The sequence below is a fragment of the Pygocentrus nattereri genome, chromosome 8, assembly GCF_015220715.1.
Source record: "Pygocentrus nattereri isolate fPygNat1 chromosome 8, fPygNat1.pri, whole genome shotgun sequence".
Classification (NCBI taxonomy): Eukaryota; Metazoa; Chordata; class Actinopteri; order Characiformes; family Serrasalmidae; genus Pygocentrus; species Pygocentrus nattereri.
The window spans coordinates 15,964,594-16,023,882 of NC_051218.1; the positions used below are offsets into that span (position 1 = coordinate 15,964,594).

The window sequence follows — 59,289 nt, forward strand, 5'->3', positions numbered from 1 at the left end:
CAAGCAATCACTGCTTATCTTGAGATGAGTTTGTGTGGCTCAGCCCGTGATGTTGGCAGTCTAGTCGCTCTGTGGTTTGGCACATTGCTTTTGTTGTATACTGGAAACTGCACTGTAGTTTGGAATCCAATGTTTGCAATATAACCAAATTGGTTGCAGACTATGTATGAGTTGACTCTAATATGTAAATCCTTTCCCTCCACAGATTTTAAATTATTAGCAGGACACTATGAATCAGGGATCTCAAGTTTTTAAGTTTGGTGGGAGTGAGATTTTTTTGGTCACCCATCGACCCAACGGCCCATTGACCCTCCAAGTGTGTTCAACTTAAAAGAGAACAAGTTTGATTTGATCAAATTTCACGGATTATTCTATAACATATAATTAAAAGTACAAACACTTTCACTATATCCAAAGTCTTCTCTGCTATCTCCCCTGATGTAGTAGCCATTTCAGCCTCTTCCATCGTCACATGATCTGCCTTCCTTGCCTTTGGTTTCTGAGCCTTTTCCCAGAAGGAAATAAGGCTCTTCTGTTTCTTCCCTGACATTCTAAATAAACAACAAACGGTTAAAAACGTATCCATGTTCATGACAGCTCTAAGGTGACTAAACCAAAGTTATTCTACCCTATAATACCCAGAAAGACCCTATAAATACCCCAAAAAGTCTCTGACTAAACGAACATTTAAACATCGTCAGGCTCCAGTGGTGCCGTTCTCCTTCAGTTGTTCACCGACGTGTGTTAGTCAGAATCGAATCGGACAGGTCTTCGCGCCTGACACTCTGGCTGAAACTCCACCCTCTTTGACTAGATCTGCCAAACAACAGAGCGATCTATATTCTGATTGGCTCAACGAGAGTACTTTATAATATGCTACCGATGGATTAGCTGAATAGGGTGTGGTAACTGGGTAACTTCTCTGAGCACAGAAGCGCTGTGACCAGTGGCTGTGACTCGTTTGTAGACAGGGCGAATTCATTTTTGATTGGATTTTTTTTAGAAAAAAAAAATCAAGAGTGAGAAATAGCATGTGTGGCGTGTGAGCTTGTGAACTCGCTGAGGCGCGTGTGTCACACGCTCAAAGCGTGAGACTTGAGAACAATGCTATGAATTACGCTGTTATCAAAAATAAACAGATGAAAATCTAGAAGTGTAGACGTGTAATGTAAGGAAATTGTGATGTTGTAAAAGTAAGCGACCTGGTTGCCTTAATGTTCGTTGAACTTCTAATAGTGCGTTAACTGAAAAATAACCTGTTTTTTACATTCTATTAACTTATAATTTTTAGTTCAATGAACTCAACTAGGTTACTTACTTTTGATTTTACAACATTAACTTACTTTTGATGCTGCTGCTCTTGTATAAACTAAAACTAATAAACCATTGCCCCACCTGTTTTCCCTGTTTTGTAGTATAATATCTTATACTAACACTGTTTGCTATCCGGTGTCAATCAGAATGCTCTTAGTGAATTTTTCCTTGCCACTGGCGCCATTGCCTTGCTCTTATGGGGGCTTGGACCCGGATTTTTCTGTAAAGCTACTTTGTGACAACACCTGCTGTAAAAAGCACTATATAAATAAACTGACTTGACTTTTTACAGTATGGAGATCAAATCTCATGGCAGAGAACTTAATACTAAAAACTAAAGCTAGAACTAAAATAATAAAAATAAAATAAAAATTCAAATGTAAGTAAATAATTATGGTTTATAATTTGTCAATTTATTTAGTCAGTTATTTTGAGGTTAATAGAATTGCTGACATTCACATTGTATAAGTTAATGTATACAGAATAACAAAAAAAAAGAACAGTTTTATCAAGTCAAGAGGGATCTAGTTAATAGTGTGTAATTATGTTCTAGATTCCATCAAAAACATATGTCAGACTATGTAAAAAAAAAGTCTAAGACAAAAAGTCAAAAAGTCAATAAAAAAATCTAAGACAAAATGAATCACCGTTTAAGCTGAAACTGAAGATAGGAATTTTATCTGACGCTGCAACACACCCATTTGCCTGTTTCTGGCTCTAGGCCTGAGGGAGTGATGAGGGAGAAGTAATATTGACAAGAAGAGAATGATCAGCAGTTGAGTTTGACATTGGCCGATGAGTGTGTCAGCCAGCTGAAGGGAAATGCACTGTCTTCTTCGAATAATCTCAGTTAAATTAGCAGTCTTGCTTACTTATCAGAAAAATGCTTACTATGCACTTATGTATATCTAGTTAAGTTTGCCTTATAACAAATGTTTCCCACAGTCAGAGCTAACTGCCTCAGCTGTTTGGCTGAAGTAGCAAACTGCAGTTTCAGTGACGGAAAGTTTAAGCCTGAAAGAGTTATGCCTGCTTGTTCAAAAAAAGTTTCCTTATCCCTTAGATGCACAAGTGACTGGACCCTACACTCTTCCATAAGTGGGTCAAAAATGACCCACATTAGAATCAATGTGTTTTTATGCCATTTTTGTCTTTTTGGTTAAGAATAATCTCTTGCATAATATTTAGTATTATATTTAGGACCACACAAGAATGATTTCATGTTTGAAATATCTTTATTTTTCACTTTTTAACATCTTTGAAAAAGAAAATTAACCAGAACAGTAATAGAAAAAAGTGAACATTGTGAACATCCAGTGTGTTTGTGTGTGTGTGTGTGTGCCTGTAACTGTCCAGTCATTGACAGTTCCTCTCTCTTTTCTCTCTTTTCCCTGTTTTGCCTTCTTCTCTCATGATTATATGCAGTTCAGACAAACTACCTGTTTCTGGCTGTGATCATTGCACACAGGTACATTGCATTTCCCACACATATTGCTGACTTTTCGATCTTTGTTACTTGGGCAGATCTGACACCTCTTTCTCTTTGGTTGGCCCTGTCTGCTTCTTTCCTGTGGCTGGGTTGTGGCTTTTGTCACCCCACACCTTTCCATTGCTTTAATAATCGGGGTTTGCAGTTGGGGGCAGCCTTCCAGTCGATTCCCCATGTGTGGTGTGACTAGGTCCTTTGACAGTTCTTTGAGGAAGAGCCGTCGTGCAACGGTGATGCCACTCTTGAATTCTGGGTGCTGAGCCGTGAAAAAAGTGTAGGCATTCAGGGTGGCAATGTCAATTAGGTTATACCACAGCACCATGGGTCACGTCTGTGTTTGGCACTTGCAGGTGTAGGTCTACACCTACAACAGTCTACACCTCCTTGTGTGTTGTTGTAAAATGTGATCACTTCTGTTTTTTTCTTTCTGCTATTTTCATCCACTAGTTTGTCGTGGTGCATCGTGCTCTGGAGCACAACAGCTTCTCCTTTCTTTCTGACATAGCTGACCACCGTAAGGCGATCATTGACACCAAACTCTGTGCTGTGAACCTTCCTGGACTTGGAAGGCTTCATCAGAGGAGGGATGTCTGGCTTATTCTGACGTAGAGTCCCAACAACAGTGAGATTCTTCTCCAGGAGATGCCGAGCAAGGGGCACACTGGTGAAAAGCCACCGTTGAAAAGAATCAAAGGTTCCCATTGGATTTCATAGAAAATGCATGCAGGTCATTTTTGAAACACTAAAGGAAGCTTGGGGTAGTAATACAAAAACTACAATTTCTTAAAATTTATAAAAGGTAAGTTAAAAATATAAATGGCATTATGTCAAAAACATGTTTTTTTAGAAATACCTGGAATATGAAAAGATAACAATTTTTCATTATGAAGATATTTCAAGAAAACAACCTCACCGGTCATTTTTGACCCAGTTATGCATCTAAGGGTTATAGCAGTAAAAGCACATTGACTATGCTCATTTGTAATAATAAACTAATAAATGAAGACTTAAATTCTCTGTTTGATTCATTGGAACCTCCGGTGAATTTTAATGAGATCTAAAATGTAATATCGTACAGCTAAAAGTAGGGCAACCATTAATAAGACGCAAGCAATGCTTTGATTTTGACCTGTGACATGAGGTCACTGGTTGATGTAGATTTTAGTGCTTTCTGGAAGTTTGCAGAAGCATATGTTGAACCCTGAGCATAGGATGTGACAAAAATGCAGTGCCTGGATCTCAGTTTGCTGTCCATTGCAACAGTCATCTCAATTATATATGGCGCATATTCAAAAGTATTCAGACACCCTTTCTAATTACTTTAAGGTGCAAGGTTGCTGACACAAGAATTCAGTTGTGTGAACAGCTCATATAATCCCCAAAGAAATGCATTGCCAATCGAATGGGATGGCTACAACTAACAAGAGGACAGCAGACCTCAATAGTAGTAGATGTTTTGATAATGCAGTAATATCCTATGCCACAATTCTTGCCTTTATTTTATTCTGCATAGTAGTCTAATGTGGTAGTCATTCAGAATAAAGACTACCTAATCAGTATTGACCGGTTCTCAGCTGACCACAGAAGAGCTGTGGTTTGCCCATAGATTTGTTCAAAACTTAAATGTTCACTTTGAGTAGTTTTGACACTGACTTCCAGAGATGTAGGTATGTTGAACAACAAACATCTACCTTGTATCTACACTCATTGCCCATTTTATTAGCTCCGCTTACCATACAGGTGCATTTGGTAGTTCAATTAGTACAATTACAGACTGTAGTCCATCTGTTTCTTTGCATAATATGTTCTCCCACCATTACCCTTCATCAATGGACCGGGACCCCCCACAGGACCACCTCACCATAATGCATTTTGGAGCGAAACCTTTATATGCTTTTTCAGTAATTAGAGAGAGCAGAGAAGCAAGTGAGAAAAGGAGACAAGCACAGAGAGAAAGAGAGGGAGATAAAAATTAACGATGTAAATCTGGAACAGTAATAGCAATTTATGTAAGAATGTAGGGATGGAAAATGAACAAGTGGAAGGAAAAAAATACATAAATATGGTTAAAAAGGGAGCAATGAATTGGTGACAAAGGGAGATTAGACAAAGGGAGATTAGAAATTGAGAAAGTAAAGTACATATAGAAAGAAAATGTGAAGTAGGTTACCTTTCTGCAAAATGGACCTCACTAAAATGTAGATCCTAGTTGGACCTGCTTTGGAGTAGCTGCACATGAGCCTAAGGTGATAATGCCCAAAGCCAAGCATCGACTAGATGTGTATAAAGCTCCCTAGCATTGGGCTGTGTAGCAGTGGAACTGCATTGTCTGGAGAGATTGAGCCCCATTAAATACCTTTCAGATGAACTGGAGCAATCCAGAACTAATCATTCAACACCAGTGCTTGACTTCACTGTTACTGAATGTAATCAAACCCTCACAGTAGTGTGGCAATGCCTTGTGCAAAGTCTTCTTGGAGAAATAGAAGGTGTTACTGTCGCAAAATGGAAAACAATTTCTGAAAAAAAATGTTTTTCCTTAAAAGTTAACAGTAAGTCTGCAACATTCCACATGTTTCCAAGCAATTTCAATAATCTATAAAAATCTAGACATTTGTTGCTAGGGGTAAGATTAGCTTAGCTTGGTCATGGCTACAGGCAAAATCAATGCTGGTCCATTTGTAATTTCACTGTTGAGTAGTGAGATGAAACAAAACAGCATTAGCAGTTTTAAGCAAGAACCAATAATTGTTAACATCTTATTTAGTGCATTGACGAGACTTTGTGTTGTCATGCTACAGATCAATATATAATTTAAGCTACAGAATAAAGCAATTATGTGACTTGTTTATGTGATCATCAAGCAGACAATGAAGAGTCAGTTTAAGACTTCAAGTTGGGTTAAAAAATAACAAAGCTATATCTTTTCCTGCTCTTTTAGCACTTTGTGACTTTTCTAGTGAGGGTTAAAATAGCTTGACCAAAGTGATGATTCAGTACCTGCTCTAAGTGCAGGGTCTCCTTTAGCTGAGTGATAGTCAAAGCTAATAGAGCGGTCTACACTCATAGCTAACAGAGGCTATTGCTTCTAAGCCCCTCTGATCTGAAACAACAATATGCTGTGGCACGGGCTGCAGAGGCAATGCACACTGAATCTAAAATTACTCTTCTGCAGCAAAGAGAAAGCTTCCTCATGTCCTGATGTGACCTTACTTGAGAAAATTATGTAACATTCATTTGAAGATTTGAAATTAGGAAATTTCTGAAGATATATATATATATATATATATATATATATATATATATATATATATATATGTGTGTGTGTGTGTGTGTGTGTGTGTGTGTGTGTGGGTGGGTGTAGAATAAAATGCCAAATGAGAAATGTTTATTAACTGAACTTACCAGCTTTGCAGTAATGAAACCCTCTTAGGCCAGCCAGTGTTTAGCAGTGTCTAGAAGTCCCTTCTTCTAGATTGGAGGATTTCTGCTTTAAATGGCTGTCAGAGGTAAAATATCTTATTTCTTATTTTCCTCTGAAAGATTTCTTCTCAGCAAGGCCCACTTTGCCAAATAACACAGCAAGAGGTGCCACCTACCACTCAGTCCTACAATCAATATCAACAAATCATGCACTAATCCAAGGATTTTTCCCTTTCCAAGACACTTTGTTGACATAAAAGTAAGAGGCTTACTCTGTGAAAGGAAAAACTTGGGTCTTTTTTCCAGTTCTGTCATGCTGAAAAAAAGCTTTCCTTAGCCGCTTTGAGGTCGTTATTCCTGCTTTTTTGGCGTTATCTGTGATGCAATCCCTACTATCGCCTGAAACACTCCTGTGCCTCAGACCATTTTTGAAACGCTGGCAGATATATGTTGAGATTTCTCAGGCGTTTCAGAAAGCCTTTGATTTAGACAATGTAATCTCCACTGGGACTGAATTTGTATAACTTACAAAAACTAAGATAAAGCTAAATGCATTTAGGACATCATTTGTATTGTGTACATATTGTATATGTGTCTACAGTGTCAGTATACTGACATAAGGTATGTACTGACATTTTTGCAGATGCTGTTTGTGTGTACTGTTCTGTCCATTAATGTGTTTGTTGTTGATCACTTAGCAATGTAATTGTGGCAGATGGGTATTTTTTTTTCTCCAACACTAGAGCAGAGAGGCACTCCTATGGGGACTGGAATGGATTGAGGTTCAGCTGGCCAAACTCTGCATAGCAATGCTGGATGATTGCTCAGACGGCCTTGAAAAAGCCTGTCTATGCCCAATGATGAATAGCAATAATCAAGACAAGAAGGTATTCTAAGGGTAGGCATGTGTTATAGCATCATACCAGCCACTGGAATAGATTGCAGAATAGATGGATTAATGTATGGTGTGAAGGGGCTCTTGTGTGAGGAAGACAGTGAAAGAGAGGCTTTGGCAGATCAAGAGAGACAGAGAGAGAGACAGAAAAGCAGGTTGTATGTATTAAGCTTCTTGTGCCAGGATTCATGTGCAAATAGAACAATTTTGCCTGAAAAACATGCATGTGTGTACAAAACTGGTGTTTAAGTTTAAACACGGTTGATGCGGCATGCACACGGAAAAATGCAAAATAGGTTTCTCTTGCTTGAGAGATGATTGCACAAAAAGCTGATGGAGATTTCCTTCTGTTTCGTGATTTATACCTTAAAATGTGATATGTGGGAGGGTCTTTGAGCTAGCATTTTAGCGCTTTTGCTCAAAATATGATATTCATTTATTGGCTAATAGTCTAGCATGTTTGAAAAACATATTGCATATTAATTCTGGGTTATTGTTCTCCAGCAGTTTATTATTCTGACAAAACATCTTATTGTGAAGGCTGGGCTAGCCTTCCTTCGCTGTGCTTATGCTTTACAACAGGAACAATTGTGTCAGTTGGAGCTTAGAAGCGGGAGAGTATGGACATGAGCTAAGGCTAGAGTGAGTTGTTTGCCAAAGCCATGCTTATTGTACAAAGTGGGTGTGGTCGACTACATCTAATGCATAAACTGTGCGTCTTCATTAGTAATGGTAAACACTACAATGCTATTTTTCCCCATTCACTGATTGGGGAAAACACATTATGTTGATCTTTAATAATTCATGTGAATTAACTGAATAATAATCCATTCATTGGCTTAAATGGCCTGTAAATTTGAAGAGGTGTTGCCATTAAATGTTTGGCAATGTCATCCTGGTGAACAGTACAAGAGAAGTGCTGTTCACCAGAGGGTAAATTACCACCACAGAAAAAAACATGATGAAACAAGCTTTGTTTAATCTTGATCTTAATTTTGGGCTAAGCAAAAAGCAATAGCTAAAAAAATGACCTAATAATAAATGTGTAGATTAACATTTTAGCTCTTCAGGCTGCAGCAACATTTGCCCATGGTTTAATATTTTAATGTGCTAGTTTAGAAGAAGAGCTCTTTGTGAATAGATTTCCAGGATGAGGGGTTGGCATTTTTTCATGTGAAGACCATGTTTACAGAATGGCTTGTATTTTAAGGTAATTAACCAGTTAGTTGGTTAGCTAATGTTTGTAATTCTGCGACAGGATGTTCAATAGTTTGTTTAAAGCAGTCTGCAAAACATTTCTAATTAACAGAAAGCGATACATAACGTTCCGGTGACTAACATTAGTAATGTAACATGAGCTTTAGTGATTTTTGTAAAGGTAATATTAGCTCATTCTGACAGTTCACCTACACTGCTAATAGCGTATCCTCAGCAAGTACTGCCGTTTGTCAGTTCACTGGCATGGAGGGAAAGCTTACCCACCATTCTACTGCTTCAGAATTGAAACCATGTTGAATTTTTTTTGTTAGTTTTTTTCTTTCTGGTGGTCAAAGGTTTTGTTGTGCTTCCATGGTAACCTAGGTCAGACTTGCATATGTTGCATGTGACTACTCCATCCTCAATTTTAAGAAAATGCTCCTAGACTTTTTAAACTTTCAGCTGTAATTGCTTCAGCCCTAATTACATTTATATTTGTCTTGTAAATTATTCGAGTCATAGTATATATGACTAACAAGGCTAGTTCTTAAAGTCAGCAAAGGTTATAAAGGAAATAATTTCATTTATCATGATTTTTTTGTCACTGATATGAAATTAATAAGATGTCCTTTGTACAGTTTGTCTGATTAGCTACATCTTTAACAAGGGTTATTTCAGATGCATAGGGGCACCCACAATCTGTACACGTTGTTGAAAAATTGGATCTTTCTCTGAGTCATGAGTGTACAATAGTGTCATAATTTACTCGGTTTCTATATGAGTGGCCCAATAAAGATTTTATGAAACTCTGGCTTGTGCCATGGTCCCCAGTGAGATTACCTCCCCTCTCCACCCCACCCCCCACACCAAGGTTGCTGCTGGATCAGTTGATTGTGTAACAAGAACAGGAATAGGTTAGACCAGTAAAAGCAGTGACAATGGACAATTTAAACATTGGTCATCTGTTCTTCAGTATATTCTGATTGAGGCTTGGTGGATAGACATACTTCAGTGCATATATTACCGACCACTTATAAGTATTTCTTTCTAAATATCCAATCCTTCTAATCATTCACTCTATTAATCAAGCAATTGTGCCAGTTTCATATTTACAGTGCTTAAGGGGCTATAGCTGCATGACTGGGTGGATTTGTGGATTTACTGGATAAATTAAAGATCTCTGTCTGTGATGGATTAATAGTCGTGTATAAACATTCATAAGCACGTTGTGTGTTCCCAGGACTTACCACCAACACTCTTGGTAGTGTGAGTGAGAGAGCGAAAATTGTTAGGCTACTAAAAATCAAGAGTTGTTTCTTTGTGACATGTTTTTAGAAGAAGCTCATTTAACAGAAGTGGTGGACAAGAGGATCTGTGAATGAATGGCTACAGAAAGAAGAATAGATGAATGACAACAGACCAGTGACTCCTGTCCAGAACAGAATGAGCTGCTAACAGTGAGAGAAAGAGAAAAACATGCTATCAACATCACAGCAAACCAGTGTTTAAATGAAATGGTATTTAGACCGGCTTCACTGAGAGCTGAGAGATGCTTTGAGTCTGCTTTTGCCTTGTAGTAGGACAGAATGAATGACATGTAGTATAGTTACTTCCCAAGGCATTGTGGACTCATGCAGAGAAGAGAACGTGCTCACTAAAACAGGTGTTTGTACCTCCCTGGGTCTGCGGATGCTTCTCCACAGAGTAGATGTCATGTGGATCAAAGATAGGGGTTTTCATGTAGTCAAAGATTGAAATGAAAGAATTTTATGAAAGGAAGGAAAGAGAAAAAGGTGACAGCAGGAGATTCTTCCACCCTGCTGTATATTTCTGGGACACTGAAATGGAAACAAAGAAATTAACCCTTTCCATGGCTGGTAATTGTGCAGAATCATAACCATATATATATATATATATATTCCATTTCAGTGTCCCAGAAATATACAGCAGGGTGGAAGAATATATATATATACACACACACTCACCGGCCACTTTATTAATGTTTATTAAAGTTTATTAATGTTCAATTGCTTGTTAACACAAATAGCTAATCAGCCAATCACATGGCTGCAACTCAATGCATTTAGGCATGTAGAGGTGGTCAAGACAACTTACTGAAGTACAAACTGAGCATCAGAATGGGGAAGAAACACTTTGATTGTGGCATGGGTGTTGGTGCCAGACGGGCTGGTCTGAGTATTTCAGAAACTGCTGATCTACTGGGATTTTCACGCACAACCATCTCTAGGGTTTAGAGAGAATGATCAGAAAAAGATAGAAAGGCAACAGTAACTCAAATAACCAACCAAAATCTCTGAGGAATGTTTCCAACACCTTGTTGAAAATATGCCATGAAGAATTAAGACAGTTCTGAAGGCAAAAGGGGGTGCAACCTTTTACTAGCAGTGTGTGCCTAATAATGTGGCCGGTGACTGTATATACACAAACACACAATGTACAGTACATAAAATATAGTATTGACTTATCTATGCTCCACTCACAAGTACATTATTTGTTGCAAATACAACAATTGTTGCTGTCATATCATTATGGAATTCACTTTTTGCACAGGGGCACAGTCATGCTGGAACAAGAAAGAGCGCTCCCCAAAACTGCTGCTTCAAAGTTGGAAGCATATAATTGTCATCCATCAATTCATCCATCAGACTGCCAGATAGTGAAGCATGATTTGTCACTTGAAAGGACTTGTTTCCACTGCTCTAATATCCAGTGATGCCATGTTTTAGTGATCTTAGGCTTGTGTACAGCTGTTCGCCAATGGAAACCCATTTCATGAAGGTCTCAGTGCACAGTTCTAGTGTTCATATTGCTTCCAGAAGCACTTTGGAGCTCAGTTTGGAAGTGTAGTTAGTGATGCAAGCGGGAAAGAGGATTAATGATTTCATGATTTTATGAATAGGCGTGGTCTACTGTTTCATGGCTGAGCTGCTGTTACTCCTAGATGCTGTTTCACAATTATAGCACTTATAGTTGACCAGGGCAGATCTAGCAGTGTTCAAATTTCATGAACTGACTTGTCAAAGGTGGCACCCTATGACAGTGCCATGTTTAATGTCTCTGGGCTCTTGAGTACGACTCATTCTACTAGATAGATAGATAGATAGATAGATAGATAGATAGATAGATAGATAGATAGATAGACAGATTCTGAAAATGTACACTGGTAGGATAGAACGCATTTCAGTAGCTAGTTTTGTGTAATTAAGCTAAAATTAGCATGGTGGCAAATTCATTGATGTTTCCAACCTGAGTAGTTTTGATTAGCTGAAACAACACAGTCTAGCTCTGTAGCGAAGCATTTTTGTCCCTTAAACTGCTTATTATTTAGGTAGTAATCTTAAACGTATTTTTCTGTAACTACTAACTTCTATAAGGTTATCCATTTTCTAAGCCACTTCTCCCTCAGGGTCGAGGGGGGAGCCTGTCCCAGCGGTCATCGGACAGAAGGCAGGATACACCCTGGACAGGTTGCCAGTCCATCGCAGGGCAGACAGACAGACACAGACAGTCACCCAATTGGCCTGACTGCATGTCGTTGGACTAGGTTAAAATGTAAATTATAATGTTATAAGGAAGGAACTGAAGTGTAAGCCCAAATAAAGGTCCTTACTGTTGATGGGGTTTTACATTGGAAAATCAATGTTATGTAGTGCCTCTACACTGCAATCGTCTTGTATGCCTTATTGCTTAATTCTCTGAGTCCACTGTGAACAACAGCAAATAATAAATAAACTGGCAGCATAAGCTTTCATCACAAACATGATTGTCTCTGAAAAGCTGTATAATAGGACGAGACAAGAGTCAGATGCATTGCGTTTGGCATTAACCTGAAGCTGAGATCTGTTCTGAACAAATTTTCTTAGTGACAAAGGTTTGTTTCGCTGGTTAGTTTATTATTCATAATGCATGTGGTTCTCATGGTGTTCTTAAAATGCGTGCATGCTGGGGCAGACTGCACAAGTTCGTTCACAATTGAAGGCATTATGTGACTTACATAAAAGTTAACCATCATGTTAGAAAGATCAGATCTGACCTAAAAATCAGAATTGAGCAATGAAACTTGATGAAAATGTAATGTCAATGTGGCCACTGTGACTCAGATCTGGATAAAATGATCAGATTTGTGTGTTCACACAGCTCTGAAACAATCAGATCTTTGTCACATTAAGGTAAAAAATAAAAATAGAAAAATCACATTTGTGCCACTTCAGCTTAGTAATGTGAACATAATCAAAGTGGCTCAAAAATGATTCATAAAAAATTTGATTTGTGCACCCACACAACTGTGAAAACATCAAATCTGTTTCACAGTAAGGCAAAAAATCTGATTGTATCACTTCAGTTTGGTAATGTGAGCATTCATATGCCAAACTGAATTCATTAGGTTGAATTTTTTTTCTTGTTTTTGTTCAGTTGCTATTATATAATGCTCCATTGTGCAGAGCATAGATAGGTATATCATATTAGATGACTTTTGAAAAAATGTTAAAGAAAGGACTTTTGGAGTTTTTCACACTGTGCACTGCCTGTCAGGACTTCCTCATATGAAAAGCACATGTCCAAAACACATATACCAAATCCTGCATGACAGATGTTCCTTATTCAAATCGATGAAGACTCGGCTTTTGCTGGAGCTGGGATGAAGAGAGGGCCTTGAATTCATGCATTTCGAAACAGTGGCATGAGAAAGAAAGATCTTTATATGCATTAAAATGCAGTTTGTTCTCCTTTGCCACCAGAGTGTGTCTGGCACTGTCGGTTAACTCGTTTGTCCATTAATTCACACCTGTCATTACGCATAAGGTTATTCAGCAACACAAAACAAGACAATATGGAAAACTGCTGACATCAATTTAGAGTAATGATGCTGGCTCGCTGCCCCACAAGAGGAGACTGATTAAAGTTTAGTTGAGAGAAAAGTGAATTTCATTTCACCACAACACACACACTTTGTGTTTATTGCTTACTGTTGTAGAATACTGCAGTACGTGTCGTACCCCTTAGTACTTTCAATGACAAGATTCATGACTTCTTCCGATATTGTCTACCACCGTGTTTTTTTTTTACCTCAAGTTCTAATACTTTATGACCGCCATTGTGAGTGTGCAGCCCACACTGTCCACATTTCCATAATTTCAGCAGGGGAAAGGATAATTCTCATAAATCTCCTCCATTTGACATCTCTGCGTGTCGCCTCCAAGGCTACGGAAAACTCTAAGCCCTGAGAACCTGAATAAATTGGCACATTTGACCGAAAAAAGTACTGCTTCATCCGAGGCAAAATCATTAGTGCTGGCAACTGGTCAAATGAGAGATGCCACCGTGTTTTAAACCAGCCTTTACTTTCCTGTTCTGCTATTTAGACAGCATGGTGATAAGCTGATATGTCGCAAGTAGCTGCTATTCACTCTTTTCAGGAGTTGAGAGGGAGAGACAGGCAGACGTGCTGTTTAATTCTTTAAAACTGCAGTCACAGGGCAAGCATGTGTTCTATTATTCCACGCACTTAACTACATACAAATGAGCCTTAAAAAGTGTGCCTGTTTCTGGGCTCATTTGAAGTGTCTGATTCTAGCAGGTGCGTCTTTGTGTCCTTGATGTTCTGGGATGTGACTGCAATCAAAGAAAGCTTCAAATCTCTGTTGTTTGCTTTGAGCTTCCATCACTTCTCACTCAGGCTCCTACCTAAAACTGAATGGTTCCTCAAGCTTTGGAAAGGGAGATGGGGGAGAAGACTGGCCAGTCAGATGAGGAATGCTCTACTGATGATCTTCCAGCATCTACATTATTATTCCAATCATTATCCATATCAGTGACTTCCTCTATTCTCCACAGAGATGGCAGTTTGGCTGGAAGCTATGTTTGTCCCACATGACAAACTCTTATGACGGAAACGTTTCTAAATGTGGACGAGTGTGCATTGTGTGCTGCAAACTCTCCAATTAATTTGTTGATTGAGGAGCTTTCAGTAGCGCTCTAATCCCAGGCTTCATGTAAGGCAGCACTGTGGTGACGTCTCAGCCCTCGAGCATGACAAATATCGTAATTAAAACACTGCAGAAAAGAATAATGTCTCCCTGGGACATGGGGATTTCTGCATAATCTGTTTGTATACATTATTCGAAATGGGCCTCTTGAATCTTCCTTGACAATACAAATAAAATATTCATTGCCTTATTTGACAGGGAATTTATGCAAATCTGAGAAGCGTGGGGGCCTGTTGATGCTCTTGACAGTTCATCATATGCAGTTCCACTAGTCAGACAGTGCAACCTTTCAATTCCTCTCTCCATACACCACCTGGTAGGTAATAGGCCTGGACATAATTCTAAATGTCACTCTTCTTAAAGCCGCCTATCAAGCGCACACAAGCGGTGTTTTGCGGCTAGCGAATGATAATAAAGGCCTTTTTAGGTTTATCCATGGACCTTCACCCTGCCAGTCTTGCATTATGCTGGATGGATCCCTGAGTGGCTCATAATTACACATGCTATTCCCCCTGCTGTAACATAGCTAGGCAGAACTGCTGGGCCAGGTGACACGTGAGTAAAAATTCTAGTGGGTGCATCCCCCCACCACGGCAAAGAGTACTACTGGAGGTGCTTCTATGAGATGGGAAGAGAACCACTCACCTTGCGAGTTGCCATGGAAATGGCAGAGAACAATGCAACGAAATCTTCATCTTTTGTTGTTTACTCAAACATATTTAAGTGGTCCTCTTCAGCTGAGCACAGGCTTTGAATAGGCCCACTTAAGAGAGAATGATGAAGATGGTAAGTGCAATATTCCCTCTAGCTTTTTCTTGAAGAGACGTCAGCTGATATTATGATGTAGCATACCACACGTTATAATTTATACTCATGCATGTATGCATGCATTGTACAGTGAAGGCATGCCTCAGACAGTTATAGTATTGTACTTCAGCACCATAGACAGGGCCTTGTTCAATGCAGAGGTAGTGATGTCTCATCGACGTGCTCAGACTTTCCATGCATTGCTTCCACATTATCCGTTTAAATGCCAGACTCCAAACAACAAAAGCTCTCTAATTCATCTTTTTAATTTCCATTTGACACTGCCATTTGGATGAGCCTCTTCATTAAGACAAAAGTTTTAGGCAGACAGTTGTCTTCACACCAGACCAGGCAGTCATTAGTGTGCAAATTAAATTTTCATAGATTTTCAGATACTCACTTTCTTGGCGGAACTGAACTTTGTATGAATGTTTGACGTTCCCAGAAAGCAGCTCAATTTTGGATAAACACTACTAGCAAATGGAAGGCCTAGTGATATGATCATGCTGTGTATACCAGGATGGAGTATAATATCTAGTAGTATATTCATCTTACTACATGAAATATCAGATGAGAACATGTAGAACAATCTAAACCAAAATGAAAAGTAACAAAGCAGAACAGGAAGTCACTGGGGGGGAAAAAAACAACGGCAAAAGCTTTATTTGTGAACTAAAATCAAGATTTCTTTCATTAAATACATGAATTCAAATGTCTGTAGTGATAGTGCACTGAGCTCATTGAAATGGCTGAGCTGCTGACAATGCTGACACACTTCAGTACAGAATGGCCTCATTCCTCTCATGAATAAGTGCAGTCCTGACTTGATTAGAAATGAACGCACTCTCGGTGACTTTTCAGCCCCACTGGGCTAGAAGACAAGCATTTCCTTCTCATACAGAAATCGAGGGAAAAGCATCTTCAGTGTGTAATCTTGTATACTACGGCTAGCAGCAGAGTTGAAGTTAGATGGCAAGTAAACTGACCAGTTTCTTGGAACCCTAGGGCAACAGACGTTAAGTCAAGAATGTTGACTCTATCAAATTCTGCCCTTCAGTTTGCTAGATGAAACCTGTAGTATGATTAGTTGCTTGAATCCCGCACTCCAATTGGCTAGTTGAAACCTGTAATTCAATTAGCTAGTTCAACACTATTAGATCCTGCAGCCTGATTACCTAGCTCAATCCAGTTGCCTAGTCAAATTTCTGTTCACTGATTGGATACTTAAGTCCTGCAATCTGATTGGTTACTTGAATACTGCAATCTCATTGATTGTCAAGCCTTACAATGTAATTGGCTACTCAAAAGCTGAAAATGCTGATTGGGTTGTTCAAGTCTGATTTGCTTCTTAAACCTTGCGATCTAATTGGCTAGTTCAGTCTTGCCTCTGATTGAATACTTGAATTTTACAATCAGGGTAGCTGTGCTCTTCTGATTAGCTACTTGAGTCCTACAATCTGATTGACTACTTGAGTCCCACAGTGATTGGCTAGTTGAATCTTGTAATCTGATTGGCTAGTTCTACACCACTGGCTCCTGCTGTCTAATTACTTAGATGAACCCTGCATGCTAATTGGCTAGTCAAATTTTGTCTGATTGTTCTGCAATCTGATTGGCTACTTAAAATTTCAATCTGATTGTGTGTCAACCTCTGCCACCTGACCAGCTACATGAATTCTGTAATCTGATTGGAGTGTTTAACCATGAAATCTGAATTGCTACTAAACCCCTGTCCGTTAACTGTTCAGCTCTTGTCCTCTGGCTCATTACTTGAATCCTGCATTTTGACTGACTAGTTAAATCCTACCCTCTGACTGGCTTTGGACCCTGTGCTTTGATTAGCTAAATTGCCTAATTGCCTTCTGCAATGTTTCTGCGTAACTATTACCAAATCTTGCCATCAATGATGTTACAAAATGTCTATACAAGATCACTATATATCAAACTCAAAACAATTAGAGGATGTGCTACCATAGACAGAGCTACCACTTCCTTGATGTTTTGGAAAAAAAATATATTCTAAGCGTATTTGTAGGTGCTGTTAAAAACACAGCGGGAAAACTGAACTTTAAAGGAAGACTGAACTTTCCCAAACATTCCCACCAATCAGTAGCAGTTAACACTTAAAGACCCAGCACTTGTTTATTTCTATTTATATCTCACTTTTAAGATAAAGAAGTTATGCACCAAGAAGACAAATTCATTTTTTGTTATTATTCTTTTTTCGCACAACATGTTTTATTACAGAACACTGAGGCAAATCAACAGAAGTCAACTGATAGAAAACATAACCTTAATTTCTCTTTTTTTACATCATATAATAGACTAACACTAGCTCTTGTTAGAGACTCACTGTAATACTGCAACCGCAACTATGATTTCACAGAGACAGCTGTGCCTTGTGCTTCTCAAACCTGTGCCCTGGAAAGAGACAATTCAGCTTCTCAGTCCAGCATTTACTGAATGTTGTGCTTTACACATACTGGCAAACACTACACACTGACTTCAGCAATGACCGAAGGGATCCAGCTTCTATGAAATGGTTTTTACAAAGCCCCAAAACATAAGACTTTGTGATGCTTCATCATGATTAAGATTTTCTATGGTTGGTAGCAATTTCTGTTAATTATTCTAATAATTTTTCTGCAGTTATACTTTTTGAAATATTCACAAAAATGCAGACACAGGTCATTTTACAAACGGAATCTAGTGAAAATAGTGAAATAGTGAAACAGCCATAACCCTATAGGCCTAGCTGACTCTGGACAGCGTTTACATTTCATCCAATGGTAAAATACACATCTGCACATGGCAGTTCATCATAATGACTGACATTTAAATTATTTAAACGTCTTGTACGACATGATGTGGACACTAAATGAATCAAGAAACAGTGCTCCTCTGAAATAATTTCTGAATATCAGATGAGACAGTGATTTTTGATTCTGACATTGTAGTTGTAATATTTAACACATTAACTTTACGTATTTGAGGCAAATAGCATTACTTTGTGTTATGCATTCATCACGGTTCGGTTCTTCAATCAATGAATGTGTTTGAGGTATAAACTGTCTACATCTGCACAATGGAACTGTACATGACACACGCATGACATAAACCCTGTACTTCCTCAAGTGTTCCAAAACTTTCCATATACAAGACAACGTAAACAACGGAATTCTGATTCTGTAGTCACTTTGATTGGTTCATCTGGAACAATTTCTACTCAGCGCATAGAGAAAGGAGACTCCTTAATTTGGTTTAAAAGTTTGTACTCTTCTTAAAAAGTTCAACTGGATTGCCTTTTACTTGGTGTACAACATAATTTCGGGTTACCTAGAACAGGTAGTCCACATGCTTGCAAAAAATCCATCATCAAACTGAAAACAGAGTAGATAGCCTTGTATCCAATCTCTTCTATGAATGTGTATATTTTAAATAATCAAATTTACTAAGTTTCTTTTCCTCTCTCAAATACCACTGACGTTAAGAATCCCTTGTGCTAGGGAAAAATTCAAACAAAGAATAGTGAAGGAAAATTCTGACTTCATGCTTCCCTAGAGTCCATACTTCTGGAGCAATTCCGACTGCCACTGGCGCTTCCGTTCTGGGAATGCCTGTGGAATCTTGATCTTGTGGAAATCCCGGATGCATTGCTTCATCTCCTCTTCAGCACTAGGTCTCTCCAGAGTCTTCCTCCGTGTCAGTCCTCCCCCACCTCCCTCCCGTAGCCCCACCCCACTAGTAAGGGACTGGAAAAGCTCGCTGTTGCGCCTTTTATCTGGAAGCTCCATCCACTGCACTGAGGAGCCCTTTTTAGGAGGCCTGCCCAAGGTGAGGGTACTGGGTGGACGGGACACTGAGTGCAGGGCTCCACAGGGGGCCAGCGACCCTCCCACCACCTCTCCACGTGATGCCAGGACAGGGCCTCCATCCTGGGGTGAGGTTGCCTCAGAATGGGTGTCGGAGCTGGAGGTGGAGAGCTCATTGAGGGAAGCTCCGCTTTCACTGCCTTTATCTGTCAGCTTCTCAGGCTTAGGCTCCTCACACTCTGCCCTGGGGGACACTGTCCTGCAGGCAGGTCCTGTCACAGAAATAAGAAAATGATTAAGATTATAAACATTTAAGACTCAAAGACACACTCAAGCATATATACATCTGTGTTTTACTGTTAATACCACAGACAAAACATTCAAACTGAAGTCACCTGTATTGACACACAGTCAAACCTGACCAGGTCTCACTCGTCTACTCTTTTGGGGAGGTAAAACTGATCATGTATAACATCATGCAGGGCTGTCATAATCACTAGATTAAAGCTTATTATTCACTTTAAAAAATGAGTGAAATTTCCATTTGAGATAAACTGGGTAAATGATTGGTTAGCAATTTTAGGCTAAAGATTCTACACAAGGGGCATTCAAATCACTTTTGTTTTTGTGAGCATCACTGAAAGATAGGGAACCCACACCAGAAGGATCTCACAAATGCATGTATGGCAGTGGTACTCTAATTTTAAAGTGAAGATGTCTGCAGTAAACACTACTATATAACAAAATGCACAACTGTGAAAAGTTTAGGAAATGACAGGCTTTAAGCAGCATTAAAAATTTCTCAAAAGTCTCTTTTTCAGTAAGAAAAAAAGGATGTTGGAAATATTTTTGTGGAGTTTTTGCCATTTAAAACAGTGTTTTAGTTATATATAAAGTATTTTCAAAGTCTTTTTATATTTTTCAGGAAATTACTTTGGAATCTTTGAAAAGTTCTGCACAGTATGTTATTTTACTTAGTTCAGCTTAAATTCTATTGTTTGGCTTTGAAAAATAAAACGATTACTTGCTTAGTCACCAAAATAAGTAACAGATAAAACTAATTGTGTAGTGTCACTTGTTGTGCAGCATAGATCACTCTGAATAATATGGTGATACAAAGCTCAACATTTAGATCCATTTATTTGGTACTACAGGTTCTCTCTAAAAACCTGATGCAGAGGGAGGTACCCTCCTTGGGTCATCAAGCAGTATTCCATGTAATCCATACCTGCTTTAGTGGTACTGTGTCAGGTTAGGAAGAATGTGTAAAATGTGGTCACTTTCATTGTTTGAACAATAACACTGGACACAGATAAAGAGGAGGAAGTAGAATGTCAAAACAGACATAAATCTATTCTACAGCACATAAATAAATGTACCCTGACCAACACTACTGTATTATTCAGTGTTTTCACTAGATTAACAAATAAATTCTTCAACTAATTACAAAATTCATCTTGTAATGGATCATGTATTGCTGCAGAGATACTCACTTCCCCAGGGCTGTAGTCCCCCAAGAACTGAATTTCACTCTTAGCATGAAACCATGAATACACAATAAATCATGAAAGGCTGGTAAACCCTAAATTGCTATTATCTGCACAACAATATGCCAATATCAACTAAATTGCCATTATGCTATATGTTTAGCACCAGAGTTCATGTACAAGAAGAACAGATGTGAGAGCATAATGTGCATAATAATCGTTTATGTTATTCCAATCAAAGTGAAAAAGAAAAGCAAAACATCGTTCCTAGAGTTAGTCCTCAGCAGGATGATAAAGCCTGACTGAGCATGCAAGAACGAGAAGCTGGTTCAGGGGGTATTAGAGCTGTTAGTTATGTAACTTGGTCCTAAACAAACACAGCATGAACATGCTGTTGGGATGCAGAGGGGCAGAGAGAATCTGCAAGAATTAACCTAAACACAAACACAACTGACATGACAACCACCAGTTACAGTGTGAAAATGGACAAACTGGAAAAAAAAAGAGCAAAAAATAACTTGCAAAAAATCAACCACATATAGCAACTGATTCCATTTGACTGGATGCAAATAGTGGTATTTTATAGGCTTAAAGTAAACCTCCGTTCAAATTCCTTTTAAGCCCAAGACAGTCTAGCAGCCTAGTGTGTGTCTGAGATTTGTGCTTAATATAATCTTGGAAAAGAAGAAGAAGAATAATAATAGAACACTAGGCACAAGAATATTCTAACTCTAATCTTCTCTCTATTATCTCTCCCTAAGTTTTTGCAGAATGGAGAGAGCAGCTACTAACCGCATGCCTCAGTGCACCCCTTAATGCGATATGCAGTTGCTAATTGGTGATTAGATGCTGATATCCAGACACAGGGAAGCAGGGAGGCAGTCTCTCCACAGGCTGATCATGCCTGCTGAGGGGGCAGTGGAGGCAGATCACAGTCCTGCTGGGACCCATACACAGCATCAGCAAACATCTGTGCACTGTGCAACTGTCCTTTGTTCCACTTATCGGTCATAGCATTCTTGGTTGACTAAGATCCTGTCAGTCAACAATTTGTTTTTACTTTTTCGTTATTCATGTCTGTACATGTGTATATATGTATACATAATTACAAGTGAGTTACAATTAAACCACAAGATCAATTTTAGTCTGAAGGCCTGGACTCCACCACAGTTTGATGATTTCCCTGCTTAAACACACTTACTTCAACTCTTTATTTAATTACCAGGATTACTATTATTGCAGCCAGAAAATCAGCAAACTGTGTTGAACTCCAGTCCTCTAGAACTAGATCTGATAAGACTTGCTGTAGACATTCTGCAAATGAAAGTTTGCGCCACATAGTTAGTGAATCGCCATAGAAGTTTAAGCATCTCTCTATTGTACTGAAGGTTTTGTTCAAGTGCACTAGTAATGCAATGTGGAGGCACTTCAAAAAGATGATTCCAAGAAGTTGGAATGTAAAACTTGTAAATTGCATTTTATTCATAATACAACGACAACAATGATGTTCCCACTTCATCAAACTGCATAACGTGAGACATTAACATGCTAAACTGCAGTGCTTATTAAGATCCATAAAATGTTGTCAAGAACAAATCACTGCTGTAGGAAGAAAACTTTTTCTCTCCAGTTTTGTGGTTTTTCAGTTTTTGACATAATTTGAAAATGCCACATGTCCTTAACATTCTGTGTAAATTCCATAATGATTGGACCAAAGAAACAGCAAAACATTTTTGGAGATACAAGGTTTTGTTCCGACAACAGCAATATGCTGTCATGTGCTCTATAAAGAACAAACTGAAATCCAGCTTATTTTCTGCAAATCTTAGTGCACAATTTCTATTTGTTTGCCGAGTTGAACATATTCGTAAAAACTAAACAAAAAATACATGTTATGTGCCATAACTTGAGTACAGGCCACATTTTCCCCAATATGTCTTATTTAGCAAATAAAGAGTAATGGAGTAGTGCATGACTTGTGCAGTAACAGAACTCCTCCAAATTTGCTTTAAAGCAAAATGAAAACTCCTCTTTATGGTGAAAACTGTTTTTTGTTCTATAGTTCTTATACTTTATTAATTATGCATTTCCAGGTGATTGGGTGTGGGGTGAAAATCAAGCCGTTTGATAGACCAAGAACACCTTTTGCCCTAGTGGACTGCCCAGAGTACACTCGTGATGCATTTGGAACATTTTGGGAAAAGCTCATATGAAGCATAAATGAATCTGGTTCTTCATGGAACTTCGCTGACTAAAACATCCTAGAAAAGTTTTGAACAAACAGTTTTGCAATAGCAGACTGCAGTGATACATTTTAAGTGTTTTTCTATGGAATTCTCACAAGTGATCCAAGGCACTGGACCAGATGACATTATAAGAAAACAACCTTAGGGCCATGGCGTACTGACCAGACATTTCCCAACAGATGTGAACACTCTTGTACTGGCATTTGGCTTTTCAGAAGAAATGTCAGACCGGATGGAACAACAGCATAATAACTTGTCAATAAGTACAAACAGGTGTTCCAGACCAATTCAGCATTTTGGAGAGTCAAAACAGAGGCCTATTCATCTCCTGATTTATTTAACCTTTTGAGGGAATTTATGAAGATGTTGTCTCATATAAGCAAATAAATAGAATGAGAGGAGCACAGATGCAGTATAAATATGCACCATAGTCCACACTTTCATTAAACATGCTACCCAAATCCACAAATCTTCACATTAAAGTACACAGTGGACCCATTTCTGAGTGCAGCAGACAAATCTGCATGTCTATAAAGTTTTCAGAATCTAAACCAGATGTAGGGAAAATTTACAAATCTCTGCAATAAAGTATAACCAAACTTTTAATGATGTATGCAGGCATGTGCCAGTGTTCTGTCCAATTGTCCTACCTTGTTGAAATGTCCTACCGTAGTCCATATTTATAGTTAGCTCCATACTTGACACTGTAGTTAGGACAGCCTAAATCATTGCATCAGATTAAATCAACTTATCTGAAAATGATACATGCATTAAATGAATAAGCAGGATATTTTAGCAGTCTAAATCACCTTATCAGGGGGAAAGGTGTAATGTAATGAATCTGTATAACAGACTTGATTAACATTAAACAGTAAGGCTCAAGAATTAACATTAAATAGAATGTTAGAATTAATGTATAGAATTAACATTAAAAACACAATAAAACAACACAACAGTGACAAACAACTAACAGTGACAAACAGCTACAACACTGGTATCTGGTATACTGTGAAATTAAATGTGCACTGAAACGTTATCGTTGACATGTATAGTAGCTAGCATACCATAAACTGCTAACTGCTAGGTAGCCTAAGTTTGAACTTTGTGCTTGCTGTCCTGATAATCAGGAGTAACTAATTTTGTATTGCTTATGGTTAACATTTTCAAGTAGATGACCACAGCCTTTCCACACCTTTTCATTTGGAATCTTTTTGAATCTTTTCATGTCATGTCTTTATTTTTTGCACCAAATTATGGAGAGTAATATCAATAAGAGTACCAGTATTGGTGTTGATCAGCAATACTGGTATTGATATTGGTATTGATAAAATCCTATATCCATCCCTAACAGGCAAGTCCAGTAGTTTGGCATTAAGTTGAAATATTCAGGCCTGCTGAAGTCACCTGAATGTCTGTTTTCAGCTCTATTTATCCATAATCTGTGTTTAGCCTCAAACGGCATTAATACTGAACCCAGTATGGAAAAACCACCATTAGCTTGAAACTCTCATATAATGTAGAATCTAACTTCCCTGCTAGCAGCAATTCACATTCTCATTCTGAGCATATTTGGCAAACAGAGGCTGCTAATAATGTAAAGGTTTCCACATTGAGCGCTGTTATATAATGACTAGCACAGCATGCTCATGACGATTAAATGATATATGCCATTTGACAGGGTTCTCAACTCCAGTCCTGACTGCTAATAATCCTGTGAGATAATGATACATAGAGAACATGATTATGTGGTGAGTTTTTTTTACTCCTTTTTCAATTATTGTTTAATATATATACATATATATATGTGTGTGTGTGTGTGTATACACCTTATATATATTTTTGAATGACATTAAAATCAACTTTAAAGTTTTTTTAATAATGCAATATTGTGATATTATCATGAACCATGATAAAAGGTAACTATTGTGCTTTTTGAGTTGGATCAGGTCGTGGGGGAAGATGCCGGTCAGACCAGGCAAACCCAAATGTATAGTGAGGGTTTGCTAGGAAAGTCTGGCAGAAGAACCTGTCAGATTGATCTTCAACTCACACCTCCGTCAGAACTTTGACCAGATATCGGGGGAGGTGGGGGACATTGACTCAGAATGGGCCATGTTCCGCTCCTCCATTGTTGAAGCGGCTGACTGTAGCTGTGGTCGCAAGGTAGTTGGTGCCTGTTGGGGTGGTAATCCACGAACCCGGTGGTGGACACCCCAGGTGAGAGATGCCGTCAAGCTGAAGAAGGAGTCCTACCGGGCATGGTTGGCCTGTAGGACACCAGAGGCAGCTGGCAGGTATCGACAGGCCAAGCGATCTGCGGCTTCAGTCGTTGCCAAGGCAAAAACCCGGGTGTGGGAAGAGTTTGGTGAGGCCTTGGAAAGTGACTTTAAGTCGGCTCTGAAAAGATTCTGGCAAACCGTCAGGCGACTCAGAAGGGGAAAGCAGTGTGCCACTAGCACTGTATATAGTGGAGATGGTGTGCTGCTAACTTCAACTGAAGACGTCATTGGGCGGTGGAAGGAATACTTTGAGGACCTTCTCAATCCCACCAACACGTTCTCCAGTGAGGAGGCAGAGTCTGGGGACACAGGAATAGGCTTGTCCATTACTGAGGCCGAAGTTGCTAAGGTAGTTAAAAAGCTCCTTGATGGCAAGGCACCAGGGGTAGATGAGATCCGTCCGGAGTTGCTCAAAGCTCTGGATGTTGTGGGGCTGTCTTGGCTGACACGCCTTTTCAACATTGCGTGGACATCGGGGGCGGTGCCACTGGTTTGGCAGACTGGGGTGGTGGTGGTGCCTCTTTTTAAAAAAGGCGACCGGAGGGTGTGTTCCATCTACAGGGGAATCGCACTCCTCAGCCTCCCTGGTAAGGTCTATGCAGGGGTACTGGAGAAGAGAGTTCGGCTTATAGTCGAACCTCAGATTCAGGAGGAGCATGGGAGGTGCTTTGGGAGTACAGGGTACATGGCTCTTTGCTACGAGCCATTCAGGCCCTGTACAAACAAAGCAGGAGTTTTGTTCGCATGGCCGGCAGTAAGTCAGACTCGTTTCCAGGGATAGTTGGACTCCGTCAGTTGGACTACGGCTGCCCTTTGTCACCGATTCTATTCATAATTTTTATGGATAGAATTTCTAGGCGCAGTCAGGAGATAGAGGGTGTCCGGTTTGGTGACCTCAAGGTCACATCACTGCTGTTTGCAGATGATGTAGTCCTACTGGGGACATCAGGCCGTGAACTTCAGCTTTCGCTGGATCGGTTTGCAGCCGAGTGTGAAGCGGCCGGGATGAGGATCAGTACCTCCAAATCCGAGGCCATGGTTCTCAGGTGGGAAAGGGTGGAGAGCCCTCTCTGGGTAGGGGATGAGCTCTTGCCTCAAGTGGAGGAGTTTAAGTATCTCGGGGTCTTGTTCACGAGTGATGGTACAAGGGAGCGGGAGATTGACAGGCGAATTGGTGCTGGGTCAGCAGTGATACGGGCTCTTTACCAGTCTGTTGTGGTAAAGAAAGAGCTGAGCCATAAGGCAAGGCTCTCGATTTACTGGGCGATCTACGTTCCCACCCTCACCTATGGTCATGAGCTTTGGGTAATGACCGAAAGAATAAGATCACGAATACAAGCGGCCGTTTGGACTCTCCCTTAGAGATAGGGTGAGAAGTTCGGTCATCAGGGAGGTACTCGGAGTAGAGCCACTGCTTCTCCACGTCGAGAGGAGTGAGCTGAGGTGGTTTGGGCATCTGGTTAGGATGCCTCCTGGATGCCTCCCTTGGGAGGTGTTACAGGCAAGTCCACCCGGGAGGAGACCCCGGGGAAGACCCAGGACACACTGGCGTGACTATATCGCCCAGCTGGCCTGGGAACGCCTCGGAATCCCCCCAGGGAGCTAGTGGAAGTGGCTGGGGAAAGGGAGGTCTGGGTCTCATTGCTTAGGATGCTGCCCCCGTGTCCCGAACCCCGGAGAAGCGGAAGATGATGGATGGATGGACTGTGTGAAAGTTTTAGGCATCTAAGCAAATTTTTAAACAAAACAATAAAAAACAATAAAAAGTAACAAGAATTTCTTGGGTCCATATTCTTCCTTGACATCTTCACAGCCACCACAGAGACTTGTTAATATCATGAATTACATCATGAGCACATTTCAAAGAAACATTGATGGTCAAACCAGGAATTGCTTTATAACTACATATACTACTGGGCTTCCTCAAGGAGAGGTTTGAAAATGGTTAAACAAACACACTAACATCCATAAAATCACTATTATAAAATCACTTTTTGTCTAAGCCCTTTATTAAAACCCCTTTTTATAATCTGCAAGGGTCTGACTTCTGTTCAGTCCCGACAGTATTGTAGCCAATTTTGCTTTGACTAGTAAGTCACAAGTTGTTGAGAAACATTCAGAAATCATCTCTAAAATCTCAAGAAATGCATTTTACCAGATCTCTCTGTGATGAGCGACTGACTTTTGGCGATCATTAAAAACCTGTGGAGTGTGCTTGCCGCCATACCTGCGGGTCTTTAATGGATAAAATGAATTGTAATGAAGAAAATAAGTGGAGGCTGGGAGTGTGTCAGATGACCTTGGACATACTAGTGTGGGTTGACTGTGAGCTATGATGTTCACACAGTGGAACTGCATTTGATAGCATAATTAACAGAATACAGCTGTCACTACCCATTTCTACAATCTCCTTTGACCATTTTTATATTGTGACATTCAGTACTGTGTCATGGTACAGGTAAACCTATCTATAAATCAAACAAGTTAATTTCCCTGCAAACAGAACATCCATCCATCATCATACTTCGAACATGTTGTGAGGTCAGAAGGTCAGTCACACAACTCCCACAGAGTTCAAACCTATCCAAACAGCTGTTCCGTTATACTGAATTAACCTAGCCACTTTAATTGCAAGGACATAAAAGTCTGTCCTACCCTGGTTTTATCTATTTGATCGAATGATCCTAAAGTGAGCATTTTGCCATTAGCGGCCATATGGTGAGCTACCCATTAGCAAACACGGGTTGAGTCTGGACCTTAAATCTCAGAGGAATCATAATAGCTAATTCCTCTTTGCTTTACTGTCTTTCCAATAGCAGTAAGCATCAGTGCCTCTGGGGCTGTAGAGCAGTTAATACACACTGCAGCTCCATCACAGAAAGCAATTACACGTGGAGATCCACAGATCACCTCTCACAGCGTAATGCATGTTCACTCACAGGGACCTTGCTACATGAACAGATGCAAATTTCATAAGCTGGCCAAATAAACATGTAAGGAGTATAGTCAAACATAACAGCCGAGAAGCCAGACATGTACAATTACACATACACTTGCATGCAAAAAGTAAGGAAAAAAGTATATGATATATATATATATATATATATATATATATATATATATATATATATATATATATATATACACACAAGTTAGATATATACGTATGTATACACACACACACACCCACCCACACACATTGACCGGCCATTTCATTAAATACACCTCCCTGTAACTATAGTTATTATCCATTTTATTCTATCCTGCCACGTACTTGCACTTTGTAATTCTACAATTATATGTAGTTCACCTGTTTCTCTACACAATGTGGGGTTGGCATAGAAGAACATGGAAACAGCATTTGTTTGAGTGTTTTATGTACATTCAGCAGGGGAAGCCAGCTGCCAACGCTAACAAATAAAACGGGGAGGCAGATACAAATACAGATACAAAGTCTCCAACAGCCATACAACTCTAACATCCCACCTAATGTCCCCAAAGCCCAGCCCAACACAGCACACGCAACATTGCTGCACCTCTTACACTTAACATCAGCAACTTATTTACAAGAATAAACTCTCTCTAACCACTGCACAGCAGCAAACATGGTGCCCCACGCTCACCACTCTGCCATGTATCCACAGACAATATTTTGATACTTTGTTGGCCTCCTTTTACCTTGTTCTTCAATGGTCAAGACCGCCACAGATTAGGTATTATTTGGGTGGTGGATCATTCTCAGCACAGCAGTGATACTGACATGGTGTTGGTGTGACACAGCAGTGCTACTGGTCACTGTGTGTCAACCTCGATGTCACTGCTGCCAGCAGTATCCTGTGGGCAGTGTTGTGTGACCACTCATGAAGGACTAGAGCATGACTAACACAAACTATGCAAGAACAGATGAGCTACTGTCTTTTGTAAATGCTAATTTTGGACTGAGTTTAAATACCAAGAACCCATCAGCAGATACATTACATGCTTCCATTCCTCATTCCTGTTAAGAATAACTCTGCCAGTTTGCACCGTTTTCCCTGTAGTTACTGAATAATGTCTTATTATTAGTGTTTTAACGCAATTTATGTCTACTAAAAATCATTTGTTTTTTATGTGGTTGAATATTTACTTTGGTAATTGCACCACTCAAGAAGCAATGAAAATTTGTAAAGAATTTGTGAGCATATACGTTTACATCTGTACATAAATCTTTTTTGGACAAGGTCATTTACAACCCTTTCAAATGTATCTGTCTGCTTATTCATTCATAAAAGCCAAGTTGCTTTTGTAAATACAAAATAAACAACTTGGGAAACTTGATTCATGATAATGATAATCCATCCATCCATCCATCCATTTTCTAAGCCGCTTCTCCGTCAGGGTTGCAGGGGGGTGCTGGAGCCTATCCCAGCAGTCTTCGGGCGGAAGGCAGGATACACCCTGGACAGGTCGCCAGTCATGATAATGATAATGACAAATGAAAATGTTAATTATCAGCACAGCTGTCAGAAACATGTTAGTAGAAGAGTATAAAATTAGCGCCCATCTAGTCTCTGTGAAAAGTCCAATTAGCCTCGACAGAGAGAGAGAGGCTTAGAGGTGCTATTAGAATACTTTCAAAAAAATAAAAAGCCCAAAAAATGAGAGCTCTGAGACTTTTCCACAGCAGCACAACTAACTCATTAGGCAAACACAAATCTTGTGGAATCTCTAGGAATCAAACAGTGCTCTGTAATTAGACTGTTTGGTCAAGGAATGCAGATTTGGCATAAAGGCAGGGTATAGCTTTCCTGACTTAACTGATGGCTTTTGCTTTGCTGTGCTTTATCATCATCAAAATCTTGCATCACCATTTGCTCCAGTTTGTATGCTGTACACCATTTGAAAACAGCAGCTGCACTTTATCCTGGATGAATATTTCAAGATTAACAGAAATTACACAGTTAAATGGAATAAGATCTTGCTACATTAACTCTACGTTAAATGCACATTTTTTTGTTGAAAATTTTCAAAATTCAGAAATATGAAGCACTGCTTTGACTGCTTTGAGAGGTATGAGATTTTGTCACAACTTCAGTAAAGTTTTCATGCAAACCACAAGGATATACTGAAATAATAATGGTTTATGAAAATGAGAGCAGCACATTCTTTTAGTTCCACAAGAACAGAGGCTGATTATTGAAAGAACAGCATGAGACTTGTTATGCCAGTGACTGCCTGAAAGCTTTCAGAATTTGTCTGAACAAGATCAGGGGGAAGAATTGAAAGCCTGGACCTCCCTGCACGCAACACTGCTTAACATTTTTCACCATTGCTATCCTGAAGCAACCCAACGCCTCCTGACCTTTGCTAAGGGACCATGGATTACTGATGAAGGAAAAGGGACGTGGGGATGGTGGTCTGCAGCTCATGTGGGGGGGGGGTTGAATGTGATGTCAATCTATAATTGAAATGCAGAGAGCATTTGTGCACAAACCTCGGAGAAAAAAAATGGAAGAATTGAAGAGGGGGAAAAGAGCAAAAATCTGATAGGCATTTTCAATATAGCTGTAATCCCTTTGGGTGAAACACAGGATTAAGATGGTGTAGAGGGCAGCTGCAAGGCCACCAGCTTAAGAACAGCTAACAGCTGGTGAGAACCTGAAGATAAACCCAAAAGACTCAAAAATGAAAAATACACAAAAAATGTGAATCTTTGAATGTTCTGTATTACATCTGAGTGGTAAATGAGATGATTGATTTTAGGAGTTGAACTAAAGTGAGATTAGATTTAGGATTGAAAAGTGAGAAGTGTGTTAAAAACTGGTTCTTGCAGAAGTACCTGTTATGAATTCTTGCACTGCATCGAGAACAGCATGCACTTTACAGCACTTTTTCACTAGACAGTGTGGAACGGTTACAAATTTGTGATCATTCATTTTGTTGTGATTTCCATTATCAAGAGACCTGTACTGAAATGAAAGGTGTATTGGTCAAGATTCAAGATGTTCAACCTGTTAAATAGGTTAAACAAGTGAACTATAACAACAACAACAACACTGAAACAATAGTTCTTATTATTAAATCATTTGGAAGCATAATGTGTTTCCCCAAAGCAGGTACTCCAGCTCTAGTAGGTAGCTGGCGTTGCAGGTCACTTACTGGATTTCACCATGTTTTCTTAGCTGAACAGATGGAGTTGGAGGCAGAGTAGTGTGAAATCGGGTCTGGCCTTGTAAAACGACTGACAGAAGGTCAGTGTGAACATAGTAAAGCCCCCGGGTCCGTAGTGCAGTTTTCCAAAAGGAGTTTCTTATATAACACACCTGTGATTGTAATTATTTAACCTGACCGTAATTACGCTCTGCAGTCATTAGATTTCACAATCTTATTGCGAGCTGGATACATTTTCATGAGTTGGTGTAAATAAAAGAAATCATGTCTCTTTTATCTTTCCTAGTTCTAACTTGAAAACTTTTAATGACGTGTTGTAACAGATTTTGGGGGAATATTTGTTTATCTAAAAGCTAGTATATGTAACGCGGAGCGAGGCAGCGGACGCATGTGCGGAGGTAAGCCACTTTTATCGAGGGCAAATACAAAATCGGGGTCATCATGGTCCAGGGTCATAGAGCCAATACGGAGAGATCCAGGAACAGACATGACAGACAAACTAGACATGACTTGAATTGAACAGAACAAAACATCCAACAGCAAACAAAGATTCAAACAGGAGAGGGACATCAAACAAAGACCGATACAGTGACCAGTGCAAATACAGGGCTTAAGTAACAAAGCGTAAACGAGGGACAGGTGGAAAACAGGTGGAGACAATCATGGGCGGAGACACGAAACGAGGGGGCCGGACTATAAAAAACAAAACAAAAACGCACATGGACAAGACTGGGAGGGGCCAATCGTGACAGTATAGCTAAAGCTAATTTTACACAGCAGTACAGTGTATCATCCCTTGTTAGTTGCTAAATAAAGAGCTCACTACCCTGAACAAGACAGCTAATTTAACTGATGTAGACTTGTACTTGCCAGAAAATGGAAAAAAAAGACAAGTACATTGTTAATTGCTCATAATTTCTCATGTAACTTACTGTCAGCTAAAATTTCATGATGGTGACAGGCCTAATTGATTGGTTACAACAACATTAGAATTCCCCAGAACTCTTTCTACTTCTGCAGGTACTGTTATACAATGGGAAACGGCACTATGCTGTAGTGCACTGCCCAGTGAAAAAGTGCTTTAAGTCTGTACTGATTTGCACCTACAAATCTCAGTGCTAAAGTCTCTAGAAATGTGTCTAGGTAGTTACATTGGTGTTTTTTCAGTTTCTCTTATAAACACTGCAAATAATAAATTATATAAATTATAAAGACATCCTTAAATACCTTGAACAAGCAGTGTGCTGGGTTATACACATGCAGTTAGATGTCTCTGTTTAGCCGATCACTGTATTATTTGTAGAACAGCTGATGCTAAATGTATTGTTTGACTGCAGTCGCTAATAGGGAGTCTATAACCTGTAGTGAGGAGCGGCAGATGTCCTTACTAGAATAATTCTCTCTGGGGGCCAAAGCCATGTCCTAGAAATAATGTGCAGCAAAACTGTGTAAACATATTGTGTTCTCTTATGCTTCCACAGTAATTGAACTCACAGAAAGCTCCATCTGTGGCCACATTCGTGCTCAGGCTAAACTGGGAAACACTGACCTCTAACAGCTCTCAATCATCTGTTCTGAACCACTGGTGCGGCACATCGTTTATGTTTACTGATTTATTTATATGCACACAGATGCTCATTATGATCATGGTTTAGATCTCAAAACAGATTTCACCACACGTCTAAAACAACCGTAGATGTCAGCTTTTCCATTTCACACACACATCATATACCACAACATCCACAGGAAGTTTCAGTGAAGATGAGGTTAGAAGAGCCTTTCAGCAGAAATTTGGTTAGAGGCCCCTTCCTGGTAAGCTTTGGTTTTATAAAGAAATTCCAACACAGGCCTACAAACATACGTTTTGCTTAAATATTAAGCTGAATCTATTTCAGATGGAGAAAATGTTTAGAGAAAGTGTCATAGCCTCTCAGCTTATCATCTGGCTTATAACTCAAGCTCTTGGCCAGCAAATGTCTTCAGTTCAGAGTAAGTGCTTTGGTCTGTCTAGAGAAATATACTTAAACAATAGCAGAGTCTTTGTTAATGTAGTAAAGATAACAGATGTAATAATTCTGACAAAAACATCATTGCTTACATTTGTTGGTTAGGTGCAGATAAAGAAGACTCATCCTACCAAATGTTTTGCCTGAATGACGAAGATCACGCAGATGTTGATTATTATTATAATGAGCATGAATATAAAAAATTTGCATCTTTAGGGGGAAAATTATTTCTGTTTATTGCTCTTAGTCTCCAAGAACTTTATTATCTATGACCATTTCAGTATAAATATGAGGTTACATACAAGTTAAATTCTTATGTTATCAAGCAACATGGGTACAATCAAAGAGCTGTAAAAATGAATGATAATATAATTAATTTATTAATTTAATTAATTTGCAATAATAAAAAAAGTTTGAAAAGTATTTAACAATTCCAAGGAAGAGGATGCAGGAGCGCACTAACCCCACACAGAGTGAGAGGCAGAGGCAAAAGCGTAACCGGAGATACGTTTCAGAACGGCACAGTTAATTCAGGGTTATCAAGCTTCAAAAGCCAGATGCCACCTTCACGACCAAAAGCTTTCTGGAAGTGTTTCACAAACAAAGTCTTTTCTAAAAGAGCAAGCAACAAAATGCAATGCCTGAACTTTGCAAAATGTCACTGGAACTACAAATGCAATCATGTGACGTGGTCAGATGAGACAAAAATCGAACTTTTTGGTCACGCACACCATCAACACTTTGGCATGAAAGGAGACTGCATACAGTGGAAAGCACCAGATACTCACTGTCAAATATGGTTGAGAATCACTTTTGTTTTGGGGCTGTTTTGCAGCTGAAAATCAATGGCATAATAAATTCAACTAAATACCTTAAGACTGCATCCCAAAATTTTTCTGGTTTTGCAAGAAGTCTGAAACTTGGCCATGGGTGGACCTTTCAGCAAGACAATGAACACAAACACGTCAATATCCACACACAAGTGGTTCCAGGAGCACAAAGAACGAAAGTTTTGCAGTGTCTTCAGATCTAAACCTTATTGAAATCCTTTGGTGTATATTGAAAAGAGCAGTCCACAAACAAAGACCCGAGAACATTAACTGGAATATTATGAGCGGTCCAAGATCCCTCAACTGTTCTCCAACCTTGTTAACCATTACAGAAAGCAGCTCAGTGCTGTTATTCTTGTCAGTGGACACCTGAGAATATTTTTGTTCTAAAACAGTGTAAAAATTAAAAATGCAGCTTACTCATTTGTTCAAGCCCACAGCATTGCTCGCTGCATGTGGGTTTTTTTAATATTGATTTTAGCTCATTGTCATGAAGGGTGCCAATAGTTCTGGAGCTGACTGCATATATATGTCTACATTTCATCTTTTCATTTGGTAGAGAAAAAGGTCTTTATAAAAAGTAGCCAAAGTAAGATTACATTTGTGACTCACTGATCACTGGTCTACATCTATTACAGACAGGTTATGAAAGATAATCAGCATGTGCATGTGGACCCAGTTAATAACCCTGAATATTCAGTAAAATTTGACCCCGCTGCTGTCACTAAACATTTAACAAAATTAGAAAGGTAAGCTTTATCATCATTACTTTAAACTGCTTTTACTTTGCTTCACTTATTTTCTTTGCAGAGCTCAGTTTAGGTCTTTCGAATACAGCTAATCATCCTTCTGAAGTCATAGCCATACTTAATTGTTTATAAAATGCTCTAACTTTTCTTATGTTAAAACAATAATTGGAAAGTTAACACAAATAGTAAGTCAGTATTGAGTCTTTTGGATTAGTTGTATATATTCATGTGTAATATAGTTGTGAGAGAAAACAAAAAAATCATAATGTTAAACTATGACATAAAAGCTGACTTGTATATTAAATGCTATTTGTGTATTTATTTTGGTACTTTAAATTTATTATTATATTATTACATTATTACACAATACTTAATGTATTACTTATTTGTGTAGTATGCTTTTATTTGCTGAGAAAAGTATTAATATTTACATAAACAATGTATAGATTTATAGAACATTAATTAATAATTATATATATATATATATATATATATATATATATATATATATATATATATATATGGATGTTGGGGTGTTTGTTTAACCATTTTCAAACCTCTCCTTGAGGAAGCCCAGTATTATATGTAGTTAAAAAGCAACTACTGGTTTGACCAATCAGTGTTTCATTAAATTGTGCTCATCATGTAATTGATGATATTAACAAGTTTCTGTGGTGGCTGTGAAGGTTTCAAGGTGTCACGATTGGCTCCTCCAGGTTGGAGCAGCTGTCCCCAGCCCGAGTTCCTGACCCAGTGGCCGCACCCCGCGGCAAGCCTGATCCCGTGGCTGCACCCCGTGGCAAGCCCGCGGACCCGCCGCCAGATGTCCACCAGGACATTATAGCAGTGCCGCCTGCCCCCGTGGACGTCGTTACAGGCCCGCCTGTCCTGCCCTCACCTGTGTCTGCTGTTCCCCGTTGGCCTCCTGTTCCTTTTGTGTCTGCTTCTGTGCCTCCGGTTTCTGTTCCTTTGTTTTTGTCCTGCTCTGTCCCTGGTGTGGTCTTGTTCCCTTCTGTTGTGTCTGTGCCCGTTCCTGTTCCTGTTGTGGTTCCCGCTCCTGTGTCTCCTTTTGTTTCTGTGCCAGTTTCTGTCTGTGTGTCAGTTTCTGTTCCTGTTTCGGTCCGTCTAGTTTGGTTCTCTGTTTTACGGTCCCTTGTGTCAGTGTTGTTTTGCTTGGCACGCTTTGGAGCCATGTGCCTTGGTGGGGGGAACTGTCACAATTGGCTCCTCCCACTCCATGTGCTTTTTGTTTTGGTCTTCAATGTGTGTTTGTTTTGGCTCCGCCTCTGATTGTTTTCACCTGTCCCTCGTTATCCCTGTTTTATAAGCCCTGTGTTTGCCCCTTGTCTTGGCGGGTCTTTGTTGTTTGTGTTGTTTGAATCTCTGTCTGTTGTTGGTGTTATATGCTGTGTTGGTTGTACTGGTGTTTGTTTGATTCTGGTTTATGTCATGTCTGGTCCCCGATCTATCCGTGTTGGCTCAGTGACCCTGGACTGTCTCGACCCCGATTTTGCTCGCTTATCTCAGCACGTGCGTACGCCTCCTCGCTCCCCATCACACAAGGAAAAATATGGACCCAAGAAATTCTTGTTACTTTTTATTGTTTTTATGTTTATTTCAATTATCAATATGACTTAATTCTAATGTATATTGTGATAAACTCACTGCTGAGGTAACCTTTTAAAATGTACTAAAAATGCCTAAAACTTACTACGATATACAGAAAAATTTCAATACTTCAATCCTATTTCATTTTGTCCTTATTCATTTCTGTAGCTGTTCATGACTGTTGACTTAAGACATTAAGAATACGGTTGAACAGCCACCTTATTATGAACATTCAGGAAACCTCTAATATTTGTCCAGTTCCTGGATATGTGTAAGTAATGACTCTTTCTGATATACTTTCTGACATCCATTAGCACATTCCTGTTTTGTTAAACTAGCTGAAAATATAAAGTTAAAAGTACCTCTTTATTCATTTTCAGTGTCACCTTAAGAACTGGTAGAAAGGTTTGTATCGACCATGATGCTACATGGCTGCGCCCTATACTGAGACGTATCCAACAGCAAGGAACCTGCTAGACCATGACATGCAGAATTCATGCACATTAAGCAAATAAAAAAAACAACAGTATTTTGTTATTTTATAGGCTTGCTTTGAACCTTTATTTCTCTTAACAAAATATATCTGTAACATAGCAAGAAACAAGATTTTTTGATATTTGATTTAACCAATAACATTTTAAAACTAAAATCAGCCATACATAAAACTAAGGGTGCGTTCAGACTTGGATGGTTTGATTCCAATAAAACGAATCCTGGTGTGGTTGCTCTGTTAGTACTGTTAGAGCAAGTGAGAGTAAGTGCTGCCATCTGAACAAATAAGCTGCTTTCGGTTCACTTCAAAACAGACTCTGGTGAGGTTCATTTGAAGTGTAAACACAATACAAAAAACAAGGCATAAATAAATTAACAAGCCCAGATGAAATAGAGAACAACATAATTCATCATAAACTCCACCTAATCAGTTGTGTCTTTTTACTCATATAACTTTGTTTACATCTTTTGGTTCCATGTTAAATATGTCAGTGTAAATGCTAAGCAAACCAGAAGCAAATTACAACACCATATCATTTTCAGCTTTGGACCAGGGGATCCAAACTACAAGCATAAAATACACATTAATATAACTGAATATGAAGAACTACATAATGCACTCTGTGTCTCATAGCAAGCGGCAGTAACACTGTGTTCAGACAAATGGACTACAGCCAAGATTAAAACACCTCCTGCTATTGGATCCCTAAGGAACACTCTTTTATTGACTTGTGCTCCCTTTCTATATATATATTTTTTTATTTTATTAAAAGCTTCAATGTGAAAAATCAAATAAATAAACTGTTTCACAAATGAAACAATATCTTCCTTTGTTAAAGACGAAACCCAGAGATACACTGAATTAACTTGCATATCTAGAATACATCAGCTTGTTGTCAGCATTCCCCATTCTCTCATTTGAGCTTAGTCAATTGTGTAGAAGTCGTTCTGAGAGAACTATACAATAGAACACAATCTAGAGCCAGGAATATTTGTTTTGCATGGCCAATTCACTACTCGTCCCTGTGCCTAACCCAGCTACGCTTATCTAAATTAATGAAAGGATTGCAAACCTTATTTAATTGACAAACCTCGCAGCACACAATTGCAGGAAGAAGCCTGCAGGGTCGTTATCTGCATGACAGCAGCATATCATCTCATTCTACGGTTGGGAAAACACATCCATCTCTGTTTGAATGTTGATGAGTGCCAAGGTGGCGTTTCAGTTTAAGAAAGAAGTAGAGGAAGTAGATTCTCTGGGCAAGCAATCAGGTGTCAGATCCTGACAGCTCCTGGAGTACAGGGTGAACAAATCCTCTCTGGGGTCAGTCAGCATAAGAGATGCCTCAGCATTTAGAGGACAAATTGATGGACATTTCAAAATGCAGTAAGTCTATCCAGAGTTCACACTGCAGTACAGGTAGGCTTACTGTGATGCCTGATGAGATGGTACAGAGTGAAACATCTTAAGGGCCAATTTCTCAGACCCAGATTAATCTTAAGCATAGGTTTTAAAGGATTTTCAATTATGATTCTCTGTTGGTGCTGCAATTTAGTCCAAGACTAGGCTTAATTCAAATGTGGGAAACCAGACCAAAATGTCACTTCACACACTGATGACAGTTTTCAGAACAGTAGTTCCTCTTCTGGGTCCTAAATTGGCAAGAAATAAACTACGAGATTTAATTTTAAATCTTGCTGACTTTGCAGTTACACCTGGCTCAGCAGCAAAAAATCTTGGCGTCATAATTTATTCAGATTTATTATTCGATCAATGCCTTTATTACTTCCAGGCTAGACTACTGTAACGCACTACTCTCAGGATGTACGAGCAGGAATTTAAGCAAACTTCAACTAGTCCAAAACGCTGCAGCCAGGGTCCTCACTAAAACTACAAAATTTGATCATATCAGTCCAGTGCTATCATCACTTCATTGGCTGCCTGTTAAATTCTGCTGTTAAAAGCTGTGATGGTCAGATCTGCCGGAGTCATAAGCCACACTCAGTAAATGTTTACATCCCCTGTTTTACGTACAAACAGACAGAATAAAACTAATTCCCTCTCCCTGCCTTTTTTCAGAGTATACAACCACCCACATGTCCGGCCGGACACTGAAGGATGACTGACTGTCGAGCTCTCCTGCTACCCACTTCAGACCAGCTGCCCACGCCCCAGCTACCGCCACCTACCTTGGACTAGCTGCCCACCCTCCCTGATGGACTCCTATTACTGCTATTAATATTAGTAGTATAATCACTTGTAGGTAGTTTGACCAGAGGAGGATGGGTCCCCCCTGGTGAGCCTGGTTCTTCCCAAAGTTTGTTCCTCAGTTCTGAGGGAGTTTTTCCTTGCCACTGTTGCCCCTGGCTATACTAATAAATTTGATTTGATTTTCTGTGAGAAGGGATCAGGTTGCTACTTTGCTGAACACTACTGGCTCTTTGAACACTATCTGCACTCCCTTTCATTCTCTCTCTCATCACTTTTTCAGCAAGGTACATGTCGTTTTACTCCCAGAAGAATGACTCTGGTGCACTTACTTCACAAAGACATAAACAATAGATTTTCAAAAACTTAAAAGAAACACTGTATTCTGTAAGCTGAAAAATGCTGTCTTAAGCAAATTTATGATTCTAAACACATTAGTAAACCTCAACAAGTAATTTATGCAGTGTAATGTTTTGTCAAGCCGTTTGTAACATTGCTCTGTGATTAACTGGTGAACTGTCCAGGGTTCTTGCCTTCTGCCAAATGACAGCTGGGAATAGGTTCCAGCAAGGAGCTCCTGAGGGACAAGCAGCTTAGAGAGAGAGAGAGAGTGTGTGTGTGTGTGTGTGTGTGTGTGAGTTTGTAACATCACGGTTGGGTGTGGATTCATATACAAAAGTCTGTGGCAGCCAAGAAAACAGTTTCAAACTATTTATCCTGGCAGTAAGTGTATTTTTGCCAAATAAACACAAACACAGTAATATGTAACAAGAATGTTTGTTTGCACTAAATTTGTTTATATTGGTTAGAAGAACATAGTAAGAGGGACACAGGTTTGGATTTTTCTACAGTTTCCAGCCATTGCATGGATATGTTCAATTCCATTAGCAGCACACCTGATTTCATTTATTAAAGGCCTGATTATGAATAAGCTTGGTGAATACCCAATGACATCCCAAAACCATGGATGTTAATACAGACTTGGCCACCACTTTGGAGCTATAACAACCTCCACTCTTCTGGGAAGGCTTTTGTAGTGTATCTGTGGGAATTTGTGCCCATTCACTCAGAAGATGGGCCTTCCCTATACTGTTGCCACAAAATTGGAAGGATATAATTGTTCAAAATACCCAAATTTTATTCTACTATGCATCCAGATTTGTCCAAAAGACTGCCAGATAGTGAAGCATCATTCATCATTCCATGGTTCATAAACCATGGTCATCATGGTTTATGGTGGTCCAGAGTCTAGTGGTGGCATTAGGCATAGTGATCTTAGGCTTGTGTGCAGCTCCTTGGCCATGGAAATCCATTTCAGAAAGCTCCTGATGCAGTTATGCAGATTTTATTCCAGGGTCAGTTTGAAACTCTGCAGTAAGAGACTAGTAAGAGATCATTTTTACTCGTTAAGAGCTTTAGCATCCATGACCCTGCTTTGTTAGTTTGAATGGTCACTTTGTGACTGAGCCATACTTCCATTTCACAATAATAGCACTTATAGTTGACTGGGCAGATCTAGTAGGGCAGAAATTTCACAAACTATCTTGTGCAAGAATTGTAAAGGGGCCATTTATAGTGCTGTGTTTAAAGTCCTTGAGATCTTCAACATGACCCATACTACTGTTTGTGTACTTTTTGAGATTGCATGGCTGTGTGCTTGATGTTATATGCCTGTTAGCAGTGGGTGTGGTTGAAACACCAGAAGTAAAAAATTAGTAGGGAGGTCCACATACTTTTGGCCATTTAGTGCATCTGTAAATACTAGGCTTCCTCGATGAGGCCCTTGGAAACAGTTAATCTATCTGGCTGTCCTGTTACATGTGCTGTAATATAAAATTTGATTATGCCAGAGTGTAAAAATGTTTGTTTTTAAAATATACCCTTCCAAATCAGTAACTACACACACACACACACACACACACACACACATATATATATATATATAAATAACACCTTTTGACAGTTCATTATTAAAACCCTACATGTGCAGTACACATAAACATGCTATTGTATTTTTGAATTTTATTATCAGCCAGTTAATATCTCATTGTCAATCTTGAATGTAAATCTTAAACCATTTTTTAGTTTTTAAGTGTATGTTTTTGTTTGAGATTAAAATTCAGAAAATAGCTTGTTGCGTTATGCCACTATTGATATATAGACTATACTCAGAGCCTAATCCTTCACCTAAACCACAAAACAAACAATAATTCTTTCTTTATGGGCCAAAGATACTGCAGCTACATCAGGTAGCTCAGACATGAGTCAGAAGAGCTGTATACACAGCTACAAACTCTCCTCTACCGAAGAGATAGATGCTGTAGTCTGCAATACTCAGATAATAGGACTGACGACACCATCTTTTAATCCCATAAGAACAAATGTTCTTTTGTAAGGTCTGTAGCTGTAGCTTATCTTGCACAGCATTTTTTACTGTCTTTGGCCCTAGTTTTATGCTAGTGTCCCTGGATACTAGAGCGGGCATGACCTTTTTAGTCCTTGTTTGGGGACGAAGAAAGCATGCACAGACGGCAGACGATCACAAGCGATTTGGCCCTGCCTTTTTTTAAATGGCTCCAATTTTGCAAATTTATTGCTGTCCAACGTCATCTCAGCATCAAGCCAGCAGGCTGAAATTGATGAGCTCTGAAGACTGCAGCCCCATGAGACGCTTTTTATCTCTGTATGCTTAATGATAGGAGGAGGAGAGACATTCTGTTGTCTTCACTTTTTTAAACACCACTTTTTATATTCTTTTACCCAAAAAAGGAGCATATAATTCTTTGTATGAGTAAAATAAATACGTAATTAAAAGACCCATAAAAACACATTCTTCAAGTCATTTTTTGTTTTTTAATAAATGTGCCATACACTCACAGAGACATAGCCAAGGGGTGGACATGGGTGACCAGTGCCACCATAGCGTAAAGCTTGGCCACCCCAGTTATGTAAAGTAAGACACTGAGCCATCATCAGTAAAGCACTCACTTGAGATGTGCTGTCTTACCTGTTCTGCCATGAGTACCTGACCAGAACAAAACTTTTATTTTGTTAATCTACACAGAACTATGACCATATTAATCGTTTAGCCAGTCCTGACGTTTCCATTGTGTGCTTTTCTTTCAGCAGTGCTGCTCTGTGAGCTACGGTACATAGTAGTAGAGGTAATGTCTATGTGTGATATGTGGTATATGTGTTAACTCTTCAGAATTACTCAGCTATAGTCAATTGTTATGATAAGTAATTCCTTTTCACAGCTGAGAATGTGTGTGTTCATCCCCCAGCCAAAGACTGTTCACTTTTAACATTACCTTATACTGCTCTTGGCTGCTTTATCATTAGACCCATGAGTGATCTGTAGCGAGAGCATCTTAACTTCTATGACTTAAAATATTAATCCACTGAGAAAAGTGATGCATTTAATTTACTTGATTCAAAAGTTACATGACTTCATCATGAATGAATAAAACTCTGTTTTGTCTTTCAGTTTACTTCCTGAAGGTATTGGGTAAATTCAATGCATTTTAACCCTCTGGGGTACATGAACTCGTCTGCGTGTCAAATTCAGTGCTTCTATATCATCCATCCATCCATCCATCCATCCATCCATTTTCTAAGCCCCTTCTCCGTCAGGGTCACGGTGCTTCTATATATGTTTCTCTATTCTTGCAATAATACAATGCAGAAATACAGTTCAAACTTTTCCTGAATCTGTAAAGTCTTCCCTTGTCGTGACATTGTATTGACTGTGTATTTTGATATGAAACATATGAGTATCATGTTATATACATATATAATGTCATTTGTCTTTAAAAGCACAGTTATGAAGGTATGCAAAAATCAAGCTAATGTCCTTTGACTCCGGGGGTTAATAAACACAAATATTAACATTATTAACCACTATTTTTTCTCAACCTAATAAATTAACTGGGTCTAACCTGGCCATCCCATTGTGAAAGTTCTGGTTACACTCTTGTTCATTTCCCAGTACATACAGTCCATATATGTAATCTGAGCTTCAATCTTTGAGATGTTTTTCATATATAAACCCACACAAACAGTGAAGCTGAAAAAACTGTAAAAAAAAATGTAAAAAAAATATTGTCTATACAAAGTCTAACTCAGCATCAAAGAACAAATGCTAAATATTCAGTTTTATGTAAGCCCAATGCTCACTTCTATTATTATTAATATTATTGTTGTTGTTATTATTACTATTGTTGTTGCTATTATTATTATTATTATTATTGAGTGAATGTTGCAAGTGTCTGATGTTAAAATTGAACAACAAATAAGGGCAAATCTCTTTAGTCATATTTACCATTTCAATAACCCACATGACGTCCCCTCACTCCAGCCACATGCACTTGCGTTCACGTCTTCTTCAGCACACAGAGAACAGTCGTTTCAAACTAATGCACTCTTCTAAGGAGACATATTGGCATAACAATACCTGCCATACTCTCATGTAGAAGTAGATAAGGCTACAGAGCTGCTCATAAATATCAATATAATACAATGTCAGCGTGTGTCCTATGAATAATTCATGTCTCCCTTGAGAGGGCACAGAGCAGCAGTTTTAACTCTTGTGTTGTGCTGTTTCAGTGTTTCCTCTTTATCCAGAGACAATCCTCTGCTCCCATGGTAGCTATACATGTATAGTGGGGCATTCTTTATCATCTGCACCCATGTCACAGTGAAATTTCTCTAGCTGAATATTTATAGCTCGAGGGAAAAGCAGAGAATGACTGAAATCAGGTGAGTTTTAACACACATATCAGAGAATAAGCCAGATTCTAGGCTTTTCTGAAACAGTGGATTTTCATAAGTGTTCTCTTTGAAGCCCACTGCTTTTGAAATGGTCAGTACTGCTCAGGGCTAAATGATTGGACATAAAATGAGATGTGTGATGAATTTTTTGGATACTGCAATGACTACGTGAGCAATGACAAATTAAACTGCAGTCTCTGACTGCATGTACAGCAAGTACAGTTTTTTTGTTTGCTGTGTAGTTGGGTTTGGTCTGTTTTCATATGCTTACTGCATAGTAATGACTGTATCACTGTAACTTCTCCTTTAAGAAAATAGTACAAATGGCAAAAATACAAAATCACTATTCCCTCTTGTGCAAAGTGCAAGATAAAACTAATGAATAATGTCTCAATGTAATCCAGTAGACTGGGATATTTTAACGGATTGGGTATCAGCCACATTAAGCCTGATCCACCTCTGATTGTTTGCTTCTTTTTTGTGTTGTGTCTGTGGTGTGGTGATGTAGCAGTGAAGCACGTTTTCAAGAGCAAATAAATTGGTTTAAAATGCCTGCTGGTGGAAGTAGTTTAAAGCTGAAACCTGTAATATCTGCAACACTAATGTTTCTATTGTCTTTCAACCACTGGGGCAGATTTGGGGAGGCATGTCCCCTCCACTTTTTGAAATTATGCAAGATAATTTTGGGGTTTGTGGGTTGTCAAAAAAGTTGCCAGACACAAACTATTATATAGGCTAGCTGCCTATTATTCTAATTAAAACTCGAATTAAATTCAAAATAGAATGTGGTTTCATTTATTTATAGTTACTACAAAGAAAAAGACAAACTTGTTCTGGAATGATCTTCAACAGTAACTTCTTTACTATGATCTGTACTACGATGTACTATGACTTACACCACAGCAGTTATTAATGGTCTCATTTTTTACTTCTTAATTATCAACATATCATTATTGGGATTTCTCCTAAAAAATATTTATTTCAACAGAAGACTTTCAGTGTCAATCAAAAGAAAAAGATGCAACTGTATGTAATACACACACACAAAAAACAGAATTTCTATACCAAACATGTATGATGTATTTTGTCTTAATATTGACCTGTAAAGCACGGGACATCAATATGATATGTGTAACCGCAGGGATACTTTGTGTGCATGGTTTTACATTTGAATTGCTGTACGTAAGCTACAGCCTCCTGACATCAATTTGCCCACTGGTCAGTCCAAAATTGCACACCTGTTTTGAACTTTGGTCAGAACACTGACCATTTTAAAATCACTGGTAGCCAAATCATTAGGTTGATCAAACAAATTGGCTCACAACTTCCAAAAAATGTAGGCCAACAAATGTAACAATGTAAGAAATACAAGTGCATCAGTCCAGAGTGCACATTATGTACACACCTAAAATGAAATGATTTGAAGTAATATACATTTTGCAGCCTGACATTCCTACATTGTCATACTCTGTGTAAAAACAACTATCAGATCCAAGTTGACATCACACAACACACCTATATTAAAGAATATAAAAAGAGCAATGTAGCTAAAACACCTACCCTGCATGAATGAGAGAGGGCTTTGAGGTCCTGTGCATGCAAGAAGTCTGCTACTCATCACTGTGAGCATGTAAGGGATTTTTATTGCAGAAATATTGCAATGATGAACAAATTTGCTTAATTGTACAGAAAATCTCTTTTGCTACATATTGCAACTTTGATATGCCTTGTCTTACACTAAAAACACTGCGGACTGTGAACCTCGATTGTGACACAATTAAAGGCTGATCTGTATTACTTACACTACTATTACTATTAATTACATCATTCAAGTCTCTTCATTCATCAAAAAAAAACCACAAAACACTCATCAAAGAAAGTGGCCTGGATGCTCAAGTTTTAAAAAAGTCTGGTTTGGGTGACAGGGTTATGCATAGCCACTCAGCGTGAACTGCTCCTAGCATGGCGGAACACATCGTACTGAGTTCTGCCATGGGTGCAGTGTTCTGTAGGTTCTGATTTATAGGTTCTTTGTCAACCCATATAAAACAATATAAGAAAGTTATTTTTCGGCCTTGACGAACATAAACTTAGTTGTTGTATGAATGAACAAAGCTGTACCACCTTTTGAGTTTTCAGACGCTAGCGCTAACTAGCCTAGCAGTGTCCCAGGGCTAACTAGGCGAGCTATACTAGTAATAAAATTGAAGAACTTAAATACCTGAAGTTGGTTCACTGTATTAATGTGAAGACAATAACTTGGAGAGGCACTTTCTGTAAAGTGTTCTGTAAAGAGTTTTAAAGCCAGTTTCAGTAACTGACACTGAGGGATTCAGTGGGTAGAGAAAAGAAAAGACTGACATAACAGCCTTTATAACCCCTGGAATATAAGGGTCAACCACGACATACCCACTTTATTCCCTTCATAGTGAGTAAAACTTGACTGTCTATTAACTATGTCACGGCAGCAGTAACTCTGGCAGTAATCATCAGTATTATACACTCTTTACTGTGTTTACGTCAGTGGTGCTCATTAAAGGCTTCATAATCAGCTGACTAACTGCAACAGGTGTTTTAAAGTAAGAAATAGTTGTAGTAGTAGGAGTATTTTGTTTTAACTATTGCCAGAAGCAGGGTTAAGAAACCCTGATTTAAACTGCTGCAAAGCTTGCCTAGTTAGCCCTTTAGTGGACACTGATACTAGTTAGTGCTTGCAGCCATAAACCCAAAAGATGGTAAAGCTTCGTTCATCAGCTAAGTTTATATATATTAAATAGCTTAACACAGGACCTGAGTGTGTGTTACATTAATAAATATGACAAACATTGCTAATCATGTTGGACATCCCAGCGCAATCCTCTCTGGCAATACTACACTCAACACAAAGTGCCCTGTCATGTTCATAGCAGATCGTGTCTCATGGAGTGGGAGTGACTATATGTTTTGAAGATCTGTCAATCTAAATCCATTAGACAATACAGGTGAATACACTCTTCTAAGACCCACCCCCTGTTAAAAAGTGCCAAAAGTCAAAAGCAAAGGAGCAATTTCAGTAGCAAAAAATGCCTCAGCAAAATCAGCAAAAACAACAAAGAACTAAAGGAAAGACTGGAAGATGAGTAACAAATTTATGTCAGAATGAGAGAAAATTTGTAAAAATACAATTGATTTAACTCTCATTATGAGAATTTGCAGCATATTTAGGACATTTTGGTACCTAAATGTTGCTTGTGATTTTCAATATTTTATTTGAAACGTCTTGCACAAAATTAACTCCATAAAAACGGCTTAGACCCTGAATTCTTTATATGGGCATGACACTGACTACAGAATGATGAAATGACTTAAGAAGCCTACAGAACACACAGAATTATTTGAATTTGGCAGCCTTCTGTTATATCAGACAAGTAAAGATACAGTCTTGTTTATATGCACACCAGCACAGTCTTGATTTAACCACAACGTGCAAGATGCACCTAAGTTTACAGATGATTTTTTTCCTTCCATCTAAATTTATCATGGAGTTTGACAAAATGTTTAACACAAGGAATGTCTCTACCACCCCTAAAAGCGCGAGGCGTTTTGCATTTTGTCAGTCATGTTTGTATGGGTGTCATAATGCTGTCATTACACGTCTGATACACTGCAAAATGTCACAACAACTCCACCCAGAGCGATGTAAGCATTTAAATGTCAAACTGTCCAACCAATACCAATATGTGGACCACATATTTAAATTGCACTTTTCTGTTGCTCTAACTGTGCTGATTTCATCAATATATCTTAGTTAGACCATCCGTTTTATATAGACGAATACCAAACCACTGGTGTGCAGGTAAACACAGTAATGCTATTTATTACAATGGAAAGCTCTGCTACCTCAAAATCTACCTCACTGTGTGGTAAAAAAGTTCTGCAGATCACAACTTTATGCAAGTGAGTGTGGTCACCACGTTGGGGTTAGCCAATCAGGCAAGAGTCTCTGTCACAAATGGCAAACATTAAACTAGAGAGGGAACACCATGGCTCAACTTCTCTTACTTGAATACATTACAGTTTAACATAATATAGAAAATATTTGTTTTTATACCGAACGCTAGAGAGTGAAGATCTGAAAGGAAGAAATGTGATAAGATAAAGTTCATGGGAAGGTAAAATTTAAACTATACTAGCCCAAAGTTTACTTAATGAGCTTGCAAGTGAGACTGAGCTTCCTTGTGTGGATGACTGATACATTTTGAAAATTCTAAAAGCATAAAAAAATCTGAATTTTATTCTTATTACACATTTCTGTGTCACATTAAAACAAATAAACTCCCCCAGATTTGTTTAATATAGTTACTTCATTTCTGTAACAAAATTGACTTAGAAACATCAACCAGTGATGAGCAGAGCAAACTGGCATGGAGGAATACCACAAGAAAAAGTGCAAGTGGACATGCACCATACATGTCATACACACCAGTAACTGTGATGATAATAAACAACTGCAGACTGTCAAATATCTCGTCATGTAATTTTATATGCTTGAGCCATATACAGTGGCTCAATGCAGAATTTCCAGATTGCAGAATGCATTTGTACACAATCTGGCATTCTGAATTGGTGGAGTCCAAACTCTTTAGACATGGTTTGTAACCTTTTCCAGCCTGATGAGCATCAACAATGCTTCTTCTGAGGTCCTCAGAAATCTCCTTTGTTCGTGCCATGATACACTTCCATAAACATTGTGAAGATCAGACTGTGATAGATCCCTGTTCTTTAAATAAAACACCTGATTGCCATCCCAGTGATTGAAAACATCTGATTCTAATTTCACTTTCAAATTATCTGCTAATCCTGAAGGTTCACACTCACAAATGTGTAATATTGGATACGTTTACCTCAATAAATAAATGACCAACTCTAATATTTTTGTCTCATTTGTTTAATTTGGTTCTCTTTATCTACTATTAGGAATTGTTTGAAAATACAAAAAAAATTACAAACTTTTAAGCATCTTCTTCTTCTTCTTTCGGCTGCTCCCTTTAGGGGTCGCCACAGCAGATCATCTGCCTCCATCTTGCCCTATCCATTGCCTCCTCTACTTTCACACCAACCATCTCCATGTCCACCTTCACTACATCCATAAACCTTCTCTGAGGTCTATCTCTTCTCCTTCTACCTGGCAGCTCCATCTCCAACATTCTTTGCCCAATATATCCACTATTCCTCCTCAACACATGTCCAAACCATCTCAACCTGGCCTCTCTGGCTTTATCTCCAAACTGCTCCACCTTCACTGTCCCTCTGATCTGCTCATTTCTAATCTTGTCCAGCCTTGTCACTCCCAACGAAAATCTCAGCATCTTCATCTCCGCCACCTCCAGCTCAGCCTCCTGTCTTTTAGACAGAGCCACAGTCTCCAAACCATACATCATAGCAGGACGCACTACTGTCTTGTAAACCTTCCCTTTCACTCTTGCTGCTATCCTTCTGTCACACATCAGCCCTGACATCCGTCTCCACCCACTCCATCCTGCCTGCACCCTCTTCCTCACCTCTTTTTTGCACTGTCCATTGCTCTGGATAGTTGACCCAAGATATTTGAAGTCATCCACCTTTACGACTTCTACGCCTTGCATCTTCACCTTTCCACCTGCCTCCCTCTCATTCACACACATGTATTCCGTCTTATCTCTACTGACCTTCATTCCTCTCCTCTCAAGTGCAAACCTCCACCTCTTCAGATTCTCTTCCACCTGCTCTCTACTCTCACCACAGATTACAATGTCATCTGCAAACATCATGGTCCATGGAGCCTCCTGCCTGACCTCATCTGTCAACCTGTCCATCACCATTGCAAACAAGAAGGGGCTCAAAGCTGATCCCTGATGTAACCCTACCTTCACCTTGAAACCATTTGTCACTCCAACTGCACACCTCACCACTGTCTCACTATCCTCATACATGTCCTGCATCACCCTAACATACTTTTCAGCTACACCTGACTTCCTCATACAGTACCACAGTTCCTCTCTTGGCACCCTATCATATGCCTTCTCTAGATCCACAAAGACACAATGTAGCTCCTTCTGACCTTCTCTGTACTTCTCTACCAACACTCTCAACGCAAAAATTGCATCTGTGGTACTCTTTCTGGGCATGAAACTGCTGCTCACTGATCTGAACCTCTCGCCTTAGCCTTGCTTCAACAACTCTTTCCCATACCTTCGTGGTGTGGCTCATCAACTTTATACCTCTGTAGTTACTGCAGCTCTGCACATCACCCTTGTTCTTAAAAATGGGGACACAAACGTTTAAGCATCACTGTATTAAATTAAACTATTAGATCATCCAAATATGCAGCACAATAGGCCAATCAACATTTCATTCATCAAACACAGGAATGTAGCTAGAACTTTACACATTACAAACATCATAACTGGATATAGTAGAAAAGTGTCTGGTGTTTCAAAATGGATTCCAAACATTATAACTGAATACAGAAGGAAAGTATCTGGTGAGAGGTTTATGGCACTTACAAAAGGTCAGATTTAGTAATGTAATGTCCAGAATCAACTTCGTCAATACAATCATCCATTTGTGGATGTAGAAATGAATCAGGCTTAAGTTAAAGCTTTCATGTTCTAATAATTGGTACAAAACCGTGCAGTTGTCAATACAATTATCAATTTGCGGAAGTGCTGTGTTAGTACTGCTCAGCCAACAACACAAGTAAGGAAAAAAGATTAGAATTTTATCAAGCTAATGCTAAATTACTTCACAAAAAACCTGTCAATACTATGTTCTCGCAGAAAGAAAGCAACAAAAGCTCTTACTTTCAAGCATGATGGCCCAGGATCATCAGTACTTACACATCAAAGGATCGACATGCTGTGGTGAGGCTGACGACACACTGTGTTTAATGGGTGCATCAATATCCAGCTACATTAGGCAGGTATATGCATAATTTTTGCCATTGGTCAAATTAATAACCTTTGAAAAACTGCATCAATTCTTATGAATATTCATTATTCTTGGATCCATAACCTTGACCCAACCTGCTGTCTTTTTAGTCCTTACTAAGAAGGACCTTTTTTTTTTTTAACATTTGTACGCATGGTATGTTAAGCTGTTTCAGGGTGTTGTGGAGAAGAAAAAAAATTACTTCTTACCCTTAACAGACAGAGACGCATAATAAGACTGATAATACTTGGCAACACAAGGTTACTATTGAGGCTGTCAGAATAGCTGTTTCCCCCAATTTCCTTTTGTGATGACAAACTGAAGTTGTCAACAATCACAACAAATTCTAGATTTCTATTTGTTTTGTCAAATAAGAGATGTCGGCAACGGCACCCCATCAAAGAGAGGGATGACAACAGACAAGGTCACTGACTTCTGAGGACAGCTACGGTGATGAGGACCAGCAAGCACCACCTGAGTTGAAATTGGTTGAAAGACTGCAGTCGTATTCATAAGGGTGCATGAAGGGACTTGGAGCATGAACACGTCTGACAGATGACAGGGATTTATTTGTCAGTCTCCTCTCTGACAGAGACGCAATCAGAGTTTAGATTCGCCCCGCGAGACACAGGGCTCACCCACACCAACCAGTCAGTCACTCAACAGGAATAATAATGAGACATGATGATATACAACTGCGGTGAGGACACACCCACTCACATACACACACGTCTCCGATACATTTTACAGATCACTGAAACCACATTCGGTGGTGTCATCGTGACCAATGTAAATACCTGCACATATTTAAACTGCACATATTAGTTGCTCTAACTGTGCTGATTACTTCAGTATATCTCAGTTAGACTATTAGTCGAGACGAATACTACAGTATGTGTCCGCTTGCAACCACACCTCATCGCATCCTATTTATTTCTATGGTGAGGTCTGCCACATCTCAAACCACATTCATTGGTGATCAGAGATCTTGTCCATGTTTAACGCAACTGTAAATGGTACGCATGATATTTGTTTACAATTATGTTAGCGGAAATTACAAGTACTGTCTAGCAAGTGAGAGAATAAACAAAGAAACAAAAGATGAAGGATATGTGAGGCTGGAGTTATCCCCAAATCAAGTGCCTTCTTGCACTCTGGGCTGACAAAAGTGTTCAAGCCAAGCTTGTCAACTTGTATCGTAAAGTGGAAAAAAGTGAACAAATAAAATGCAAATGACGCATGAGTTAATGTGCTTTTGTATGTGGGGAAAGTAAAATTGGATTTCATTTGGTCAAACTGGGGACACATTTTAGTGAAAAGCAGAATCCAACCAAAGTATATTCATTATAACCAGCAATACAGATTTATATGCAGTTATATGCAGTCTTTGTGCCAATTTATCCCTCGTGCTCGAGTATTAGTGATACCAATCCAATATTTCTCCTTTAAAAAGTAAGCCATTTTAACTGAAGCATTTCACTTAAAGTGAGCATGTAATAGTTTGTTTACACCTCTTATCAAAAATGTTCGTTGATCAAATCATTTTCAGATAGAAACTGAATGCATTAAAAAACAGGTTTAGCACATATTGCTATTGAATTATGATCGGTTCATTTAAAACACACTCAGAGGTGGTCAGAGATGGATCTTGACCAAAATCAACACAACAATACATGGAAATTTTTACATGGAAATTCTTCCTTTGGTATGGGTTTTGCCCTATTGCACTGTTATGACAGAAATAAGTGCAGATACTGCAATGCACAAATAGTGTAAACCACAGTAATGTTATCCTATTCAGCTGAATGGTTGAGTCATGGCTGTTTTTCCAGTCATGTTAAAAATGCGTGTTTATGTCTAGGGTTAGGATGTCCCAATTATTGTTGAGATCGAGGGGTAGTTAGGGCTACATCGCCCTCCAAACAGAGTGTTATGAGAAAAAAAAAAAAGAAAAACTGGCAAGATGGCTGCGCGAGCGGCCAAAGACACCCACAAACATTAAGTATTTTCTCAGCTAAAAAATTAAGATAATCATTGAATTATCTTAGTTTAATGTCATTTCAATGTATTATGGTCATTTTCTTTGTAACAAGCATAAAAAATGCTAAAAGTATGCTAATGTCTCGGTAGCTAGCTAGCTAGCTAATTTTCCCATTCCACCTTAAATAGTCCAGCAGTATTGACGCCTGAAGCACCAGAACGTAACTGCTGCACCATATAAGGTGAGAAAACTTGAACAGAAGCTGGTGAATAGCTGACTTCAGCTTTGTATCACCAATGAATCAGCAGTGCGTGATAATAAATATAAATTGTCTCACACCCCCTCCTTGAAAGCATATGTTATCCTAAATGTAACTAAAGCCTAGCAGCGAGGTTGCTGAACTTTTCCTTTCTCTCCCATCACTGAAGTTGGGCTGGGTCGCCTACAGAGCACTGCAAGTAGCTGTTAATGACACTATATATTTTTTTGAGGGTTGTCCCATTTCGTAGGGTAAGATTTCCACCACTACTCTTTGAAACTCCGTTCCAAGGGGTTAGGGTGACACTCGAAAACGAGAAGAAATGGAATTGAGCCTTAAACTACTCAACACCCAACAGGAAGAATACGTAGATGGCAACATGACATGACACACTGTGAGTGTGCGGCTAGGCTTGTTACAGGATTGGATTTATACTAATTTTCCCTCTGAAATCTAATTATATCAGGCATCAGTGCCGGATCAATGCCACCTGTATTCTTTAAAGAACTGGTCATTTTTTTAAGAGTGTATGTGCAGAACATCTGAATATCCTTAGAACAGAAATAACATTACAAAGGTTCTACTATTTCTCAATTTGACAACAGTCACCACGAAAATGTGTATTTTTAAGCCTATATCACTGGGTGAAGCTAGAAGATTAGACAGCAAATATTCAGTGCACTGCTCTAAAGATAAGAAAAAATATGCAGGAACAGTGTCAAACTGAGAACTTCTTAAGCTTAAGACCCATGCTGCTTATAAAACTTTCATTGCAATATTTAATCTGGATTTTCTTTTCACACATAAAGCCATAAGTGAGAGCTTCAGCTTCAGTAGCTGTATATTTCTGTTCCTGAGGCCCCACTAGGGGAGAATTTTGTTGTTATTTAGTCATTATAGTATGTCCTAACTACCTCTGACATGCTGAAACAAGTCTGTGCCCTTCCTCTGAGCTCCCTGGACAGCCATCATTATGCTGACAGGGCGTAGATGAGGATGAGGAGGGTAGGGGGCTCCCGTGAGGCAAATGCACATCACGTTAAACTCTGACGACAAGCCTGTCAACAGGCCTGTGCTGCTGCGGCCTCCAGTGATTGCTCTCCACTCTGCTCTCTCTCTCTCTCTATTTCCCCATCTGCCACTGGTCTCTGTATTAGGCCTGGGTGATAACAACAATTATCTAAATCAAACCTTTTTAAAATATTGGCAATACACATTTGAGGCATTTTAAATAAATAAATTAATTCGCCAATGTGTTACTCAAGCTGCTATTAGCAGCAAAGACTTGTTACTTCAGTACACTATAGGACACAAAAAGCTAAACAGCTAGTTAGCCTGGTAGTTTGCTACTATTGCTCTATGAAATTAGATATTTCAGCTCAACAGGGGAGAGCATCAAGGTCTCAAATTTGGTGACTTCCCTGCTCAAACACACCTGACTCAACTCATGAGTTAATTGCCACGTTTATTTGGCATGTTTGAGGCAGGAAATCACCAGATTGTACTGGCAGTGAATTTCCTCAAAAGGAGAATATGGCAAAAATGCAGCCATCTCTTTTTATATTTGTATGCCTATTTTTAACTGTTTAGACTGTCTGAACGTAAGGCCCAGCAATGTGTAATGACCTAAAAATTCAGATTTCATTTATGTTTTTTTATTTATATGCATTTATTTTATGTGCTATCCTGAATAAGACTTTTGTTTGCTTCTTTGTTCAAAATACTATTTGGATTTGAAAGTGACTGATTAAATCTTCACTGTCTTAAGAAATTTTTAAATGAATGCATCTTGATGTAAGAAGATTATATTTCAGTTTATCTCATGTAAAGGGCAAATCGGTAAAACGGTTAAAAATAAAGGTTTTGACATGACAGTAACATTATTATAATTATACAGTAATTAATAATTTTGAATGACTGACAGTACACGGTGATACTTAGACTTTTAGCTATATCATCCAACACTATATTCATCTGATGCTCTTCTAGTCATCCAGTCTCTAATCCTTCTTTCTTCTCTGTTGTACTCTGCTCTATCTTTCTCTTCCATCTCATTCCCCCACCCCATTATTGATCTACAACATGGAACGACCCCTTCAAGAAGCACCTAAGGTTACTCTGATGTGAGTTTTTTTTACTGTTTGAAAATCTGTTTGTGTTTCTTTTGTCCTTCCAACTAAATATTTGATCGTATCTATTTTTGACAAAATGTATGTTTGTTTTGGTGTCATAAAGCTGTTATTGCAAGTGTGGTACAGTAAAAAAGTACAGCAAAATATTACAAAAATACCATCCAGAGCATTTCTTTAGGGGATAACAAATGAATGTGAAGTTTTTGTTATAATAGTAACAATATAATAATGATGAATAATTATCTGTTTTGAATGATGTAGAATGATATATATGTGAAACTGAGCTATACCACCCAACATATCAACCCAACCCTATCCAACTCTGATGCTCTTCTAATCACCTAGTCTCTACTCTATCTCTCTTCTCTTCTCTGGTTGACTCTGCTCTCTCTATCTTTCTCTTCCATCTTCCTCTCTCTCCCTCCATTATTGATCTCCTTTTCAGCGCCTTTTCCCTTAGAAAGTTGGTCCTCGTTGCTATATCTTCATTCTTTTCTCTCTCTCTCTCTCTCTCTCTCTCTCTCTCTCTCTCTCTCTCTCTCTCTCACTCTCTCTCTGTGGTTGCCCTCCTCTGCTCTTTCTCTCTCCATGTGTTGGCTCTCTCTTGTCCCTGTCTCTGCCGCTACGTCCAGAGTAGTGAACCTTCACAATATAGGCTGACAGAGGAGGGGAGGGGGTAATGGGTGTGAGGTGGCAAGAGGGGAGCTCTATTTACGAGCTAAAATAAAGAGAGAGAGAGAGAGAGAGAAAGCAATAGCGACTGTTAGCAACTTTACTGAAGGGGTATTTTATCTTCATTAGACATCGCTTAAGGCACACACACGTCCCCCAACACAAACACACATATGCAACCTCATTATCTGAGCTGTGCAGTGGTGGATTAGCACTGAAGTTCTATTAACTTGCTTAAGACCACCGCCATGCCTCCTTCTAGTCAATCACTTACACCTTTTATCAGCATGTTTCCTCTATGCTGTCAGTCTACACACAATGCTTTATCTTTCTATACACTCTCACAGATCCACACCCACAGACTCATAGCTCCATATACACACACATATATGTGTATGTAGGAGGACACAGTGTTCTGCTGAAACATTATAAAAACCTGCAAAGCTTCAGAGCAGATGTTTAATCAAGAATACAAATACACAGGTAACTCACTCTCACCCAAATCAAATCATCCTTAATTACAGGCTTGAATCTGGTGCTCCTGTTAATCATATCACAGGCAACAGGCAACACAGTGTTTGCAAAAGTGCAAGGGTACTGAAGGATACTTACTTCACATAATGAATGCCATACTTTTAGCATTCAACTTGGAAAAATGGTCTAATTTTGATTTCTATGACCGATATTGTGACCATGATTATTTTCTATAAACGAAGATCTAGACATATTTCCTGCCATCAGCATCAGCATATCCATTTTTCTGAATGTTCTGTGCCAGTCTGCCAATAAGCTCCATGTTAGCGGGTTAAATTTCCCCACTTAAAACTTACAACATTGTTGATAAAATAGGCTATAAATAAAATTGTAGATTTTGTGATTTGAAAACTGCATGCGTTAAAATTGCAATTTCAATATACACATGACTAATCTTCCAGCCCTCCCTACAATGAGCAACCAGCATGATAACAACAAATGATGATCTGTTTAAAGCAGAGGCAGAAACCCCAGTGAAACTACTGGTGTGTGGGTTGCTTGTGCAATTTTGGGCATCTATCCACATTCACTTATTCAGGCCCAAGGCGCAAAGTGCTCCAATTATCACACCCATTTACATGCACCGCTGTACAAGATAAACTCATAGGGACCCAATACATATGTAAAAGTGAAAATGGTGAGAGACAGAGAGAGAGACAGCCAGACAGAGTTAAGCTGAAGAAGTGATTGTGTGAGGTAGAAAGAGAGATATAAGACAGCAGGGTCACTTATTAGAGGTGTAAAAGTGAACTGAAGAATAATAATGCATCTGAAGTGGTGATTCAACATTATCCACTGAAGAATTTTATGCCAAGTATAACTGACTATAATGATATTCAATAAAGTATTCCCTCACCTTTTGGCCAAAATAAATTTCTTAGACTTTTTATTGTCTATATTCTGGAACAGTGGTCACCAGCAAGTTTTAACTTTGATGAAGCAGGAGCACACCTCATATCAACTGTTTGCAGACTGACACCAAATTATTAAATAAGTAGGATCTGGTGTCCTTCTGCTTAATTGGAATGAAAACCGACAGTCACACTGGCCCTTAGTGGATAAGATTGGTGACCCTGTTTAAGTACTATTTAACAACCAGGGTCATCAGTTCTGGTCATGGAGGGCCGCAGTCTAGCACATCTAGTCTAAATAATAAAATAAAAACGAATTGTGCTGAAATTCTATGATTTTTACTAAGCACTGAATGGTTTCTAAAATAATCATAATCAAACTGAATAACTGAGATGTCAGAGATTTCCACCTCTGTTACTTACTGAAGAAGATGTACTCTGTGTAGCTGCTCCAGATTTTGTCGTCCCTGTACTGGTTGATGAATGCGGCCGTTCCCGTGGAGTTGCAAGCCACCATGTTGAAGCCAGCCTCACTCAGCCTGTCGAAGGCCTGCTCTAGGTGTGTGAACTTCAGGTAGAACCGTGAGGTGTACTTCTCTGGGGGCCGGTCGGGGTCACGGCTCTCATTCAGTGTGTCTCCGAACACCTCCTTGGCCAATGCAATACGGCCGCACACCATGATCCTGGCCACGCGTCGGAATTTGGCATCTGTCTGGTTGTCCCTCACCATGGTGTAGGAGCCTCGGTAGCCTATGGTGATAAACCCTGACCTCTTATCCTGGCCAGAAGAGGATGATGGGACAGAAGCGGCACCAGATCCACCGGTGCGTCCCAGTTGAAGCTCACTGCTCTGTGAACTCTCCTCAATGTCACTCTGGCAGCCCTCATCGTTGAGTGAGCCTTGCTTGGCCACCCTTGGTCCCAACAGCCTAAGCAGCTCACCCAGCTGGAAGTACTCGGCCTCACGCTGAAGCCGGTCACGCTCTGGGAAGTGCTCGGGCAGCACCAGCTGCCGGTCACGCAAGAAGTCCAGCACGTAGCGGAAGAGAAAGCCATCTCGATCAATGAAGAAGCGCCCACGGCTGTCGCGAGGTAGCTCACGTGGCGGCCGCCGGGCAAACATGGCGTGCAGTGGCGTGTCCGGCACGCTCAGCAGCGTGGCCCGCTTGGTCACATATACCTGGCCGCCCACATTCAGCTCAATCACCTCTGGGAAGGAGGGGCCGCCGGACACCTCGCTGATAGGCAGCACCGTCTCCTTCATGGCCATGGTCCGGCCGCAGAGGGTCCCAAGAAGGAAGAAGGAGAGAGAAGGGGACGGCAAACTGCAGCAGAGGAAACTCCGTCAGGAAGGAGTGCAAGAGGTCAAAGAAGAGGAGAGAAATTATCCATGGAGATGGAGAATAGGGATGGAAAGGCTACGGAGGTCACGTGATGCTTCAGAGGTGCAGAAGTTTGAGGGACAGGGGCTACATCTCTGCTGGAGAGAGAGAGAGAGAGAGAGAGAGAGAGAGAGACAGAGAGAGACAGAGAGAGTGAGAGAGAGAAAGAGAGAGAGAAAGAGAGAGAGAGTGGAAGACAGGGCACTATCAAGTTCCTTCAGCTGCACTCTGAGAGAGAAAGCAGAAGAGTGAAGAAGAGGGAGAGAGAAAGAGAGAGAAAGAGCGCGTGAGAGAGAGAGAGAAGAGTAAAGCCTCACTGAGAGACCTCACATCATTTGTCCAGGTTTTGGGGGAAGCCACAATGACATCATCTGCAGAGTGAGGGAGGAGGGCAGTACCAGCCTGATGGCTCCACCTTTTAAAGAGCCAGTGGTGCATCTAAAACACCTATTAGTACTACCATATAGCCCCTTAAATAAACAATAATAAAAAGGTATCTTGATGTATAGACAGCTGCTGAAGAGTATAACCCAGATCCTAATAAGCTCCTATGTACATTAAGCTCTATTTGGGGGAACGGTGTAAAATAATTGCCTGTGTGAGTCACACAATTGGTGTCTTATTAAGTTGGACTCCTATTCATGTTCTGGCAGAGGCGATGATGAAAACAGGCACGCAATGTGATATTCTCTGGAGAATAAAGACAGATTAGCTGTTTTTCTCACATTATCCCTGCCAAACCATCAAATACACACACCA

At 39.3% G+C, this 59,289-nt stretch overlaps 1 protein-coding gene across 1 annotated transcript; it reads right to left on the reverse strand.

Moving 5' to 3' along the window:
* Nucleotides 1-17,332: 17,332 nt before the first annotated feature.
* Nucleotides 17,333-58,850, reverse strand: kctd8 (potassium channel tetramerization domain containing 8). Its single transcript, XM_017689816.2, has 2 exons — nucleotides 57,572-58,850; nucleotides 17,333-19,217 (listed from the first exon to the last, which is right to left on the reverse strand). Exons 1-2 carry the CDS (start codon nucleotides 58,416-58,418, stop codon nucleotides 18,691-18,693), a joined length of 1,374 nt encoding a protein of 457 aa, XP_017545305.1. The 5' UTR covers nucleotides 58,419-58,850; the 3' UTR covers nucleotides 17,333-18,690.
* Nucleotides 58,851-59,289: the final 439 nt, after the last annotated feature.

Bases quoted from the DNA above. Each gene is read 5' to 3' on its own strand.
- kctd8 (XM_017689816.2), bottom strand. From the start codon at position 58,418: ATGGCCATGAAGGAGACGGTGCTGCCTATCAGCGAGGTGTCCGGCGGC. The intron at 19,218-57,571 runs GTAAGTAACAGA...TTTCTGTGACAG, and splicing joins CACAGAGTACATCTTCTTCA to GACCTGCCTGCAGGACAGTG.